The 72,089-nt window shown below is 38.9% G+C and overlaps 2 protein-coding genes across 2 annotated transcripts; one reads left to right on the forward strand and one right to left on the reverse strand.

Annotated features, from left to right (window-relative positions):
• Positions 1–4,506: 4,506 nt before the first annotated feature.
• NDC80 (NDC80 kinetochore complex component) lies at positions 4,507–20,461 on the reverse strand. Its single transcript, XM_057397569.1, has 17 exons — positions 20,272–20,461; positions 19,099–19,209; positions 18,546–18,632; positions 17,719–17,842; positions 17,426–17,598; positions 14,838–14,940; positions 13,947–14,036; positions 12,783–12,876; positions 11,554–11,660; positions 10,309–10,453; positions 9,826–10,031; positions 8,495–8,647; positions 8,134–8,223; positions 7,531–7,623; positions 6,456–6,586; positions 5,801–5,903; positions 4,507–5,439 (listed from the first exon to the last, which is right to left on the reverse strand). Exons 2-17 carry the CDS (start codon positions 19,197–19,199, stop codon positions 5,317–5,319), a joined length of 1,923 nt encoding a protein of 640 aa, XP_057253552.1. The 5' UTR covers positions 19,200–19,209; positions 20,272–20,461; the 3' UTR covers positions 4,507–5,316.
• Positions 20,462–21,328: 867 nt separating this feature from the next.
• METTL4 (methyltransferase 4, N6-adenosine) lies at positions 21,329–37,759 on the forward strand. Its single transcript, XM_057397570.1, has 8 exons — positions 21,329–21,955; positions 22,696–22,758; positions 25,194–25,560; positions 27,522–27,588; positions 29,390–29,564; positions 29,775–29,881; positions 30,510–30,598; positions 37,402–37,759. The coding sequence occupies exons 1-8, from the start codon at positions 21,527–21,529 to the stop codon at positions 37,545–37,547; spliced, it is 1,443 nt and encodes a 480-aa protein (XP_057253553.1). The 5' UTR covers positions 21,329–21,526; the 3' UTR covers positions 37,548–37,759.
• The last annotated feature ends 34,330 nt before the right edge of the window (positions 37,760–72,089 follow it).

Raw genomic sequence — 72,089 nt, forward strand, 5'->3', positions numbered from 1 at the left:
GGATAGCTCCTCCTAGCGCGTCTCACTCGAGCACCAAACAAGCCATGATTATATAATCATCAAACATACATACTCACTCCCACATGCACACAATAATGTGGTAGTGGTCTTTGGGACCCCTGGTGGTCGTTTCTTCGCCATCTTCTTCTTCATCAGTTCGTCCTTTGGCTGAACTTTGGAATTGGCCAGCCTTATTGTCCATTTGCCAGCTCCTTAGTTGGTTCTAACTGGTTTCCCCAAACATGAACTGAACAGTTCTCTTCCTTATCATTGTTATAGAGTCTACCTGGGGTCCAGGTCACTTAGTTACAAGCAAAATGTTTGTTCTATTTACAGTGAGCTACTCTTAATTCTGTTCTTTGTCCATCTTAAATCCTGCCGTTTTTACTTCCTTTTGCAAATTCTTTTGCAACTATTTTATATAATTCCATTACCACTCAAAGTCTTTCTAACATATTTTCCCATTTCTACTTGATGTTTCATCTGTTCCTCTTCCATTCTTCATAATTCATCATTGATTGTTTACAACACCAAAAGAAGCATTGAATAGAGATACATGTGATCAAGACTACAGCTATTATCATTAACACACTTATGAGCAGTTGTTTTAACCAGGAGAAATTGGGTAGCCATGATGTTATTTTTTTTCCAGATTTCTTCAAATCCCCATGAGGTGTCATCCTGAGCAACCTTGTAGAACACTTTAACTTGTTTCCAAATCTCTTTTAGACCAGCAGTAATTCTCCCTCTTTGATCTACATAAGAAAAACAGCTATTGTTAATTACTGAACAAACTCCTCCCTGGGATACCAATAAAAGGAGGACCTTAAAAAGGCTAGGCAGATTTGCCAGGTTAATAAATGGCTAGAACAGTGGTTCCATAGTCAGGATTTTGGGTATCTAGAACATGGGAGGCAACTTGGGAGGCCAGATCTACTGGAAGCTGGTGGAGCTGGTCTGGGAAGAGCAGTTTTGGTAGGAGGCTTGCCAGGCTGGTCAAGGATGCTTTAAACTAGATGTGTTGGGGAGGGGAGCATCATTCCATCCCAACACACCCAGTCAGCTGTCAGCACCTATAATGAATGCTTAGAGCAATGTAGATATATTTCAGCTGCTCCAGCAAATGAGCCGGCTTCATTTGGAGCTCATCTCAGATGTCCCTAAATAAATGCCTTTAGTATGGGGAATAAACAAGAGGAATTAGAGATGCGTGCACGTCTACAAGGGTGTGATATAACAGGCATCACAGAAACGTGGTGGAATGGCTCCTATGACTGGAGTGTTGCAATGGAAGGTTACAGGCTCTTTAGAAAAGACAGGCCTGACAGACAGGGAGGGGGAGTTGCCCTTTCTGTTAGGGATAGGCTGAAAAGTATAGAATTCTGGGGACAGGTGATCAGTCAACAGAGAGTTTGTGGGTCAAGGTTAAAGGGAGACCAGAGATGGGAGAAATTACTGGGGGGATCTGTTACAGACCGCCTGATCAAGAGGAAATCCATCCGCGGGTCCTGAAGGAGCTGGTGAATGAAGCTGCTAAGCCACTGTCCATCATATTTGAAAAATCATGGCAGTCAGGTGAAGTTCCCGAAGACTGGAAAAAGGGAAATATAACCCCATTTTCAAGAAGGGGAAAATGGATGACCCAGGGAACTACAGACCAGTCACTCTCACCTCTGTGACTGGCAAAATCTTGGGGTAGATTCTCCTGGATGGCATGCTAAGGCACACAAAAAACAACAAGGTGCTTGGTGACAGCCAGCATGGCTTCACTAAGGGGAAATCCTGCCTGACCAATTTGGTGGCCTTCTATGATGGGGCTACAGAACTGATGGACAGGGGCAGAGCAGCTGACATCATCTACCTGGACTTGTACAATGCGATCAACACTGTCCCGTGTGACACCCTTTTCTCTAAATTGGAGAGACATCAATTTGATGGATGGACCACTCGGTGGATAAAGAACTGGTTGGATGGCCGCACGCATAGAGTTGTGGTCAATGGTTCGTGTCCAGGTGGAGACTGGTAATGAGTGGTGTCCCTCAGGGATCGGTGTTGGGACCGGTCTTGTTCAACATCTTTGTCAGTGACATGGACAGTGGGATTGAGTGTACTCTCAGCAAGTTTGCCGATGACACCAAGCTGTGTGGTTCGGTTGATACGCTGGAGGGAAGGAATGCCATCCAGAGGGACCTTGACACACTTGTGAGGTGGGCTGATGCCAACCTCATGAAGTTTAACCATGCCAAGTGCAAGGTCCTACACCTGGGTCAGAGCAATCCCAGGCAAAGGCTGGGCAGAGAACAGATTCAGAGCAGCCCTGCAGAGAACCTAGGGGTGCTGGTCGATGAGAAAAATGAACATGAGCCACCTTCAGTGTGTGCTTGCAGCCCAGAAAGCCAACCGTATCCTGGGCTGCATCAAAAGGAGCGTGACCAGCAGGTCGAAGGAGGTGATCCTGCCCCTCTACTCTGCTCTTGTGAGACTTCACCTGGAGTATTGTGTGCAGTTCTGGTGTCCTCAACATAAAAAAAGGACATGGAGCTGTTGGAACAAGTCCAGAGGAGGGCCACAAGGATGATCAGGGGACTGGAGCACCTCCTGTATGAAGATAGGCTGAGAAAGTTGGGGCTGTTCAGCCTGGAGAAGGCTGCATGGAGACCTCATAGCAGCCTTCCAGTATCTGAGGGGGGGCAGTAGGGATGCCAAGGAGGGACTAATCGTTAGGGACTGTAGTGATAGGACAAGGGGTAACGGGTTAAAAATTAAACAGGGGAAGTTTAGATTGGATGTAAGGAGGAAATTCTTTATTCTAAGGGTGGTGAGGCATTGGAATGGGTTGCCCAAGGAAGCTGCGAATGCTCCATCCCTGACAGTGCTCAAGGCCAGGTTGGACAGAGCCTTGGGGGGCATGGTGTAGTGTGCAGTGTCCCTGCCCATGGCAGGGAGGTTGGAACTTGATCTTAAAGGTCCTTTCCAACCCTAACTAGTCTATATTTCTGTGTTCAAGAAGCATTGAAAAATTCCCTCCATTCCAAAATGTGAACACACACTCGTACACACTGGCCAATATTAATTGGTGCTGTGCTACGACATAAAAATCCCCATAGTATTTTACAGACCCTTGGTCAAAGCCTGAGCTGGTTCTAGAGTCAACTCAGTTTAACTGACACACAGATCAGTACAGCCCAATAACAAGAACATTTTGCCAGCATTATAAATGTGGACTTTTTATTACTGAAGGCCAATTTCAGAATATTACATTTGCCAGTACATGAAAAAGTTGTCATGACCTTGATTCTTTAATCTATTACGATTGGGTTGGTATCGGTCCTTGTAAATGACATTTATTTTGCTTTCATTTACTCAGTTTACTGACTACCTCACATGGCAAAGAACCCGTGGATACTAATGAACAGAAGCACAGTCAGTTACAGAAGCACAGACAAACAGCTATCAATAGCCCCCAAGTAAACACAGATTTTAGAGGAACATGATTTTTTTTGTGTTGTTCACAGTTTTCCTCAATTAGAAGAATATTGCTTTAGAGAGCCTTTAAAGAGAAGGAATTGAGATTTGATAAGGACTAGGGTGTTACAGAAAAAAAAATTGTAAAGGTATAATGAAAGAGGATCATAGAAAGAAACAGAAACACTACCCACCTGGCAGAAAACTTTTATAGCTGTCAAATTAAATCTGCAGTACAACAAAAGAACAGAAAGTTAGAAGCTTAAATAATGCTATCATTATCATAATATCTGAAACAAATTATACCAGAGCCAGAAGATTCACACACTATGTTAGAGATTTGTATAGCCTTTGCAAAAATAGCCTAGAACTAAAGACAATTTGGTTTCAATTTGCAGCCTGCATTCAGATTAAGGTTTGGTCCAGCTTAAGTTTTACTGTATATCCTAGGGATCTGTGTTTCATTCAAATATTGTATCTCATTATAGATCTCAGGAACAATGTCATTTAGCTATTGGCTGCTAAACCCTTTTTTTTCAGACTGCAAAGTTGTTTCTATCTTTTTCTTTTTAAATCAGTGAACTCCGAAAAACACTGGAATACTTCAGTATTTTTATTAGAAAATGCTACCATAAACTAAACTAACCAAGACTGAATTTTTATTATTTTTCATTAATAATAATTTTATTTATTATTAATAAATGCTGAATTTTTATTATTTTTTTTTAAACACAAAAGTATATACCGAGTAGATAAGATACTACTTCCACACAGCACTGACAAGAAGTACATGTTCAAGAGATGGGTTACATTTTCTTCAATGTATTTCCCCATGCACTAATTTTACTGCTACTTTCCTGAGGAAGGAAAAAAAACCCAAACAAAACCAAACAAACAACAGAGCCTGTCCTACTGTTCTAAGATTGCAGACTCATTTTGGACCATTTTGATGTATCTAACATTAGCAAAATCTACAACTGACTACCTGGACTGCCAGAATTCACAGGCTGCCCTACTTGAATGTGTAAACCAGAGATAGATTTAAGTAGTACAGTGAGGTTTCATCTGGGACTACGAGCAGTTAGAGACAGAACTTTGTTTTCAAACTGATTATCTTTCTCTAGACTATTTACAAGACTGTAACTACTGATCTTTTCAAAGAGGTTTTGGTTAAAAAAAAATATCATATATAAGAGGGGTCTCGGGGCAGTTTCATAGATAACTGAACAAGATAGAGGCTAAAATACACTCACATTTGGTCTTGCTACTAAAAGGAAGGCTTAGGGATGGATATGCAGTCATGCATGCATGCTAACTATATATGTGTGTTAGGAAATGCACAAGCTATACTCTAAAAGAGAAAGCATAACTTTAATCAGTTAGAAATATTACACATTTACAAAAAAACAGTAGTTATTTCTAAGTAGCAGTATTTCAAGTTGTCATTACCCTCTGCATTTGTGCTGTTACTTGCGGTTCCATCTTTAAGTCCACTCTGATTTGTTACTGTAACAAGTTAACAGTACTCATCTTACTAATGTTCCCAGGAGAGAAATGATTTTATTATAAAGAAAAATAAAATTTAGTTGTTCCACAGTTGTCTTGTAACAAATGTTTGTAATCATGTTTAATACATAGCAAGGAGGAAGTGCAAGCAAAGCCTTTCCTAAGAAAATGTAAATGTATTGGTTAATTTTTTTAACGTATTTGTGCCCATATAACAAAGGAAATTCATAAAAAACATTTCTTTACACTTAAAACAAGTTCTGCTGCTGAACACAAGAAAGACTCATTCTTTCAGAAGGCACCATACCAGAGCTTCAGAAAGTTTCATCTTCACCTTCTTGGCAATTACAGACTTTCAGCCTTCTTTTTATAACTGTCTAGAATTCCTGTCAAGGTTGACAACAGATCTTCAGACATGAATTCCTTATGGTCTTTCTCAATTTTCACATTCTGTTCCTCAAGATATTTCTAGAAGAGTTATAGAAAGTTTATTAGATCATGGTCTCTATTGAACTGGTTCTGCTAAAGCATTTTAAGCAGTCATTGCACAGGTTAAGTGATTTCAGTTAAACACTTAACTGAAAGTTGTCTGCTAGAAGCAGATTAAACATGACAGGATGTTACTGCTGAAATTTAATGATCAGTTTTGATTATTTGTGCCAAAGGTTTTGTGAACAAATTTATTTAACTAGAATCCACAGACTCAGTGGAGCAGCTCTAAAATAACTGTTACTCTATTGGAAAGAGTAAGTTCCAATTTCTGTGCATTTAGCTGCAGTTGCAGATGTTTCTAGAAAGAATTAATTAGGAATACCAAGTTTTAGCTTACCTCTGTAGATAGTACATGACTAGCAATGATTTCCAAAAGACGATGCAAGTTATCACCGGCTTTCCTTCTCTCTTCTGTTTTTGTCTGCAGAACAACTTGATACCTGAAAAGTAAAGACACTCGAAGTCACGTCCATAATTATTAAATTCCTGACATCTAAAACAATCACTTCAACTCTGATATATTGTCATCATTAGCCATAACTTTTTTCTTTAGTCTCAACTTGAACCGATATAGATTTATTTATTAATACCCAAGTTAGAAGAAAAAGGACCATATTGTGCTAACCAGTAAGAAACAAAGTGCCTTAGAGTCAGAATAGAGTCAGAACAGTTTTTCCAGACTGTAGGCCTGTAAAGATGTAGCTGTCACATAAGTTTAGAAACAAACTGATTTCTTTACTACAACCATATATATGGAAAAAAAAAAAATTACATGGGTATCAGGAGTTCTGATACAGCAGAGAAATATTCTAGCAAAACAGTAAATGTGGAGGAGAAAAATCTTTCAACTGTGAATTTGTGAAGTTAATATACTGAAATGGATACCAGCTCAGCAAGGAATTTTATGCTAGGATTCAAGAAAATGTCTTTATCCTTAGAACACATAAATCCCAAAATAAACTACACAAACAACTAGAAGTTATGGGCCTTACTTTCGTTGCAGATCATGCAATTCATCTGTGGCTTCACTGAGACCTTCATTGACACCGCTCTCAAGTAATTGCTTATGCTTCTCTAACAATTCCAGTTCACTTGCACATTTTTGCTCTTCCTCTTCTGCCTCCTGTAAACATAAGAGAAAAAAATAAATAAATTGCATAAATCAGGAATAATTAGGATTTTTTCCCTCATTTATATTACCCAATTACATTCTGATAATTGAATTCAGAATTCAAACAAGTAACTCCAAACTCAGAACTGAGAAAAGAACACAAGGACATCCCCCAAACCTAAAGTTTCAGGTATAAACTAAATTGATCATCCTCAGCCACCTAAGCAGACATTAGCAATGAAATAACCCTGTTTTGTGGTTATCGCTCCCAAATTTGATTTAGAAGAGCAGTTATGTGAAACAATAGATTAATTCAAAAAGCATTTTTCTCCTGGGCACCACAGCCTCACCAAAGCCATACTGATAGTTGGGAGCTACTGAAGCAGCCATTTAGGACAGGGTCCACTCCCCCACTCCCTCACCGGGGGGGGGGGGGGGGGGGGGGAGAAATCAAGAAAGCAACAGTTTTATATTATTACAACACTTAGTGTGCTTTTAGTCAAATAATTTCTTCCTTACTTTTTAATGTGATTAAACATGTTTACTAAAACCTGTATTTATTATATATGAGCTGAATAGACAAGGCAGATTCTGTTAACTCTAAAATCTCCTTCTGAATAGACAAGGCAGATTCTGTTAACTCTAAAATCTCCTTCAAGCACATGCTTTGAGAAATCCTGAGGTCAGGAGATGATTGCCACTAGTTTTATTACTGGACATAGTAGCTCATGACTTACAGAATCTGCCGAAGTATGATGCCAGATTCTCTTACAAGAAAGTGAAAACTGACTCACTTAAGGTAGCACAGAAATATTTCTGAAAAGAATTAGAGAACCCTGCAAGAGGAATGCAACGAGGCAAGGCCAGAAGTCCAAACAAAAATGCAAACCTAAAAGTTATGTATAAAGATTAAGGACATCAAGGATAGATTGTCATCAACTGATAAAAAGTTCTACCTTAAGCTTCTGACGGTAAAGATCATCCAGCTTTTCAGCTTCTTCTTTTAGCATTTTCACACTGCTTTTCTTGTCTGCTACCATTACGTTCATCTAAAATGAAAACATGACTGATAAAATATAATTCAAAAAGAATTCCAGCATATAAACCCATGCCATCACAAGCAACACGTGGTAGCCAAGAAATATTTAAACTATCCTGAAACCACTATTGCTAAAAATCTTCCTCATGACAACGTGTCAGTGATGGTAAGCCACACAACAGAGTGGAACAGGCAACTTATTAAAACAAAATCTTTCCAATGTTTAAGGTCAAATACATGTAAACTGCATAATCTTCAATGCAGGGAATATATATTATTTAAAGCAACAGAAGGAGACCCTAAGTCTCACAGAAACTTTTAGGTTCCACTATAATTAAAGCAATCTTCTCACAGCACCCCCCTTCCATCCCCCCAAAAAATCCACCCCTACCCAACAACAACAAAACCAATCAAAACAAAAACCAGCCCACCATACCACACTTCACCCATGCAAAAGGCCAAATGAGAACAGCAGGTGACATTACAGTATCTTAGTCCTAATCTTCATTAACCAACAGACCTGTTCCAAAGTATCTTCCAAAGCCATTTTCTGCTGAGTAGCTTTCCTAATTTCTTCCTCAGTCTGGTTTATGATCTCCATAAGGGGACCCTGTAATACACATACAAGATATGGTTAATGCAGTTTTTTAGTTTGAACTAAGATGTACCTCAGTATATCTCTTCCCTCTCCTTTTTTTATTTAGGCTGCTACACCCTTCAACAGCAATTTTCCTTCCTATATTATAATGCAATAATGGCAATGCATCACAAGCTTTTTCAATTAAGTTTCATTGAGAGGTTAAGAGACCTTTCCAGCATTTCCAAAGAAATTTTTTTTTTTATGAGCTGTAACAGAAACATTTAGTGTTGGGTCTACTCACCTTGATCTGAGTTCTGTATTTGACTAGGCAACTTGGTCCTGCATCAGGATTAAACTGAATCTCAAAGTCATGGCCTTTGGAATTCTCAGCACTTACTGGAATTAATTTCAGCTTTCGAGCCAGTTTATGGTACTCTGCCAGTTGCATTTCGATCTATTCAGAGGAGAAAAGGGCAAAAATAATACAGAAAATATAAATGAAAAGCTTTGCAAAAATTATACATATAGAGCTTTAAACAGGTGTCTGAGCTGCTGTGTAGAAACATGACTCCATGTCATGCCACAGTATGCAAAAGCTGTATGTACTGACAGTCCAGCAGTTTGCACTGCTTGGATTAAGTGCTGTTTTATGATTGTTTCAGAATTTGCTCTTGAAGGTTTCCAGTGTATATGGGTATGACTGAATGGTTTCACCTGTGTTTTTTCCCCTACTCATCTGCTGTTTTTTTTCCTGCCTCAGCTTTGAGGATTAGTTAACAAGGAAGGAAAACCATGCTTGACAATAATACAAATAACTAAAACTGATCAGTCATCATGTTGATATGCTTTCCTTGTTAGTTTTGACAGGAAAGGCCACATATCCTAATAACACTTGAGCACACCGCTAGCCAAAGCTTATTAAATGCTCTATGTTCTGATTAATGAGTACCATTTACATGAAAACACCAAAACCCAAATATTTTTTAGTTATGTGCTTCATACTTGGTATCACTAAGTTAAATTCTTCATACTGAGCAAGTGTTTGATAAAAGTTAACCCTGCCAAATGCAAGTTCTTTAGTTCTCCATCTAGCAAAGCAGAAGCTTTTAAATCCCACCACTTACAGGCCCATATCTTTTCATCTGTTTGAGGGAACTGAATTTGTCCCTTAAAATCTATTAGACCTTCCATATAAGGGATCAATCTGGTCCTAAATGCATGCGGATACTGATTTAAAGCTCTAATTTTGCATTACTTCCTTGGCCTGAAATTTTAATATTAGCCTGAAACTGCTAATGTTATAAAAGTTCTTGATGCCTTAACAGTGAGACCTGACAGTGGTGCATATTCTAGCATCGTTACGATGCAGGCAAAAAAAAAAAAAAAAAGGAAAGAATACAGTTCCATTATGCTCAAAACAGAAACGGGGGGAACACAACAAAACAAACACTTCGTGTTTTTTCAGCAAGATTGTAAAGAGAAGCCATTCTTGTCACTTTAGGCTATTAAGACATATCTATGCTGCTGTTAAGATTACTTAGGAAAGATGTTAGCAATAGTCCAAGTCCTAGGTTTAAGCTTGTATGATGAAAACTGATAACCACCTCTCAGTGTAATAGGGTTTTCACATACCGCCTCTTTACTCCTAGCATATTTCAGCTCTTCATTCCACAGCTGATGTTCTTCTGCCTCTACTTCCTTAGTCAGCTTGTTAATGGTTTGCTGCAACTCATTTCTCTCATGATTTATTCTCTCAATGTCCGCAACTGAGTACTTTTGGTTATCAAAGATGTGCTGGAGCCGGGCATTCTCCTGCTTCATTGCTTCTACTTCCATTTCTAAGTTTACAAAACATTTGTTAAATGTATGTAAAATACCAGCCTATATAGTTAAACTTCATCTCTGTGTATTTTTATTAGTAAATAACCGTATGTCATTACTCCAATGTACAAGCAGCTATCAGCCAAAAAACAGTCTCTACTAGCAATCCATTTTGCAAAGTTATTTGTGCCATCTTCACACACTAAGTATCTCTCTGTTCTGACACTGAGATTTAGAATTATTTTAAACCTATTTCTAGCTTCACTATTGAATTTGTGACCAAAACCTTCTTACCTGCTGTCTCAACTTCCTCATTCACACCTTCCTTTTTTTGATCAAGGATGGCTATATGAGATTCCAGATTAGCTAAGTAAGCCTGGTATTTCTGGACATCTGATTGAAGAGATGCTTTCACATTTCGTAGCGATACTCTACGATCCTAGTAAACGGATTGAAAGAACAGCCATTATTATTTTAATCTAAAATAATGATCTTGCTTTCCAGACAAGACAATAAGTTAATTGGTCAACTTCAATAGTATAAACATAAAATTAAAGAACTTTAATAAATTTTACCTGTGACAGCAGAGTCAAGTTAAGCATCTTTAAACAATAAAAAGGTTTGAAAATATGGTTTGTACCTTAGTTCCTATGTTTAGTCTTTGATTTGCATCAGGCATTGCATTAATAAATTTCTTACTACAGGTAATTCACAGCTTAAGTATAATAATACACAAAGGGCAGAAATCCACAGGAAGCTAGGAACACAAGCAGCACTTTTTGCACAGTAGCCAGGAGTCTCAATTAGCCAGCTGCACAGCCACTACAGCATTTTTGAACTCCTGATGTATTAAAAAGCAGAATTCAACTTTTCAAACAAGAAATTTTCCCTAAAATATATTGTTACTGTTGAGTCAATGGAATTGTTAAAGATCACTCAGTTCCAACCCCTGCCATGAGCAGGAACACCTTCCACTAGAACAGGGTGCTCAAAGCCCCGCCCAACCTCGCCTTGAACACTGCCAGGGACAGGGCAGCCATGGCTTCTCTGGGTACCTGTTCCGGTGCCTCTCCAAACCCATAGTGAAGAGTTTCTTGCTAATATCTCATCTAAATCTACCCTCTTTCAGTCTGAGGCCACTACCTTTTGTCGTATTACTACTTGCTCTTATAAAAAGTTCTTCTGACCCCTAAGGAGCTCTCATACCAACATGTTTTGAAGAAACAATGTTGAAGTTCAGAAAAAAAAAAAAAAAAAAGGTGGTTCAACTATTTTATTAACATTTCAATCAATGTAAGATTTTGTTAACTGAAAATACCTGCATAATATCAGTGACTGAAAATTCCACAGTAAATACCTTGTACTACAATGGTATAGAGTCTGTAATAACCCAGCCTAATTAAAATCTCTTAGAGCACTGATAATAATTTTCCATTTTTTAATATACAATCAGCATTTTTGCTTGACAACAATCAACAGTGGTCAATAACAGAAAATGCAACTCCACCATATAAACAAGTATAGACACATTTTACTAACCGGCTCATTTTCCTTTTCTTTTTCTAGTCTTGCAATCTCTTCGTGAAGCCTTTTGTTGTCAGCTGCTAAACTTTCTATCTGGAATTCATCTATATTAAATAGATCCTCTGGGGAGTTAGAAAAGAGGATGGAAGTTACAAGTTAATGTCACTGAAAATCATCACCCGAGTATCTGTGCTTTAGCTTCAGCTCGGTAAATACCTATTATCTGGACAATTATTTTAAGGAAACAAAACCACCAACAAACAAACCCAACCGAAGCAACTAACAAAGCCATCAGAAAAACCACACAGGCTTCCATTACAAAGCAAATAGGCAAAAACCCCCAAAAAACAAGATACAAAGTGAGGACTGAAAAACTTATTTCTTAAGAGGTCAAAATCGCTCATGTGAGATCAGTTTCCAAACTGTCATATAGCCCACAGTACAAGATAGTGTTTGTTAGGCAAGTTCCATCTATTCCAGGTTTAGAAGGTAGGCTGATTTGTATACTCCTTTCTCATTCACATACTTCCTTGCCTCTTGAGACATCTTTTTCCCTTACTTCTTTCAGTGTTTGCTAAACAATGCCATGTTTACTTTTTCCTACTAATATCTAGCAACAATCTGGTAGCTTGTAATCTCTCCAACTGATGACTACAGCTTGCAATAGAAGTGTCCTTAGTCTGGCTTTTCATAGTAGGCCACAAAGCAAGAACTACTTTTCCTCCTTGTTCTCATATTCTGTTTTCATTTCTGTAGGTGATGAAATGAATAAGTAAAAAAAAATTAATACTTTTCCATCTCCCTGAAGATAAGCATGGCTGCATGGTGGATCATACACGGGAACCTTAACAACAGGGTTTGGAACACTTACAAGCTGTTCTCAGGCTTTTAGAAGCTGAACTTCCTTACTCATCAAATGTGCACCTTCTGGTAATATTTTTCTTTTTTAACTGTTAATTTTGTCAGATAAACAAGAACATCTGCATAGATGGTATTTGTATCTGAAGAACTCTATACTGCTTTGCTGTCACAAAGCCATGAAAACAACAGGATTGTACAGGTATAGCTGATAGTAGAGCATGACCCATCTGTCCAAAATAGTAAAAACGCATTAAAAAAAAATTGAGTCAGAGTACTTCGGAATTTTGGCTTCCCCTCCTTCAGATTATTTTCACTTGCAGCAGTTTTGCTCACTTTACAAGGAGGAAAGAAACCAGTAACACAAACACTTCATTAAAACTTACTTAATTTTGACTGCACTTCTGCATCCAATTCTTCAAAAGTATCTCCCCCCTTCATGAATTGCTCGTAGCACTTCACACAATAATCCATAAAAACCTGAAAACAGTTTAAAAAGTTTTCATTTCAACAATTCAGAGGGCTGTAAAATATCTATGTAGTCTAAATCTACTCAACCAATGGGACTGAACTGACATCAAAAATACCTTTCACTGGTTTGACTGCACTTCCGTTAAGGGAAAAAAAAAAAACAACAACAAAAAAACAAAAAAACCCCCAAAACCTCAACATTTTTCCCTCCCTTAAAACATAGAATGTCAACAGATTATATCCTGGCAGGAGGCAACATCTAGAATTCACATTAAGAAAGGTCTGGAAATACTCGATACATTTTTCTGCAGTACCTAACAATAACAGTAGATACAACATTTAAGAATTTATTATCTTGAAGCACATGATGCTTTCATGCTCGTTTAGGAAAATGGTAGGTCTGTTTAACAAACCTAAATATGACCACTATACTTGAGATATGCAGATGTCAAGAGTACTGATCTAGAATTAAAGAAAGGTTATGCGAGAATTTACTTGAGACTTTAAATTACAGATCTTTCAGAAGCAATTACAACAGTATTGTAAATTTTGTTTCAACATATGTGCATATGTATCGGGGTATAAGCACACATTTAGTTTTAAATCATTTTTACTTGTCAACTTTTAGATTTGTAACCTTAGTCCAAAATTACAATTTGATTTTTTGGCACATCGTATAATCCCTTCCAAACATCTGTTGTGGGCTGACCCAGAGTTAAATCTGAGTAGTACTAATAATCTATGATAAATCTGACAGAAAGCAAGCTGATAGATTTTTAAGTGCCTGAATTACATTGCCACCTTATTCTGTGGCTCGAAAATTAAATATTACAACCGATTTTTAAATGGTGAACTGAGTAGGTATCTGCAAGAACCACCAAATTTATGATGAAGTCACTGTCTTTACACTGTTAAACTACTTGATCAGGCTTTTTATATGACGATAGTATACTTCCTAGAGAACTCTGTGAATATAAATCAGAACAGAATGTATAAATTCAGATAAAACTGTTGTCTCATATTTGTGTTGTTACAGCATATGGAAAAATTCAGTTGAACAGCTCTGATAACCATGGTACCTTACTATGTACAATTCCATCATCTGTCTCCCCTCCCCTGTTCTGTCCGTCATCAAATGATGGCGCATTTTCCCTCACGGCAGCATACAGCTGAAAGGCACAGGTGCATACAAAGAGCAAGTGTGAAGATTTCCATTAGTTTTCATATTAGTTTCATGATAAGAAGCAGAGTAACACTGGATTAGGATTTCAGCAAGTGGGTGTAAAGATGCTGCTTCAGAATGTGACCAATCACATCAGGGTATAAACCTGTGTTTAGTTGACTTAAAAGGCGAAGAGACATTAACTCCAAATTCAACACTGACAAATTGCCTTACTAAGCCAAATGTATCTTTTCAGCATAAAAGATGGTATTTTTACGTGTGACCAATTCAGCAGTGAACTTGTCACAGATTCCAAATTTTGCTCAGACCTGAGCTGGCAGCAGCAGAGTTAACACTTTAGAAAACAAAAAACCTGCTCCCAAACAAACCTACCCCATTCTGTAAAATGATCGCACAACACTTGAATAATTGCTATTGAAAATTCCATCTTTAGATTTCAAATGTAGGAGAAGATGGCAGATCTCACAAGATGATAAGCACTGAAGATGCACGAATACACCCACTACGTTTTCACATTTTTATATGTAAGTTATCAACTCCTTCCACCTCTCTCATACACAAATTTATCCATTGCACACAGTTAAAAAACACTGTAACTTAACATTAAAAACTCAATACTAAAAGTAAGGCTAAGGACTAGCTCCCAGACAGCAGGTAAGAACATCTACTTTTTTTTCTTTATATAAATATCAAAGAAATATTTAGAAAGCATTTAAGAGATCTGTATTGAAACAAACATTCCAGCCCCAAATGTGGAAACATTTGACTTAAAAAGGACAAATGTTACCTTGACGCAATCAATTAACCACACCAAAGCTGCCACAATCTGAGGCCACGTGTGCGGTGCTCCCACTGTGTACATGGAGCTTTTTGACAAAGCAAAGGGGTACCTACAAGGCCAAAGAAAATACATTTTTTATAGCTGTGGCAAACAGTGATAAACAAGTAGACATGAAAACAACAACTTACATGTAGATCAATGCACAGATGAAGAACAAACTCAACTGTACTTTATACTGTACATCAAAGGAGGTAAGCCAAGTTCTTACAACACTATTTTATTCAATTACCATGGGTTTATTTTGTAATTCAAAGAATATTTCAAGTTGGAAGTGACCCATAAGAATTGAGTCCAACTCCCTGCGCCTTGCAGGACTACTAAAACTAAACCATATGACTAAGCATTTTCCAGATGCTCCTTGAAATCTGACAGTGTTGGTGTTGTGACCACTTTCCTGGAGAGCCTGTTCCAGTAAGTGACAGTCCCCTTGGTGAAAAGTCTATTTCTAATTTCCCATCTGAACCTCCCCTGACACAGCTTCATTCCATTTCCTTGTGTTTTACTGCTGGTCACCAGAAGGGAGATCAGCACCTCACCCTCTGCTGCCCTTCTTGGGGAAGCTGTAGACTGCAATGGTCATCCCTCAGCCTTCTCTTCTCCAGGCTAAACAGGCTAAGTGACCTCAGCTGCTCCTCATAAGTCTTGCCCTCAAGGTCTTTCACCATCTTGGCCACCCTCCTCTGGACACACTTTAATAGTTTGATGCCTTTCTTATATTGAGGTACCCAAAACTGCACACAATATTAAAGGCAGGGCAGTGTGGGACAATCACCTCCCTCTACTGGCTCACTATCGAGGAAATGATTGAAAAAAAATGGACTTTTGCATATTTAAAGATTAGGAACAATTAAGGCCTCATACAAAAGCAATGTAAACTATTCCTTCACACAGTCCTTAGTCCCTTCATACACTCCTTAGCCTCTCTTACAGAGGAGGGCTGGACACTGCAGTACTAAGGAAGAAGGAGTGGGTAACCTGTAAGCATGAGGTGATTCATGATGAGACAAAGACCTCAAAGGAAAGGCAAACATGAGGGAGGAAGTAATAGTCAATAGATGATGTTTAGACTTCCAAAATAGGTGTGCAAGCCTGGAAGATTTATTAACATATGAAAACAAATTGATACACAGGAGTCCTGTTGTTAGAGGGCAAGATTCTTGCTTCTGGGGTCTAAGGCACTTTGAAAACAAACCAGCTGTTTATCAGCTTAATGTCATGCAATTACAGAAATAAATTTTAGAACAGTTGCATATCAAAGTATTAACATGCTAAAAACATGCAACATGCTAATTACAGAGATGATCTCAATCTTCTGTTTGTTAAGGAGCACAGAAGTGCAGACTTTATTCTGTCTTTAGACTGACTGCTGCCCAAAATTGTTTTAAGAACATAGAACAGGAAGCTACCGATAAACTGATAGTTATAAATAAGTGCTCACAAGCCATTCAGGCTAAGAATCTTTAAAAATTAATTACTTAAGTCTGTTTTCTAGCTTTCAAAAGAAAACTTAAAGTGAGGTCTCAAAACAAGTCTTTTCATGGAGGATTACACTCTTGGCGCAGCAGAGTGGAGCCTCTTGAGAACCTCCTTTTCAACATCTCAGCTAGGTCAGCAGTTTCAAATGTTATAGGTTAAACCCAGATTTTATTAAAATACCAAGAAGTGAACAGAACAGATTTATACCTATATCTAAGGAGTCCTGGTGCTTTGACACCATCATGGGCTTGAATTTACACTAGCAAATTACACTTCACTTGTTTTAATAAGACCTAAAAATTCACCATGATCAACAAATAGAGGATTTTCTTTCTTGGAAAGTGTTGGTGCATTACTGATTCCAAACACTTATTGAATGAGATTACAACATCCAGCTACTTAGTGTTTTTTTTACCTCAGTGGTCATTTTTATTATTTCTACTCTCTGCTTCAAAAGCGTACAGAGAAATTACAGGAAAAGTTATTTTTAACTAATCAAACATTCTGAAACTGGTAGTGTTTGTTTTTTTTTTTTTTTTTAGTTCTTTGATTTTAACAGAATTAACCAGAACAGTCTGTTAAAAAGCTTTTCATAGCATCATAGACTGGTTTGGGTTGGAAAGGACCTTGAGGCTCATCTAATTCCAACCCCCTTGCAATAGGCAGGAACACTTTCCACTAGAGCAGGTTGCTCAAAGCCCCATACAACCTGGCCTTGAACCCTTCAAGAGAGTAGAAGATTTGTGTCTGTCTTTCAAAGTTTAAAAGAAATAAAGACAAATAATTAGATTTTACATTTCAAAGCAAGCTTCCAGCAACCTGAAGTTCTGCATGTTCAAATACAAAACATATAGTAAAGTGAGAATCAGAGAATCAGTTACTCCAGAGAGTAAATTTGGAGCTAAACAAAAATTAAACAAAGTAATCACAACATTGTAGTTTCAGAAGAATAATGAGGCCTATGCATTCTCCCCAGCTATCATGCAGAATTCTTAGCTTTTAATTTTCTAGCTGTGTCATATCTATTCAGCATAACAGACTAATAATAATAATCTTACCCAAGCTCTTTAAAAACTTTGGGAACCTCCTCTTCAAATTTGGAGTCAGGCAATTCATAAGAAGGGCAAAGAAATCCATAGACAAAAGTGAAGATTTTTAAAAAGTCCTTAACGGATGGAGACTGTAATGATTTCATGGAAACATTATGGGCATAACCATTTTCAGCAAGAAACTGAAAGAAACATGGCATATTAGTCACTAAAAAACTAAAGTTGAAACCATGAAAAATAAATATTCTGATTAGCATCTTTTATGCCTAACAACATACATTTAGAATAAGTTTAAAAGTTACCTCACAAAGCTGCTTGATACATTGTTGGATGAATGCCTTGTCATGAAGTGGCCTGGGATCCTTGATCTTTTCTGTACCAAACACACCATACTGACTGTTGCGTGAGCCTCCAACCCCACTAGTTCTAAGAACAAAAAATAGATACAGTTCTTGTGACAATACAAATAAAGAAGGACTCCCTAAGTACTTAAGTCACTCCAATTGCTATTTTTATGTTTCTTTTGCATCTGTTATATAAAGGGATGCCTGAAAGTTTCTCCCTGTGATGACTGGAAAAACAACAGGAACCTGGAATCAATGCTGCACACATTCAACAGAGGTATTACTGCATCCTAGGTGAATATTTTCTTCAGTTTATTGAACAAAATATAAAGACTAAAGCATTTAAGGAATATTTAAAAGGAGTAGTTCCCTGCAACAGCAGTGTCCTACGAAAGAAGATCCTTGCAAGACACCAGAACACAGAAAACCATAAACTAAGCTGAAAGATTATAGACTTTGGAAGGTTTGCATCTCAGAAACTAGGAGAACCTAAAGCAGAGTGTACTGAAGACACTGTTCTTCCTTAAACAGGCAAATGTATGGATGATCTCTTAAGGTCTCCAATGCTTATCATTCCCAAGAGGAAAAACAGCTCTCAGAGCAATTCCTACTCCACAACATCATTGTTTAGTGATCAAAGAATGGAGGATGGCAGACCTGAAGAGTTGCTGGCCTAAGGTCCATTACTCGCTGTAATGAAAAGCAATCAAGAGAGAAAGAATACAAAATGGTGTGGGAGTGTTATTGTTTTAATTTACACTACAGAGATCTAAAGCTCCTAATACCTCTTGCCAAAAAAGCTGACTTTCCTTTCCGAAGTTCCAGGTGTAGGTTTGCTCATGCTCAGCTTCCCAAACATACCTCTGTCCTTCCTGAGGAATAGGGAGAAGGAGTCAAGTGAATATTTCTACCATTTCACCTTTTGCTCATGTAAGAAAACTATAAACACATGCATATAAGCCTAAGCATCTTCAGCATATCAGCATCTCAGAAAAGCCAACTGATCGTAATGCATTATTTGTCAATAAATCATGACTTCTTCTGCAAGATATGCAAGTACACATTTCATACACATGCCCTCCCCCTCAGTACCTCTAAAGAAATATATATAGAAAAGTGTTACAATTTGAGATGTATCATGGGTATACAAATAGATTAAAGTTTTTTTTTTTTTTTGCAGAACTGGATCACTTGTGCAAATGTCCTTAGCTGCAGAAAGTTTTCTTTTTGCTGTTCATGTTTTTTTTCAGCTGCTACTTCGACACCGAAACACACTACAGTAAATCTCTTTAGACTTAGTTTTATATCCCTATTCTTAGCAAGATAAGCAACACTTACATCTGAGGTGTTTGAAGACCCATCTTGTTGCTGTCCTGCACTCGCAGTGCCATCATAGACTGCCGACCAGCACTGCCAGCAATACTTGAGCTTCGTCTCATTGTGATTAAACTGTAAATCAAAACCTATCAGTAATAGAAAATGCAGGATCCAAGAATATTTACTTTTTTAATCATCACAATGACTTTAGAAAGGAGGAAAACAAACAAATAGAACTGTACCTTGGACCAACTAGTGTTGACAGTTTAAAAAATATTAGGTTCTCCTAAAAAAAATATAAATTAACGCACACACAAAAAGTGTGTATCTCTCTCCAGAACTGCATAGCAGCAGCCACAGCCTTTCAAATTAGCTATTTTATTGATAAAAGTGCCAGTGCTGGTTGAAAACCTACCGTTTTTTTGCCTTTACTCATCTGTAGTAACTTCTAGCCTACAAGTTCCAAAAGCAAAATGGCTTAAGAAGTTTTTCAGTCTAATCAGCTGGGAGGAAAGCCATGTTAAAATGACGACTGTTCCTAACATTTCATTTATTCCTTAGACCCTAATTCTGAGCCTGCTTACTGATTTTGCAAAATGATCTCACGATATCATAGCACAATGACTAGAAAGCCTATTCTAAAATAACATTACAGAATCATAGAATGGGTTGGGCTGGAAAGGACCTTAAGATCATCCCGTTCCAACCCCCCTGCCATGAACAGGGACACCTCCCACTAGACCACGTTGCTCAAGGCTCTGTCCAACCTGGCCTTGAACACTTCCAGGGATAGAGCATTATGGCTATCTTCAGACTACCCACACAAAATAGAAATCAAACTGGAAGCCTTGAACTGTCCCCAGAGTGGCATTAAGCGGAATTTTGAGGTAGAGTTAATTTTGAAAAAAAATGCCAACTTTTGCCCTCTACAGAGTATCTAGTTTGGTATGGGCTCAAGTGATTGAATTATAAGTAATAAAAAAAAAAGCCTTCATTACAAACATTACCCGAACACATTATTAATATAAATTGTGTTTACACAATCACATTTCTAGTTCCACTTCTAGTTCTCAATCCATGACAGTTTAGCTTAGGCCCACTTCACAGGGTGGCTTACCCACGACCTCATACAAGAATCTACAATTCCTTTACCAGGGACGCAAAGCAGACAGTAAATTGTCTTCACAAACATACCAAATGGCTGGTTTAAGAGCAGTTTGCTAGTCCACACGTCAGCAGACAAAAAGGAAGGAGCACGGCAGAACTGGACCCAACTGCTTCCACTTGCATTAACAGCGCGTTAAATCCGGATCAAAGGCAAACAGAGAAGCTAGCGGCGTTTACACGCCAGCACCCCGACACTCGCCGCAGCCGGGACCAGCCTCCCCAAAGCCCCGGCTTTCTCCCAGTGCGCGGCGCGCCCCTATTCTCCTCGGTGAGGAAGGCCTGCACCACAGAGAATCCCGTCACAGCAACCCGACCGTTACGGCGAGCGGCGCCTAAGGCATCCCCTCGATTTCAAATGTACCCGCCGCCGACGTCACTTAGCGCGCCGCAGCGCCTATGTCATAGAGGAGCGACGAAGAAGGGTAACGGGAGAAAAGACATGGAGAGTGGTGTGTCACTTCCGTTTGACTGGCCTCTCACACACAAATGACGGATTCCCTCGGAAGCTCCTAGGGGGAAAGGTCGTGGCCGTACAACAAGATGGAGGGGCTCAGGTGTGGCGGAGCAGTGAAGATAAGCGGCTGAGGTGCTGCTGTGCGGTGATAAGTTCTGGTGTTTTTCTCCCTGTACAGCGAGGGGCAAGAATGGAGGGTAGTCCCTTTTCTACTCACCGCCGTAATGAGCCTTTAGCGGCTTCATCAACCCAGCGGTGGTAAGGAGGGTAACTGCGCTGTCAGGCTGCTCGTCCTGCCGAACTGCGGTGGGATGTGGCGGCGAGGAGGGGGTTCCGGCAAAACCGAGCTCCCGGTTCCAGTGTACGCGCGGGTACGGGCACTGTGGCCCGGCCTCTGTCGCGCTGAGGCGGCGGCTGTCCCCGGGCTTGTGTTATTGCTCTGAGCGCTGCCGTATGAATTCCTGGTCTGTGCAGCTGCTGTGCCTTATTGCTGTTTTCTAACTTGTTAAAAGAGGGTCATCTTCAAGTTCATTGTGCTGTATAAAGTCATAGGGACTTCTTAGAAAACTTGTCAACTATAAAAATGTGGAATAAAGATAGAACAGAAGCAACAATTAGGAAACTAGATGAAGGCAGAAGTTCCTACACCATGTGCTGAGTGCACATGGAAATGCCTGTCAGGAGATAAGTACTGCATTATTAGACAATGGTAATTCTGAAAAGTGAACTCTGTAAAAACTTCCCACAGGAAGAGTTTGCGCCAGGAAGCACGTGTGATTGCCAGCTACAGTTTCAAGGAGTTGAGTTTTCTTCTTGAAAACGGGAGCCATGATGTCTGTGGTACATCGACTGACGGCTGGGTGGCTTGTGGATCATCTGTCTTTTATCAACCAGTGTGGCTATGAGATCTGTGACTCCTTTGCATACCCTGATGGTGTCACTCTCAATACTTCTGTCGTATCTACTAGAGATTGTCATCCTACTTCTACCTTTGCTGCCACTTCCTCAAGCGATGGTCCTATTCCTGGTCTTGGAGATGCGATAGAAACAGAAGGTAAACCAGCAAAAACAAGATACACATTCCGGGAGGAATTCTTTGATGTTTCTAAGCCCCATATAGCTGCAGCTCCTGAGGAGCAGCTGTGGCAGGGGTGCCCTGAGGCGAGTCTCACAGAACTAAAGGCCAGCACCAGCAGAGGGGAACACCAAGCAGAAACCAAGAGTGGTGTCAGAGATTCTGTTGCCAGTGCTAGGAAGGTATGTTCTCCATAATACAGTAAGCTACAGTAACCCCTTGGTAAATAACATACCACTAACACTGTCTTGCACACTTCAGTTTCCTGAGATTATGTAGGAGATAAGGAGCTTTTCCGCCATAGATTTCAATATGCATGGAAAAACATCTCTCACAAGCACTCACAAAGGTATTCTTGTGTCCCTTATGTCAGTAATATGCATCCTTTGATGCAGAAGCAGTGTGTTGCTCACAAAATCTTCTGATGTTGGCTGTGGTGAGGCACTTGAGCTGAAACTGTGGTAGGTGTCAAGATTGTGCAGATTAACAAGAAGGGAAGGACAGTATGAATTTACTGTAAGTACGTAGATTGCTCAGTACTGTTCCTTATGGACAAAAAAGTGTGGCAGGTCTAAACCAACAAATGTAATCCTGAAGATGTAACTAATTTTCTCCTGTTACTGGTAAGCTGCACTTGAAGCCCATACCTTCAAGTATGGACCCAAAGAAGGTATGAACGTGAACTGTGCATGTGCTAGGTATGTTCAGATCCCAGTGCCATGAGTAACATAGCACAGCTTTAGGCTTATGTACCTTGAGAACGCCTACAGCGGATGAGGTATTTTGAGATCGTATTTTTGCTTATTGGAGTTGTGATAGAAAAACATGTAATTCTTCTGCCTGTAATTCATTTCTATTTTATTATTTTTTTTCCTTTCATTGTGGAGTAATATTTTTTTTTCATTGTTTGCTCTTTGTGCAGAAACGTAAAAGGAAATGTGTATTCAACCAAGGTGAACTGGATGCTTTACAATACCATTCAAAGGTAAGTCTGAACTGAAGTATAATTTGCAAACACATGACATCTGACTTTGGGCATGTACAGAGTGCAACATGTGGTTGCAAACGAGTTCTGTTCTTGTAGCTTATTCCACTAATGGTAAGGTCAACTCTCTAGTCCTTAAATGAATAAGGGCTTACAGAAACTGTCTTCTGTGTAGATGTATGTGAAATGAACTAGACTTAGCTGCGGCTAAGACAGTTCAGAGAGCTGAAATCTGCATTCGCAAAGTATCTTTTACTGTTATAGCAGGGGGATTGGAACTAGGTGATCTTAAGGTGCTTTCCAACCCATAGAATAAGTATTCGATGATATGATAGTGATAAGTTGTGTATTAGTTGAATGGAAAGTGACTAATTTGAAATAAACAGCATAGTGTGTTTGAAGATTGGTGCACCTTTAGTGTATCAGGACAGTGTGCTGAAGTTATTCAAAGCTTCTCTGACCAAATGTACTCCTAGATGTCTCGTTCTGCTAATGAGAAAAAATTTTATTCCCTTCCCCCTCTCTTGCCCCTCCCCCCCCCCAGCATTTTACATTGTAATACTAAAGTATCATGAATGGATTAGAATTCAGGTCTCTATTTAGTCTTATGTCTGTGATGTACTGGTGAAGTTACAACTGAATTAAACTGAGCTGTGTTAGTAAATCCTGGAAGTGTAATCTGTAGATGATGTTTGTCAGAAAGGAAGTTCACACTATTTCAGAAAGCGGCAAGAATGCATCAAAGGTGTTAGTCATATTGGGCCTCTTGTTTAATTCTGTTCCTCTTGGAGTATATTTAAATGACTAAATTTTTCTTCTTTTACATGGCAAAAGTTTTATAATAAACATGTACAGTTTGCTATAGTACAGCGTAGAGGTCCTGTAGTTGTTGTGAATAGCCATGCATGTGCAGGAATGGCCTTAAAGGAGCAAGCAGAAGTTCAACATCAAAAGCAGGTTTATAAGTATGAAAATCTTTAAGCTAAAATAAAGTCCTTCAACAGTAGGAATAAGGGAACAATGAAGAGAAGCTTGATGTCTTGGAGGCCTGTGTAACTTCAAATGATTTTTAGTGAATATGCAAAGAAGACACTGTTTTGAAAAATCTGTGGTCCCAGTCAGCCTCTGATACTATTCTCAGATTAGAATGTATTGGTTTTTACTGTACTTGTGTTAAAGGTTGTAGCTCTGCAAGTCCATTCAGATTATTTTGGCACTGACTCATATCTTCAGAATCATTTAAAAAAAAAAAAAAAGCCCAAATTTGTGTCTGCCACTGCATGTACGCATTGAATCCATTTATGAACTTTAGTCAGAATCAACATAGGAAACAGTAGAAAAGATGCTAAATTCCTTCAGCAGCCATTTGTTAAAACTACTGCTTGATAGTTAAGAGGCTTTGTCCACCTGTGAATTAACATGAGTGTAAAAGAAAAGCTATCTGCATTAATTCAGCTGTACAACTTGTAGCATTTATAAATAGACATTTATTTTGTTAAAGCAGTATGAACTTTTCCTGTCACAAACCTAAGTACTAAAAAGCTACTGCTTTGTCCCATCAGATACCTATATGGTAGTGCTATTAAAGAAATAATTAAAATTTCCTCACCATTAATTTGGGTATTGTAATAAAGAGTATTTTATAAAAGTGTCTTGTGAAGCTGAGCATTCCATAATCAGGAGCTTTAGAAATCATAAGTATTTGTACCTGGGACTGTTGCTTTTCTAAGTGAACAATAATGCCTCATTGATAATTACAGCTCGTAAAGGCTCAATGACTTGGGGATAAACTAGGTCTCTAAGGGAAGGTTCTGGAAAGGGAAGGTGATGAAGGGAATGAGACTGTTTATAGATCCAGTAATTTTGTTGTGCTGGACTCACTGGTGGATTATTTGAGAGGTATGTTACTTAGAAAATTTGCAAAACCAAGTTATTATAATTTTATTTGCTGATTGTACTTCTGTATTACTTTTAAAATGCATAAACTATTGTTTTTCAAAGTGAATTAAAATGTGAAAAAATACTGACTTTTTGATCCCAACTTACCTCTCAAAAATGTGTTTATGAGCACAGTAACTTCAAATTAAATGAGAATTTTAACTTGCTTCAGATCATTGCATTGAAAGTTATATTTTTTTGAACAATAATATTCCTCCTCTGTCTGTGAAACACTTTATTCTGTAGTATCTCAGTCTTTCTTTCTCCAGACTTTTAATTGTTGTAACTTTGTTAAAACAACCCTCAAACCAACAGCAAAAGTTAGCATGGCCTTATTATCATTACTATTGGACCTTTTGAGTTAGTGATCTCAGTATTTGGCAAAGATCCTTTTCCCACTCTGCAGATTGGAAATGTTTTGATTTCTATCACATTCCCTGATCAAGTAGATACGTGAAAGATAATTTATTTTCCCTTCTTTCTTTATGGTCACACAGGTCAGGACGCTCATTTGGGAAGGCACATTGCATTTAGTCCAAGAAGGACTCAAAAGTGGTTTTCTCCACCGCACTGTTGCAGAACCCAGTTGCAGGAAGAATGCTGTTCCTGGACACATTGGCTGTGGGTTGGCTGAATTATGTGAAATGGCAAAGCAGCTTACAGCTGTGAATGAAAGTGACCATCAAGCTGTACATGTGCTAGATGATGAAACCTCCATTCCAGAGTGGGACCTGCTGTCATGTGTTACGGAAAACAGCTCAAACTGTGCAAAGATAATTGAGCTAATGGGGCAGAAGTACTTGGTGCCACCAAAAAGCAGTTTCCTTTTGTCTGACATTTCATGTTTACAGCCTCTGCTGAACTGTAAGTATCTTTAGGCATTAGAATTTATAACTTTCCAACTGCCTGAGAAGGGCAGTTAGTGTTAAGATGGCTAATGGCTCAATGAACAAATTGTAATATACAGCATCATACCGATAAGAAATGCCGCTGCAAACTTTCAAAGTGGTTTGCGCAAATAGGTTAGGGTTTTCAAAGGAATCTTAAGTGGTTAGGGGCTCATGACATGGGAGGATTATCTATCTCCAGGAGCCTCCTTTAAAAAATCTCAGCCAAATTACAACAGTTTGAGCATGTTCTGAGCCACTGTCAATACGGAAGTCATGTAGATGCATTAAATTGACTAGCTGTGCTACTGGGTCCCTATCCCCAGGGTGAGGCTTTAACAGATAAATTTAATAGATAAATGGATGCTGCTGCTGTGGTGGGTCTTTGATTTTAGCTAGATTAGACCATGGGAGAGGGATGAGACTGTGCACCTTAAAGCAACGGTTCCCTTACACATTCATCCTGTTCAGCAGCAGGGGCTATTTAGATTTAGACTCATAGAATCATAGAATAGTTAGGGTTGGAAAGGACCTTAAGCCCATCTAGTCCTAACCCCCTTGCCATGGTCAAGGACACCTCACACTAAACCATGTCACCCAAATTGATTTGCATGAACTGATTTTGAAACCAGCCTCAGTGTCCCCCAGAGAAGACAACAGTTTGAGAGGCTGCTGCATCCAGCTGGACTGTGAGTAGCCAACATGAGTTGACTTCTTAGCTGCTACATTTCACAGCTGACAATACTGAAAGATGAATTTGGCATAAGCCAAATCAGTAACGGGGAAATGGTGTGATTTTAGAATTAGAAACTCCTTTGTAAAAGTAAATCCAGAGGTATCCAAGCCAGTATCCCCAGCCTTAATGGGCAGTGCAGAAAGCCTTAAGCTAACAACGTGCAGCAGTCTTCGCTGTACATCACCATTCCACTAGCTTTCAGTTTGGCCTTTATAATTATTAGCAGTAGCTAAGCTTCATCAGACTGTCTCATAGGAAAGATCTTGCCTGTGAGCAAGACCAGGGGATTACTGCTCTACCCTCTAATGCCATGACTTTAGATTTTTTTATTTTTTGAGGATATCTGCTGTCCATTTTAATTAATATTTTTCTTCTTCCTTTTCACCTCCCAAAAGTATTTCTGGTCAGTGCACTGTCAAAATGGCATCTCCAATGTTAATAAAGGGATAAGATGTAGAAATCATACTTACTGGACATGAAATATAAAACTGTTGTTCTTACTAGCTGTTTAGATAATTAGTATCAGACTCAATGAAGGAACTGATATGTTCTGTGGATAAAATAAAATTGGAGAGTCCCTTTTTTTCATGGATGTGTCCTGTATCTTCTGTCCTCCAACTAAAGTAGACACAGTTTCTCCCATGAAAACTCCCTCAGTTCTCTTCCTCTTGTCCATTGATTTCCATTTCATACACTGGGTCTAGCTCTCTGTCTCTCTTGATCTCCAGCAGTGCAAAACACAGTTTTCTGGAGCTGGTTTGAAGCTCTCCATGACCTAGTTGACCTATTGAAAGATCAAACAGGACAGGAATCTTGCGTTCAGGGATGCAGCCTTTCACTCAGCTGGGTGCCTTATTACGTAACTTCTGTGAGGAAACTGAGAAATTTTAATCTTTGAGACTTGCACTCTCAGAATGAAAACTGATAGAAGAGTTCCCAAGATGCTCCAAATTTCTTGGAGGGATCTGACACAGATCACATAAACATCCTTTCCTTAGGTAATCAGCCTAAACATTTCTGAAGTATATGATTATCAGAATTAAAACAAGCATGCTAGAAGCTTGTTCCAAATAAGAAACTTCTTATTTGGAAGGATCAGAAGAAACTTGCAATTTTATTGCATATCAGTTTTAACTGGTAGATCTGTTTTAAAACTAGTTTACTGTCTTTTTTTTTCTTTTAATTTTTATTTTACTTTCCAGACAAGAAGTATGATGTAATCGTGATTGATCCACCATGGGAGAACAAGTCTGTTAAAAGGAGCAGCAGGTAAATTTTATAGTAAAACTTTGTCATCTTAGCTTACAAAGGGTGATTAACATTTTAATATGCTGATGCAATTCAAGACTAATAACTGTGAGACTATAGCTAAAACTAGCAAATATTTTGGAGTATGCCTACCTTCAAGTCTATGAAACATCTTGGGGACTTCACTGAAATGGCTTGGATATTTTGTATACGAAGTATTTGCAAGGGTATAGATGTTAAATTACCTAACTAGTGGGAGAATGTTAGCCCCTGAGATTTACAAGGAAAGTCTGGGTCCACTGTTTTCTAAGGCCCAGATCATGCAGATTGATCATGCAGATCATGTGAAAATAATAGGGTTACTTCAGTGGGCATAAAGCTAGATAAATGTGTATTTCCAGACTGAGGTTCTATTTAGAAGTCTTACTTTTTTTTTTTTTTTTGTTAATTTGAGTTGTTGTTTGAGCTTCAGTCTGATGGGTAGAAGAAAGTGATAATGCAGCAGTAAAATCCTCAAGTGCAGTAGGAACTTTCTGAGTAGTGCAGTTTATGAAGTCATTAACTTAAAATTTTTATAGCCTTCCTTTTCTACTGAGTAACATCAGGCTTATGCCAGTAGAGCTCTCTTGATTACCGCAGAATTGTATCTATGTGAAAGAAGGGCAGGCAAGAAATACAGCCTTACAAGAATGTCTACTGTAGCTTTTGAATCTTGTTATGAAGACATAATTTGAACATGCAGAGACTGATCGGTAGGTTTACTTGGAAAGCTCTATAGAAACCTCCAGTAACTCGGAGTTAAACTCATCCAGGTGTTTTTCTTAACTATGTAAGTTACTCAGAGGAAAATTGTGGTTATTCACAAGCATGAATTAGTCAGCAAGACTCTGGCAAAAGCTGTAAAGAGCTATCACTGCTGTTAGCTACCTTGTTGACAGCTAATCTTTGTTTTGCATTTTGCATTTGTTGTGAATATTGTGATTTCTGGGCAGTTGAATTGTTTTGGATTTTGTCCTTGTTACCTGTTTCTTGCTGTTGTTCTCACTGTTCCATTGTACGGGGATCTGGGGCGCCCAGACGATGGGTGTTGATTTCAGTAGGCAGTGTGCCCATGTTTTTGATACTTCAACATGTAGGTTCCAACAATTGTAACATCACTATTAGTGTAGAATAGCATCATGATGAAAGTGGTAGAGCAAGACAGGATCTGGATAGCACACTGATGTAGCATATCGTTAGCTCATAAATGTGCAGAATTGTTCTGAATAACCTAGGCAACTTTTATCTTTAATGGTAACTTAGAAATAATGAATAATCTCTGCAAATAATTGGAGAAGTGATTACTCTTTCTGACCTTTTAACTTGCCAGTCAAATTAGTGTTGCCCTTGCACTTGTAAATGACTCACTTGTCATTTTCGTTAAAAGAGAAATTACTACGAAAAGTGAGTAATGTTACATTGACTAAAGAGCTGCTTTTCACTGGTGTGAAGATGAGAGTATTGAATTACATATGGTATTTATTAAACGTGGGTTTTTAGGTATCTTCAGAGTCACAACTCGTAATACTTTATTTTGGGGAATAGTAGAAGAATGTAGCTAAAGGTTCTGCTCAGTAAAAGGTAAATATATGTGCTAATTATTTTGTATCAGAATCCCAGTATCAAATTTGGCCACTGGGTGTCAGCCTTGATCCATTTTATCATGCGTTGTCAGGAGATGGTTCTTGAGATGCCTCGGCTAATTTCTTCATCCATTTGTGTTGCTTTGCAATTTTTGTATTCGGTACATGCTAACTTGTTTTCTCACTGTATTGGCACACAGATACAGCTACTTGTCTTCATGTCAAATAAAGCAGATTCCTGTACCAGCATTAGCTGCTCCAAATTGTCTTGTAGTCACATGGGTGACTAATAGACAGAAGCACTTGCATTTTGTTAAGGATGAACTTTATCCTCATTGGTCTGTGAAAACACTTGCTGAGTGGCACTGGGTAAAAGTAAGTTCTCAATTTGTTTTGTTGCTTTCTTGGAGACTGAGAGGGCTTGCACTGTGACACTTTATATTATGATTTGTCTGTTTACTTCCATGTGCTTTCATATTTGAGAAGTATGGTATCATAAGTATCTTCCTTATGATCAAAGAAAAATATCTCAAAGAAATGGATACAAAAATCTTTCACTGTCTATTTTTAATTCCTTTGTGACAGATTACTGGAGCTGGAGAATTTGTATTTCCTTTGGATTCTTTACACAAAAAGCCCTATGAAGTTCTTGTACTGGGGAGAGTTCAAGGAGACGCAAAAGAAACCTCAAGGTATGCCAGGATATTTATGGTAAATGTGACTTTTGAGGCTGCTAGGATTCTCTTAATACATATATATATATCTAATATATATATATATGTATCTCTATCTCACTTGTTCATAATACAGTGTAATGTCCCAAAGTCTTTTGGCATCATCTTTGTGGAACTAAAAATAGCATTATTAGTTTTGGGGTAAGAGAGTGCTTTAGTAATACTGAAGGATGGAAACCTTTTGTTCCTTACATCAGTCTGTGTTGGGGAGTTGGCTGAGATAAAAGCCTTGTGGACAGGGCTTCCTTTGCTAACAGGTTCTCTTGGACTGTGAGTCCTTGGCATAAGCTGATGCCATTTTGGAGATGCTGATGTTTTTCTGTGCATGAAAACATACAGAACTGCATTGTTTGTTCTCAATGTCTTTGCTGGCTTTTTGTTAACCATGTTTTGAATAAAGCCTCAGTGATTTCATAAACTGTCCTAAACGTATATTATGGCAGAGCAACATTTAATTTCCCTCAGACTTATCTGAAGTTTGACTGCGAATGAACATTCTGTGTCTTAGCTCCCATCTGAAGCTGGAGCATCACATTCAGTGATATTCATTCTCACACTTCTTTTCTTGTTCTGACTTACACAACAGGAAATCTGAAGATGTACTCCCAGTTCCAGAACATAAGTTAATTGTCAGCATACCCTGCAGTCTGCATTCACATAAACCCCCTCTTACTGGTACGTTTTGTTTTGTAATGTTTTTCTAGAGCATTGGGATTGGATGTCTGAAATGATGACCTAGGATGAGGTACCTTTTATATGAACCGCCTTAATTTCTAATATGCCAAGTAATTCTGCTCAACAGGACTTGTGGTTCCTCAACATTTCTGGAAATGTTCAGGCACCTAAGTCTTGGTCTCTAAAGATTAATATGAAAAGTAGAACTTGAGACATTGTTGTGTGGATATTTTGGGTAGACATGCAAAAAAAAGTAGCATTTTTAAATATTTTTCTTTAAATGCTGCAGGAACAGTTTATAGATTATGTGTGAAGTTATGCCGTATGACCTAAAGTACATTGTGGGGGAATAGACACAATGACTTTGGGTATATGTAAATAGGATATCTTCTACTTAGTTAATAAAGCAGAAATCTCTTTCTTTATTATGTCATCCTGAAAGAAATATTTTTATTCCTGCACAAGTTGCTTATACCCCTGCAGTACAGTTGTGCCTTTAAATCCAAAAACTTAATTATTTAAAAGCTGTTAACAATATATGGCAAATAAGGCATGCCCTGCTTATTTCTGAGGAGCTGTATTTAATTTACTGAAATTGATGCAGTGATTCCAGCCAGTTAGTGTGGGTGTGAATTCAACTTTTCAGAGTTTAGTTCAAAGAATTTTAAGTTTTTTGTGTGATACATTGCCTTTTGCACATTTTTCTGGAACACTCTGACTAACTTCATCAATAGCAATAGTACTTCTTCCATCATCATAGGATATTAAATACATCAAAAATGGTTCTGTCCTTCCGTAAGAGGAGAACTCAGGACGAATCTGCAAATATTCCAGGTGCACATAGTGCTATGTAATCACATCAGAAAACGCAGGTAGAACAACTGCATAATTCTACTGATAGGGCAGGCATCACAGTTTGTTTCACTGACATGCTTTCCTTTTTCTGTTCTCAAGGAACAGAGCAGCTTCAATTAGGAAGCTGATCTGGACAGTTGTTACATGTTTGGGAAGGCTCTAGAATTTGTATTTTGGACTTATATTTATTAAATTAACATACGTATGTACCTGTTCAAACTAGTAGAAGACGTACTTTGATTAGATAAAATAATAAAAGGCAATTCTAGGAGGATCTTTTTGCAGTTCTGAAGTTACATCTTTAAGCATTAGGGCTATAACAGGAAGTATCTTTGTTGATTTAAGGTAATGAATGGCTGGGTAGTGATTTGTGAGGCAGCCATCTAGGGCTTCTTCAGAAAACTAATGCTTAGCAGCCCTCTTGGACACAAACAGGAAGCTTGTAAGGTATCCAGGGGTGCAAAACAGCAGCTTGTATGTATTTTAGAGAATTCTAGTGCCAGAGCAGAACAGTTCTCTCATAGGGCAGAATCTAGAAACCATATTGGGAGTATCCTTTATAAATTATAATCCTTAATGGGTTTTGAAAGAAATTGTGCTAATTTATGTTTGTCTTCAGTCTTTACTTGAATGCTGAAATTCGATACCATCATGCAGCATTTATGTTTATATTTGAAAAAAAGAATTTGCTATTGAGCAATATCAAGGTTTTTACAAATGTTTTATAAAACCCACATGTATTTTACAGTTTTGGCAGCGCCATTCAGAACATGGTTATGGAATGAAAAGGTAGACTGTAAGGCAAAAACTAATCGCTGATGCTTTGACTTCAACGTTGCAACGGGGTAATGTTTTAAGGACCCGGCAGTATTCTCAAGTGGCCAGTAGAGAGCAGCTGAGCTACATCCACGGGTGGTTCAGGAGCAATTTGAACAGAAGCAGAGATTTGGCAGTGGGGGAGAGGGACACTTGATGAGTCACACACATTCTTTATGCTTTGTTTAAGTAGTAACAAAGCCAAAAAAATTAGTATTTACTGATGCTGTCTGGCACTTTATTTCTTATTACTACTCTAAAGGTTGTATGTTGGTACATATGTAGCCACTCATGACTGATTATAACAGTCTATCTCTCTGGAGGAAGAGAAAGATGTAAATTAAAGTAAGCCATCAAAAAGAGATGCTTGGGTTCCTACAGTGCATTTAACCATGAAATTGTGACTGTGGGGGTTTTTGGTGATACATGTGCTGAGTTCAGTGCTTAGGGCTTTAATATGTCATTGTAAATGTACTTAAGCTTCTTTATGCAAATGTGTTAAAATGAAATTTTATTACTCCTGGTTTTGATACAAATAACAGCAGGTTTTCTTTCTAATTCAATACAATGTTACAGAAGATACAGAAGGTATTCTGTTACCCAGATGATGTGAAATAATGTAAAGCTTCAAACACCTTTTTTCTTTTTCCTGTTTTATAGATTCTTCTTATTATAGCTATTTTTTTCTCCAGTTTTTAAGCATGTAGGCTTATTGTTAGAAACTAATGCTGTTATATAGCTGTATGCCTAAAATTCAAATTAATTCTTGGCTGTGCTCTAGTCACTTTGCATATCTCCAGCACAAGAGTGCAATGGGAAATCTTGGGAACTCCCTTCTGCTGTAGAAACCCTGGCTTGTAAGGCCATATTATAAAAGTGCTCTTGGAAGCAAAACCAAGTCAATGCTTTTTGTTTGCTTACGTACCTTGTGAAGCCTTACTGTTAGACTACAGTTGATAGGTGCATCAACATCTAGCTTTAAATTGAAGCTCAGGAAAGATGCTGAGATGTATAACCATTTTTGTGCTGAGTTTCAGCTCTTTTTCTTGTCCTACTCTGTTCACGGATTAGACAAACTGAGCAATAAAGACCTATACATTGCAAACTCTTTTGAAGGCTTACTGTGAAATCAGTTCAATCATGTGCTTTGTGCTTTGCATGACTCACAAATCAGACAGTGGAAAGCTGACAGTTGTTTTCACTTCATGTATCCAATTTGCCATGAAGAACTTGCTATTTAGGTAATTCAAAGATAAGGGGAAACTGTTCTTATTTCAGAGATGTTTAAAAAAGCAGCATGCATCTTCAATGCATATTTAGGATAAAGAGCAGGCAGGTATGGCAGGTATCCTGCCTTGACCTCTAGATTGTGCTTCAGAAGGAAGTGGGTTTTCTGAAAGACCGGTGTTACATCTGCCAGTCAGCTTTGAGGTAGCTTCTTGTGTCCGATGGCATTAGATGCCCAGTATAGCTGCCTGAGTCGCTGTCATAGGGTTTATGACACCTACAAGTGATACAAAATAATCTATTTATTGTCTATTTAAGCTGTTTATTGCCAGTGATATCTGTAAGTGGATAGAATTAATTGTGTGGATCTATTCCTATGGTAGAAGAATTTTAGTATTTCATCTTTCTGCTGATGTAGATCCTCTAACCTGTTTTCAGGGGAAAAAAACTCCACAGTTTGCTTAAGGGCTGCAAGTCAGATACATGACAAGCCTAACAATGAAGCTGTGATTTGTAACTTGAATGCTGACTTTTCCTGTCTTAAGGAAACCAACGTAATGAGATTTTATTCCAACCAAATACAGCCATGTTATTGTCCTCTTGATCTGGTAATTTCCACTGCAGTGCAAGTTACTGCCTGATGTGATTATGTAAATACCTACAACCTAGCAATGAGAAATCATATTGTAATGTAATCTTGCTTTATATGTAATGTCTGTTTTTAAAAAAATGCCGACTTAAAAAAAAAACCTCTGACAGCAAGAGAGAAAGGGGGAGATTCTTGGGACTTCCTTTTTAAATTCTACGACCAAATTGATGGTTTGGCACAACCTTCCTGCTTCTGCTGCACTGACCCATTTATTAGCTACGTCTTTTTTCCTTTATGGCAAACCAAACTTTGAGGTTGGTTGGATCTCTTAAGTGTGCTTTTAAAATTTGTTCTCTTAGTCTTTAGTGCTTAGTAAAACTGCTTTTGATTACTGGCCTTAGTGCTGTGATGATATTTTTAGTTATACGTTTTAAGAACAAGTGTCAACATTAGTAATGTGCTCTTAATGAAATTATGTCACCTAATTGCTTCTTTTACTTAGAAGCCTATGTAAAAAGCAAAATGGTTCTATTTTGGGTTTGTATGGAGTGGGAAAAAGGTCATAAAGCTGGACTGCAGTAAGCTCTGCAAGACTTAATGCCCATTAGGATAAAAAGAAGATATTCTACAGATGTCAGGATCTGCAAACAGAGCTTATTGAAAGCTTTGGAGCTTTGCTTTGCACAGTCTCTGCCTTATCTTTTGTGGAAAAAGTGCAACCTCTTACAACATGGGCTTTCTTAAATAATCAAGAAAATAAACTTTTGGAATACCTTTGTTAGTCACAGAATCACAGAATGGTTTGGGGTGGAAGGAACCTTTACAGGTCATTCAGTCCAGCCCCCCTGCAGTGAGCAGGGACATCTTCAACTAGATGAGGGTGCTCAGAACCCCATCCAACCTGGTCTTGAGCACTTCCAGGGATGGGGCAGCCATAACTTCTCTGGGCAACCTATTTCTTATTCCTTCTACGTAACCTAAATTTCCTGACTTTCAGCTTAAAGCCATCCCCCTATCACTACATGTCCTAGTAAAAAGTCCATCTTGAGCTTTCCTGTAGGCCCCCTTCAGGTACTGGAAGGCTGCTTTGCTGTGTCCCTGGAGCCATCTCTTCTCTAGGCTGAACAGTTCTCTCAGCCTGTCTTCATAGTGGAGGTTCTGATCATCTTTGTGGCCTTCTTCTGGACTTGCTCTAAGAGGTCCACGTCCTTCTGTCCTCTTTTAGTTTAAACCAATTACCCCTTGTCCTATCACAACAGGCCCTACAAGGAAGTCTCTCCCCATCTTTCTTATAAGCCCCCTTTAAACATTGAAAGGCTTCAATAAGTTCTTCCTGAAGCTTTCTCTTCTCCAGGTTAAACAACCCCAACTCTCTCAGCCTGTCTTCATAGGAGAGGTGCTCCAGCCCTCTGATCATGTTGGCAGGAAAGTGTACACAAGAAATCCTTAACTAAACAGAGCATGGAAAAAGAACAATAAATTTTACCCCCCTTTTTTTTTTTTTTTTAGATATGTGGTGGTTTTCCAAAATGGTATAAAAGCAGCTACTCATAAGTAGTGTCTAATTAGATGAACTCCTGTGACACCAATGTTCAGTGCAGCAAGTTTTCTGTCAAAATGTAGATTTTCCTCTATATTTCCCAGACTGTTCTCTGCAAATGTTAGATTTGTTTAAATATTTTAGCTTGCCTTGAAAAGGAGCAGGTTTTTAGAGTAAGGTTCCTGTTGGTAGTAGTATTTTTTAGAATAAAAGCTGCCTTAATGATAACCCATCTGACACATTTGTTTGACATTTGTTGAAGACTGGGGGGAAGGAGACTACATGTATGTGCCATGCCAAAATACAAGAAAGTCCAGAAACATCCATTACAAAATACTTAAAGAAAAAGTTTTGAATGGATTGAAGTCTTGGAAGAGGTAACCATGTAGGTAGGGAATACATCTGGGGTTGGCTATAAAATAAAGTGGATGCTTGTATTTCTGCAATAGGAGCAGTCCTTGACAAGATCAGCTTGGGTTTCACACAGGGGATCTGTGACTGGCAGATTTGATACAAAAAGTCACAGCTTGGATTGCACCAAAAAAAAAAAAAAAAAAAAAAAAAAAAAGGCATTCCATCTTCTACTTTGATGTATGCTGATTGGAAGTGTTTTTGCTTTCTGCAGTGATCATATCTGAAGAGACTGAGTCAAGCAACATAATGTTGGATTTATGAACCATATTTTTAAGCTGTGGAAATTCAGAAACCACTGGGAGATCTGATAAATGACCAAGAGACCCTTTGGAATAGAAAATGTTTTCATTTAGTTTTTCTTCTTTTGTCCTCAGGAACAAAAATAAGAACTTAACATGTAATTTTTAGTAGAGTTATGTTTTTTGGCCTTTCTGCCCTCTCTGTGTTGGGTACTCCTTAAACCTTTGCTTTTCCCAGGCATGTTTTTATGCATAATATCTTTGTAGATACTAGGTTTCCTGAAACCTAGTTGAAAATTTGTTTGACCCAGACACGAACCTGAATGGTTCTTTATGACATATAACATGTTTAACAGTAAGCTGTTTGCAGTAATAATTTTTTTGGCAAAATGCAAGATCTTTTTCTGTCAGTCCAAGAATAGTAGTTATAATCAGTGACACAATTGGTGACAGGCATCTGGATTACTTGGATTTAAGCAGTAAAAATGCCCTGCTGTAGAAGAAATTTAAAATTTATGTTACTGAATAAAAGAACACAGTTATATAAATATTTCTTCAATTGCCAGGCTGGTGTTGGGGAAAACAAAGTCCCTGCATTTTTATCGTCCTTTTATTGCTATTCTTATTTAACTGGTGTTTCTTCAGTTGTCATTAAAAACAAAAAAACATGCTTCTGTCCCCTTCAAGATGTGGAGGAAAAGAGTGATCTTAATTAAGGAAAGGCTTTATTTATTTATTTTAATAAACATTGCCCTGTGTTGTAGGAGCAAAGTGAGTCTTTAGGAAGTGTTTGGTTGATATTAGTGAAAAATTCAGAACTCATCAATGTAGAGGCTGAAATAAATCCTCATTCCCTTTCCCTAAATGAAAGCAAATAAATCAAGGCTATTGAAGGCCTTGACAGTGTTGTTCAGAATCTCAAGGGCACTTACTTAAAATTACTTTCTCACTATAAATAGTCTAGCTGTTTGATGAAACCCCTGAAATTAATTTGCTGTCTCTTCCTTTTGTAATAAACCACTCAGTTTTTCATCCACTGACTGCACAGAGAAGTTTTTGTTTGCTGTTGTTATTTGTACCTTTGTCACTGTTGTTTTCTTCTTCTGTTTCTTATCTTGCACAGGGGTTCTGGCAGAGTTTCTCAAGCCAGATGTGGAATGCTTGGAGTTGTTTGCTCGCAACCTACAGCCTGGCTGGACCAGTTGGGGAAACGAGGTTTTGAAGTTTCAGCACATGGATTATTTCACTGTTCTGCGAAATGAAAACTGAGTTGGGTCTTGTAGCTTTGTTCTGAAATTCCACACCTTCTCAGGAGGCTCCCAAACTTGCCTCTATTAGTGATGGTGCACTCAGAAGGTAACAGAAATAAAACCAGTTGTACTTTGGTTAAAATTCTTGAAGTGATAGGGTATCTGTTAAATGCTATCTCCATTTGTATGAACTGGTCCTTTATTTTGATTATCTTGAGATATTTAAACACTGATTTTTTCGAACCTTAAGAAAGGAAGGATATTTTGAGGTGTTCTTACTGCAGCTATCAAATCTAAGCATCATAAGCACTACAGTGTTGCACCTGTATTATTTTTAAAGAATGATGTATTATTTTTAAACATTGGCAATAGAAGTTCTGAATTACATAATGCTTCCTTAAAGAAGATTGTTTTTGTAGAACAATGGATTTGAAACTGAAATAAATGAAGGCACTGTATCCTACATGTTTGTCTATCTCAGGGAAATAAAAGGAGCAGTGGTGGTGTTAATTGGCAAGTGAATTGTTGATTGACTGTATTCTATGTAAAACTACACTTTTAAAACAGTCAGCAATTCTGTCTTTCTGTATATGGTGCTATTTCTTTGAACACTTTCTAAATGATCAGTCTCAACATCTTACAAATTCTGCCTGTGAAGCTGTTAGATTGACCTGAAACTTTAAATGATTGTAAGTATCTTAAAAATTCTCTTTCCTTAAATGACTTAATGAAGCCTTTGCCACTTACTCATTTGCAGCAGTAGAGGCAGAGCTGCTGGACAGGCTGATTTTCCTCATGGAAGCTCCTGAGTTCTGACTGCTTATAATGGGGAATAAAATGCATTGCGTACCTTTTTTACATTCATTTTTCCCTTTAGGTAGCCTGAGATGTGAAGGTTTTTAATCTTTAAATGTTAGAAGACTTTTTATTTATATAATTTTGTAAAAAAAAAAAAAAAAAGAAAAATAATAAAACCTTGTCAGTGTTTTATTTGCAGACCAGTTTCTATCCCACTGTTCCAATTTTTTGTTTGGGAGTTAACAAGAAAAATGCCCTTTTGTTTTTTTCTCTTTTTTTTTTTTTCTTTTTTTACTAACAGTTAAATGTATACTCAAAATCAGTAAATAATATAACACTGAAAGTTGTTATCCAGCCGGACACTTCTTGCTGCATGATTTTATTCAGCCTACATTTTAAACTGTCATGACGTAAGCAGTCTTACCTAGAACTGTAAGGGATAAGAAAGGTATCCCTGCCTGTGGCAAGGGGGTTGGAAGTAGATCATCTTAAACATCCTTTCCAGCCCTAACTTTTCCATGATTCTGTGAGGGTTTTTTTATTTGCTTTCATTTTTACAAAATATTCACTACCTGGAGCTTCTGTGTTCCCAGCCACAATTCTTCTGCCAAGATCATCCTCGCAAGGTGGTCTCAGTACTAAATGACTGTATGAGACTCAAGTATAGAATAAATTGTAACTGCTGCCCATATCTAGTTTTCCCTTTGTACTTTAAAAACTGCACAAGAAATTATGATGCCTGTTCCACATTCGCCGATATGCGTGGCTCTGGATTATCTTTTAGTTGCAAAAATGGAAAGGTATGAACAGTCTTAGAGTTCAGGGAACCACCTTTCTCCTCTGAGCTAAGCAGCAGAACCCTTCTAAGGGAATGACCTTCTTCAAGCTGTTTAAGGATTGAGGAACTATTTAATCTGTGTTTTCTGTGGGGCCTGTTTGCAAGTCAGGGCATTCTAGCCTTCCCTCCGCCTTCTGACCTGCTGTGCTGAGAAACTGAGCAGCTAATTTCAGCAGCTAATTCCAGGCCCTGAGTATGGTTTATATGTAGAGGGCATGTACACGCAGGTTATAAGCTTCTCAGTCTGGAAATCAAAAGTTGAAGATTGACATATAAATAATACTTGATCCTGTCATACATGGTTACAAATTGGGCTTTGGACAGCTGTTTGCTCAGCTGCTTTTCCAGCACTCTGGCTATGAAGAAAACCTTGTGAATATTATGGAAGTGCTGTTCTACATATGCAGCTAACCAACCTGAAACTGCTGGGTTTTCTCAGGAGGAGGTTCAGTATATCTCTGTTCATTGCCAACTCAGAAGTTTCATGGTGCTATTAGCAGTTGGTAATTTCAGGGTCATCTTTTAAACATAATTGTTGGTCTTTTAGGCTTAATTCAAAATCTAAATAGCCTCTTTTCTAGCTATCCAAAATCCCAGCTGTCCCCAGCCAGCCATCAGATCTTTCAGTGTCAGTCAGATGATTCCTCTAAAGCAGAATTTGAAGTGTGTTAGAAAACCAGTGATAAGGGAAGCCAGCTAATGTAAAAGGACAGTTTAAGATCTGGTTTCCTTTTAAAAAAGAATATTATCTATATCAGTTGTTCTGTATTTTGTGGTGGAAACATGTGTCAAGCCTTGTATAAAAAAAAAACCCTTCTCTGAAGAGTACAAACTTGGTAAGAAATTAAAGAACAAGAGAGAAAATAAGGATGAGGAATACAGGATAGTAATGAGATGTTGAGGTGTGAATATGATGAGTAGCAGTCCTAGGTATTATGCACATCTCAGGTGTTCCTAAGAAATGGTATTTTTTAAATCTCTACTTTTCTATTTTGGTATGTTAAAATACACACATTCCAAGGAAAAAATAGGTGAAGCATATGTTAATAAAGTATTTTACTAACAACATTGACAAAAGAAGGTTTTTTCAGTTCTAAATTCCTTTTGTGGCACTTTGGTGATTTGAGAACTGTAATTTTCAGAAAATACTTTATTTGGTACATCTGCTGTTATTTTAGCAGGACAATGTTAAAAATCTGTGTCTGGGTGTTCTCTACTACTTTAGGCCTTTTAAAATTATGGCTGATTGCAAAAAGACTTCAGTTCATAAAGCAATAAGAAGTAATTCTAAGCTGCTTCTATATGTAGAGTACATCAAGTGTCATAATCAAACTTACTTTTATGAAGCTTCAGGTTTGAGTATGATTTTTGAAATGTCGAATTAGCATATGACCTTTACTTGTATTTTTAAACTTCTATGAAGTAAAAAGAATTATACCAGTAGGTTATGTTTTTGGAATAGTGATTGCTAGGCATGAACTCCTGTGGAAACAGCAAAGTTTCTTTTGCAAGATTAAACGTTACTAAAAAGTGAAGTGAACAGCTCTTACCTTTTTATAGGACTCAGCTCAGGTAGGTGTCTGTAAAGAGCAGTAAAGAGTTGACTTAGAAAATCAATTTCCAAACCACATAAACAACTATAAAATTACAGGAGGAAAATGCTACTGTGCCTTGAGATGGCATCCCTTCCCTCCAGCATGTCAGTTGTACCACACAGCTTGGTGTCATCGACAGTTGCTGAGGGTGCACTTGATCCCGCTGTCCATGTCATTAATGAAGATATTAAACAATACTACTAAACATTTTCTGAATGGTCTGACAGTCTAGATCTTGCTCGACTTAACTTTTGATATAGTAACATGCTTATGGTGTAATGAGTAGGAGTGTCTTAGTGCAGCAGCGCATTGCTGTCCCGTGATCTTCAGCCCTTACCTGGGTGGAGATTGCTTTTTCAAGTGAACAGGGCTATGGAAAGGAGCTGCTGCTCACAGAGCCAAGGTCTAAACTGCAAGACCTGAAAAATGCTTCTCTGGTTTAGCTGTGTGCCCTGGACACCCCTTGGCTCCATAGAAATGACTCTCAGGATCAGGAGGAGCCTCACTGAACTTTGGTCAGGGCTGGCATTACAGAAGAGATATGTGCTGTGACCTAGTATTAATCAAGGGCTCTGCTGTTCCAGAAAGCAGCATGATAAATTCTGTTGCTTAAAATTTCTAGGTATTTTCCATTAGTGATGGTGACTGATTGCTGATGTTGTTTCAGGAAAGTGGGGAGTTGGAGAAAAGCAGGAAGAGGAACTGGTAGGTGTCGGTAAGCTGCTACCCATGCAACAAAGGCAGGCCTTTGTCTTGTTAGGATTGTGTCTGTCTTACAGCCAAATTCACCTTTGTAGCTTTGGCAAAGCTTGAGTCTGCAGCTGTTAAACAGTTAAAAATCATTGTACTGGGAGGGGTGAGAGGAGATTTTGGTTGTCATAAGCAGCTTGCATGCACCAGTCTAACTAGAGGTCTTTGGCAGAGGATGCTTCTGCAAGACATGGGGCTCACAGGTTGTTCACAACGGAAGAAGAGACCTTCATACAGAGTGGTACAATAGAAATCTTGCCCAGAAAGCTTTCTGTGGCTCAGTCACAGATGGTCTTTGTTTCTGGAGAAGACATCTTGGGTACTCCAGCCTAAATGGTGGTCACCTGAGAAGAGAACAGGTATAATACTCGTTGTGGCCCAGTGCTCAGATAAGAGAGGGCATGACTACAGATGCTAAGTCTATGGCCTGGTTTGAGAGAAGAGCATTTGTAAGGCTGTGATCAGACAGCAATGAGGGGTGACTGCTCTGCCAGTATTCTGTAGAGTTGTGTGTGTGTATTTGTGTGTACATGCAGAGCTGGTCTGTTGGAGTAGTGTGAATCAGGGGTATACTGGCCTTTCAATAACAATCAGAGTTGTGCATTACTAGGAATTTATCACCTTTGTATTTTTACTTGTCAGTGCCCTGATGCTACTAATGTATGGGAAAAGGTACTTTCATTTGGTTAGAGATACCCTGATAACATGCATGGTTTAAAAGCTTGCCTGGAGACTGCATGATAAGTATGTTTTTGCTGGTGTTTTTTCAAAGGCCTACATCGACACTGATAAATGAACAGCAGAGTAGCTGCCAAGGTGGGTTTCTGTGGCTCTGGCCACATCTTGACAGCGCAGGAAGCATGCAGAGGGCTGGACAGAGAGGTGGTTTCACTGGTCCTATGGCAGCTTCAGTTTACTTTAGCATCACTCAAATGACAGACCAGCTCTAACTAGGCTGGATCACCTTGCTGAGCCTAGCTTTCAGGATTTTCATTGCTGACATAAAGGAGGTGAGGCTAATACCTCCTCAGGGTTGTTTTTTTGGTGGATTGGACATTTTCACCTGCAAGCATTTTTTATTAAACTTGTTGAACTCGGGGGGTATACTGCAGAGCTTGGCTTTCAGCTTTGGCTCTGAGCCTGCTGTGTGGGTTGTCCTGGAATTAAAGACCACCAAACTGCAGGTGGTCCTCCTCAGCGGTTCTCTGTTCCAGCTTTCTAAGTTTTTAGTTCCCTATCAGTCCTCTGAGATGAGGGGTTGGGAGGCGCCATTGACACTGGGGTCTTGGCACTGAAATCTCAGTGTTGTTTTCCTTAAGAAATATGGCATTTTTAATCTTTTCCCTGTGATGAGAAAACTTGAAATTTCTATTACCCATATCAGAACATTTACCTGTTTCAGTTAGTACTTTGCCACTTACTTAGGACAAAATAAGTCTGACTTTCCATAAGCGCTGGTTATTGCAGTTTAGTTCTTCATTTGTCCTTTTCCATCTTCTGCTTCTCAATTGATTTGCTTCAATCAAGCATCCATTTATACATCAGTAACTTTGTTTTGTTACATAAGAGTCTCATTGGTGTTACTGGAATTGCCTTAGATTTCATGTAACTGTTGGGAAAGAGTGGCCATAGAAGTGTGGTTTAGGAAAACCCAATTTGAATTGATTTGTCTCCTGTTCTCACAAACAGCTGTGCATAACAGAGTGTAGCATGGGGTTGGAAACAAGTAGTTGCTGGTGAAGAAGGACAGAGGGCCTGCAAGTGACAGCATCCTAGGATGTGCAACTGCAACCATCCTGAGGCATCTGAAGTACAAGACCACACCCTGGGAGCTGAGAATTTGAAATCATAACAATAATGAATTGGCTGCTGTAACAAGGACATAAAAATGTGCAAGCCATGTGAGAGAAAGTTGTGATTTCTCCGTTAATCCTTGTGTTGCTTAATTTGTAGAAATGAAGATAAAAAAGAATCGGCAGTAAATGAGATAAACAGAAAACAGTATTGCAGCAGGATTTTTTTCCACAATTTTATTTACCAGTTTTCTGATGCTTCCTGTCTGATAATGAAAGAATGAAGTGAAGCCTCATTTGAGGACCATAAAGGAAATGATAGTCCTGCTTCTGAATATAGGTGACTTTCCAGGTCAGCTAGAGAGATAGTATTCATGTACTGCTAATAAAATGCTAAGAAGGCAAATATTTTAGTAAGATCTTTTCACCCTGACATTCAATATGCAGTGCCATGTCTTCTTTTTCCCCCTGTCAGTAAGTAAATGATCTTAAAATAGAAGCATTGCTTATTGCTAGTTGGAATATTGGGCATCCTCACTCAGTTCTCCTTTTATTTTGTAAAAAATGAACATCATCTGCTGAGGGAGGGGGAGGTCAGACATTCTTGTTTTGGCTGTAACATTATTTGCCTCAGGTTAAACCTTGTGGATCTGGCAGTCCTGTAAGTAACCCAAACCTGTGGGATATTACACACCTTGGCCTGTCTTAGACCTCCTCTTTTTTCCATTCTGTTTCCCTTCTTAAGCAGCCATTTTTAGCAGTGTGAGAAAATGAAGGACTGTAAAGAGGATATAACAAAGTGGAAACTGATGCCCAAGATGCAATGGAATAATGAGAAGAGAATTGTGTGCTTTCCTAGTCTATTCTCTAGCTGGTGCCCCTGCAATGCTCATGGCTCTCTGAGCCTCTACTGTGGGCTAGCTCATAAAGACATTTTAAACTTTACAATCTGTAAAGTTCAGTAGAATCACAGAATGGTTTGGGTTGGAAGGGACCTTAGAGATCTTCTAGTCCAACCACCCTTCCATGGGCAGGGACACCTTCCACTAGACCAGATTACTCAAAGCCCCATCCAGCCTGGCCTTGAACACAGCCAGGGATGGGGCAGCCACAGCTGCTCTGGGAAACCTATTCCAGTGCCTCACCTCTTCCTTCCTTCCTTCTATCTGATCTAAACCTTCCTCTTTCAGCTTAAAGCTATTTCCCCTTGTCCTGTCACTACATGCCCCTGCAAAAAGTCCCCCTCCACCTTTAGTCCTTTAGGTACTGGAAGCTGCTCTAAGGTCACCCTGGAGCCTTCTCCAGGCTGAACAAGCCCAACTCTCTCAGCCTGTCTCCATAGCAGACGTGCTCCATCCTTTGGAGCATCTTCATGGCCTCCTCTGGACTCTCCTGTGCAGATCCACATCCCCCTTTTTGTTGGAACTGCAGGTGGAGTCTCACGAGAGTAGAGGGGCAGGATCACCTCCTTCGACTTGCTGGTCATGCTCCTTTTGATGCAGCCCAGGGTACGGTTGGCTTTCTGGGCTGTGAGCACACACTGAAGCTGGCTCACATTCAGTTTCTCATCAACCAACACTCCCAAGTCCTCCACAGGGCTGCTGTCAATATATTCTCCGCCCAATCTGTATTTGTGCTTGGGATTGCCCCAACTCAGGTGCGGGGTCTTGCACTTGGCCTTGTTGAACTTCATGAGGTTGGCATTGGTCCCCCTTTCAAGCCTGTCCGCGTCCCTCTGAATCCCATCTCTTCCCTCCAACATGTTGACTACAACACACAGTTTGGTGTTTTCAGCAAACTTGCTGAGGGTTCACTCAGTGCCACTGTCCATGCTGCTGATAAAGGTATTAAGCAGCACCGATCCCAATACTGGCCCTGGAGAAGACCGCTGTTCTCTACTTGGACATTGAGCTGCTGGCCACAACTCTTTGAATTCGACCATCCAGCCAATTCCTTATCCACCAAATCTCTTAGCCTATTAGGAGATGGTAGCATTTTTCAACACAAAAGAGTGAGTGCATTTCCCTTGATTGGCATTGTTAGCACAGTGAACATCGCACACAGCTGGTTGCAGGTCAATTGCAGAAAGTACAAAATCTGAATTTAATTTCTGACCTTTTTTTCCCCTATCATATTTTTAATTTTTAAAAACTATTTTGCTTAAAGAAGGATTCAAGTTAAACAACTGTGTTATTCATGCAAATTGCAAGATGAGGGTCAAAAAGACAAAAACATTGTAGTTTGCTTGTCAAAGGATTATTCTGATGTAACCCCAGCTGGCAACTAAGTTCCACACAGCTGGTCACTCACTCCCCCTTGGTGGCATGGGGAAACAGGCAGAAACAGCACAGATGCTTTGAGATGTGCCTACTTTGATATGGACATATTTACAGCCACATATACTTCTGCATGTCTTGCCCCCATGTGGATTCATCCACAGGTCACTGTCCCTTTGACTCAAGTCCCTATTGGAGCTCCAGCCTGTCCAGTACAGTGGCACAAAACACAGTGATGCCATGGCCATCAGCCAGCCCAGGCACATGGCCATTGCTGTTATAAAAGTGTTCCCAGGCACAGGAGAGTAAGAGGATCAGCAGTACAGTACTACAGCAAGCAGCGAAAGCAAAAAGCATCCACTAACAAGCACTAGACTCTAATATACAGAGGAGCAGGCAAGCACAGGAGCCTGCTTCTTAAGAGAGAAACAGTTTTAACAGCAATAAATGCAATCTAGCACTTTCCAATCAAATCTGTTGTTATCTTGAACCCTTCAAGCCTTATACTGAATGCCAAAAAGGACTGTCCTGATTCAACCCCAACAGGCAACTGGGCTGCTCGCTCACTCCCCTCCAAGTAGGGTGGGGGAGAGAATCAGAAGAGTAAAAGAAATCAGGTAGGTTAAGCTAAAGACAGTTTAATAACTTAAGTAAAAGCTGCATGTCCAAGGAAAGCAAAACAAGGAATTCGTTTACTACTTCCAATGGTCAGGCAGGTGTTCAGCCATCTCCAGGAGAGCAGGGCTCCATCATTCTGATGGGTACTTGGGAAGACAAATGCTGTCACTCCAAATGTTCCCCCTTCCTTCTTCTTTCCCAGCTCTATATGCTGAGCGTGATGCCATATGGCATGGGATATCCCCGTGGTCAATTGGGCTCACCTGTCCCTGCTGTGCCCCTACCAACTTCTTTGTGTGCCCCCAGCCCACTCACTGGTGGGGTGGCACAGAAAAGGCCTTGGCTCTGCGTAAACACTGCTCAGCAGTAGCTAAAACATCCCTGTGGTATCAACACTGTTCTCAACACAAATCCAAAACATAGTCCCATACTATCTGCTATGAAGTAAATTAATTCTATCCCAGCCAAAGCCAGCCCAAGGAAGCAGAAATTATTATCTATAACTTAAAATTGGAATAATTGCTAATAATGTAACAGGCTAAAAATGTCAGCAATGTGGGTCATGATTTTGCACGATCATTAACTGAAGTTTGTAGCTAAATCTTACTATTTTTTTAATAGTATTGTCTTTTATACTATTAATTTAGGAGACAGCTTGTTGAAAATATTTTTATGACTCTGTTAACTCCCCTCAAACTGTTCAGTGTGTGGTTTTAACTATGTGACCTTTGTATCTTTCCTTGCTATGCGCACACCAAAAGTTAGGCTGAATTCAGAGAGAAAGTATGTGTCCTTTTCTGAGGTTCATGGTTCATCTATTGGTTCATATAACTTCAAAGAGACAGTTCTGACATAAAAACCACATTTTCCCGCATCAAAGTGACCCAGTCAAAACTTCCATCTAAAATTTTATGAGGCCTACAGCCTAACTCATTAAAAGAACCCAAGAGAGTTTAGATTACAGAGTGCTATTTCTGACCAACTAAAGGGCAGGCAAAGTTACAAGGATTTCTAAATTTCTAATAAGGTCAAGGAAGTGCAGAACATAAGAGGAATCCAAACATTATTACAATCTTCACTGTGTGATGCAACTCACATATACGTAATTTTTTGAGTCCTGTGCACTTCAAGGTTAATTGTCATAACCCTCAAAGTAAAAAAATGCAACAGGAATCAACAATGTTAATGTTCCTCCTAACATTACAGGAGGAAATTTTCTGGTTTTGTAGTGCTGAAAAGCCTCATTTACAGAGACTGGGAACTGTCTTACACAACAATTTCATTTTCTTGATATAATCATGGCTTTGGATAGCCATTTACATAATGACATTATAGGTCTGTAAGAGAAACAGGATTATATTATTCCATAACAAAGTTACTGAGGTTTTGGTATTATACTAAGACTCTGCTTTTACATATGATTTTATGAGAATGCTCTTTAAAGGAAATGATTTGCCCATTATCACACTGCTCTTTTGGAGGTCTTAGGTATACCTCTGAAGCCCAGGCCTTTTGCCTGCTGGTGATAGTTGTCAGTTTCACTCTGTATCACTATGGTCAACAAACTTCTTCTAAATGTGTAGCTTGTCTGTTATTGTCCCCTGCATACACATATGAGAAGGTGAAAAACAATAAACTGAATATCTATCACACGTTTCTTTACAGGAAGATTTGATTATTGTATAAAGTGGTGTGTGCAAAAGAAGATATCCCATAAATTCGGAGAGGAATGATGGGCAGTGAATAGTGATCAGATAGTGGATTGGTCCTCTCTGTGGGGGATGCGCTTCCTTGTAGTCAATCCCTCCATAGTGGTGAATACTCTGCTTGGAAAGGTTGCATCAATACCAGGGGATTCACTTAAAATGAAGGTGTTGTCTCTGAGCTTTTAATTCTCAGTCATAAATCTTTGCCAGAAATCTAAATAGCTCTCTTGAGTTTTCCAGATCTGATTATAATGCAAAGTCTCTTTGATGACTGTAGTAGCAAAAGAAAGTGAAAATAAATCCAAACGTAGAGTTAAGAATCCGTTTGCAGCCCAGAGATGTGAGATCATATCTGTTGTCATTTTTTACTGTCTAGCCATTTATGAAATGCTTATCCAGTGAAGATGTAATAGTTTTCATTTAAAATCTTGATACTAGATATTTAGTCTGAGACCAGCTGTGACACTTAAGTATTTCCTGCTTTGATGAACCAGATGATGGTATAATCTAATTAGTCTCCTCATGAGAAGCAGTCAGATGTATGATAGCTTTCCTATTTAAGAATCAGTAAAATGGCAAGATGGTAAAATCTGTCAGGGCATCTGTAACATGAATGTTTTATTATGAAAAAATGGAAGTTTCATACAGATCTGATTATAGAGGACTACTTATCTTGCTTTGTAATAGGAAGGGATTAGCAAAAAGTTGTTATCCTTTTTCATACTCTATATATTTGTGTGGTTTTGAGAGAAGCGAGTGTGTGAGTAAGGTTCACAGATGCAAGTATTAAGTTTTTTTTCTCTCAGGGTGTACTGTAGGTGATGGCTTAATTTTCGCAAAACATTCATTCTCACCTCTCTGCATAACAGTACTTGGAGGTTCATGTGATGGTTCTTAGCTGGTATGGACATAGGCAGTTTCACTGAAGTTGGTGAAATGCTAGTTTACATGAGCAAAACCATAGCCCTTTTCCTGACAGCTCCTGGTGTCACTTTCTCCATCATTGATGATCCCTTCTGTGAATTTCTCAGCTTATTTGGCCTGTAGAAAACAACAGACATCTTGGTATAAGGCGGGCATAGTATTTTCTAAGCCATCTGTGACTATTTTTTGATTCATCTTTTTTCCATGTGACCACAGCCATTTTACTTTCTGCATCAGAAGTAGATCCTTCCATGTCTTGCAGGGGCATCAAACCAAGCCATAACTACAGGCTGCATGTGTTTATGCTTAATCCTTTGCCTTGAAGGAGCTGAGCTGCTGCTAACGGTTAAGGGTATTTGCAGTTTCCTGACTAGTGAATGTTGCAGCCTTGTGTTATGATCTGGATTCATATCCCACCTCTTGTAGAACTGAGCTACAGCCTGCTCTTGCTACCTAACACTTTTAACCTCTTTTATATCTTTTATTGATCATTAGAAACACCACAGACCACAGTTTTAGAAGTACTGAGCTAAGTGTCTAGCAATTCTCACTTCTATGTCACATGGTGTGCTGGAGCTATGCTTTCTCATTCATGGTAACGCTTTCACCTGCAGACATTCCCTTTTATCTGCTTGTCCTAGTATAGCTTGTTCATGTTTTGATACAAAACTGCTTAGATTGAAAAAGACCAAATATTTCAGGAGGCTTTCTAAAAGCAGCTAAAGCATTTATCTGCTTCGGTTACAAGTATTCCAGTTCTGTCTAAGAGGCCTCTATGTCTGGGGAGAGCTTAATATCATGCAGTTCTCCCACTGGATGGAGATCTTTAATGTATCATTTGTGAGTAGTAGGTCTCTTCTTTGACATTTACAGTTGCTGTTGCCATTTTTTACCTTCTAACGTTTCCAGGCAGTGTGTCTTCCAGGAAGGCCTGAGCTGTCTCAGGCTGAGGTTCACTTGCCTCCTCTGGGAAGTTGTTTTGCAGTTTCAAATACCTCAGCTATTCATAAAAAGGCAATGCGACTTTGTAGCTCTGTGGAGTACATCTGTCTCACTGACTCATCACAGAGATGCTGAAAACAAATATACTTGCCAGTCCTGGTAGCAGTGCTTGGTTGGTTGCCTGTTTCATGCAGTTGGAAGCACAAAAGGAAGGCTTCTCAGGAAGGCCTTTGGGCAGACGGGTCAGGATGCCAAAGCACCCCAGCCAGGACAGCAGCTCAGTGGCAGCGAGAGCTAGACTGGTGCTGGCTCATTAGAGGAGGAAGCACTTAACTATCACAGGCGGTGTTAAACTGAATCTCTGTGTAGGAGAAGAAAAGGGATTGTTGAGTAGGACCTACAGAGCCTCTAGGAAGAGATGACTTGTAGGTAGCATGCAGGGAGGGAGCTTTTATGAGGATCTCCAAGAGAAAAGTAAGAAGTCTATATAAAGACTGAATTCCAAAATAAAGGGTCAGTATAAAGGTTAGGATTTTTCATGAAAACTTGTAATGCCAAACTGGTGTTAAAAAAGCAAGTCTCCACTACTAACCTTTAACATAATTAGCAAACTTTTACTCATTTCTAGGAAATTTTAACTATGATGAAGATTCTGGTTATCTTGTGTGGTCTGAACTCACTGATGGGTTGTTTTCTCCTCCCAGTTTATGTTGGCAGTATGCTCAGCCATGCATGATGCAAAATGCTTAGCCATTTATAATAGAAAAGATCAGAAAGGCAACTCAGGCCTTCAATTGTTTTTCAAGAGCTACCTTTCACATGTTCATTGCCAAGTAAAAGGCATACGTGCAAAGTCACTTTTCTGGTTTATTCCATCTTTGGGGGCATGACTGTAGGTGAAGAATAAAAACAGAAGGTCCAGAACGAGACAAGAAAAGCAGAAGTGATGGTTTCAAAACAATGCAGTGAAATGTAATGTCTAAAAAAATGTAATTTAAATGGTGTTCTATTAGGCAATGTTGTGGTATGTTGTGCTGGTCGTCGCAGTTGGTCTTGTGTTGTGCTAGACCTAGATTTGCTTGGGATTCATTTATACTTTCCCATGACTTTTCATGTCACAGAACATAGTCATCTGACTCTTGAAAATCCAGCTGAGACAAGGGTATTGTATTTCTTTAGCTCTAAACAATACAAATGCTTATCAGGTACAGTTGGTAATTCCTCAGCTGATTAATAGAACAAAATAATAAGAGTTTTGCTTGAGAACTTTATTTGGCTTAACAGGTAATATATTCATCAGTCACTCATTGCCAGTCTAAGCTTGTATTTGCAGTGTACAAAGGTTTCTAAGTGTGCTAAGTACCCGATAGAGGTTTTGTCTTGCCAGACAGCCAAAATGGATGGACACTATTAATGCTCAGTTCTAATCTGACTATTGCTTACAACAATGACAAAAAGATCCCAAGAGAGAAAAGAGTCCACAGTTGCATGAAAGAAGATGTGCTGGTTATCAAATGAACTGAAAGCAGATCCAGATATTACTGCAAGTTCTTTTACTGTGTGCTCAAGAAAAGTATCCATGGTTTCCTGTCTTACTTGGCATGTTCTTCTAAAAACCCTCTGTTGTGTTAAAACTGGTTGTCAACTGAAGGAAAGCAGCAAATACTGAAAACCACTGATGGTGGCACTAGAGGCCTATCCCTCTGTTCTCCTCCCCAGAAAGCTAATAAAGAACATCAAAAATAGATGTTATCAGGCCATCAAGAATTAACAACATGCAGCAGATGGCAACACCTACCCTTTGCTATATCTCTAATTTTAGCCCAGACTATTTACCAGAAAGTTGTGGCAAAGGTTAAGGAATCCAGCACCGAGGAGTGGGAAGTGAGTAGAGGCAGAAGGGAGTGGAGAGGTTCTCTCTCACTTCTGGCCCTTTTTTTTTCAGGTTATCATTTTAACCAGTGGCTTTGTGCACCATGACTACTCTCAGTGAAATGAATGAAAGTGATCATTTCAACCTCAAACTAGTTAGAAACTACAGCACTTGAAATCTATGACATACTCAAGAAACTGAAGCTGTATTTTACGGCTGAAACTGAGATATCTCCCTGAAGGCATTATTAGGTGATAATGCAGTTACGTTACACAGTGTACATGTGGGGTGTGTGCATGTACTTATGGGTGGGTGGACATATGCGTATATTTTCAGTTGTGTGTTGTCCTTACCTGGTATTTTCTCTCTGCTTTGCTCATTTTTCTTTCCTGACACTAGCAACAGTGTGATTTAGGACAGTATATGCACATTGGTGCAGGTTGGATCTGCCATTCTTGTGACTGATCATCTAGACTGAGAGCATATCCTCACTGCAGGCTTAACTCAGGCTTCCACCCATGTTTTGGTACAAATCTCTCTGACAGCAGGGCACTTAAACTTTTCACCTGGGCTTTCTGAGCTCTGAACAGACGTCTGCTGGCCCAGCAAGGAGCACAGGCTAAAAGCCAAGATGTCCTGAAAAGCAGTCTCTGAATGCCTGATTTGGCAGTCCCAGTTTGGTACAGGGAATGGCTGCAATGACTGGGAGAGAATGAAAGACATTGGGGTTTCTGCTCCCAGGGTCGAAGGATGCCACTGGCAGGGCCAGCAGGCCCCACACCAGATGAGTTTGAGACTAGGTGGTCCGGTTTCTCAGCTGGAGGAGAAGCTGGTGCCATCACTGGAGGTGTCCACCCTGGAGGGCTGCAGCCCCCCCAGCAAGTGACAACTGGCCTTTAACAGCCTCTCCTCTGTCTCCTTCCCCACCACCCTTCATTGAGGACAGACCATACTGACTTTGCAGACTTAGCTCACAGTTGTGCATGCTCTCATTCCTGCAGTACAAGAGCATTGTCTTGATGCTAACCAAGGGACTTACTGGATTCTCTGTCCCAACCTCCACTGTTTATGAGCCTTTTCTTGCTTGATCCCTGCCAGGTCTTTTAGCCACACCTTAAATTTGCCTGAGTCTATACTGTGAAAATGCAGAGGTATGCAGATTAGAAGAGAAGTGAAATCTTCTGCAGAAGCATGTAAGCAATGGGAGGATTTTCTCCAAAGCACCGGAAGACACAATCCTTCCTTTGCTCATTCTTTCAGAAGGTCAAGTGTAGACTTCATTTCTGTTTAGTTTAATTGCCATTTCACAAGCTGTGTTTCCTAATAGGAAGTTCCAGACATAAGATATTTAAAATGCTTCTCTGCTGTGGATTCTTTGTATGAACAGCACTTCAGTGAGAAACAAACTGCTCCAAGTTGCACCAGTGAATAAAAACGACTTGAATACCTGGTTCTGATACACTGACAAACTACTGTGAGTTTTCTGTATTTTGTGCCTGCTTTGAAGTGCCTGAAAGTTATTGGGTTTTATATTTATTATTCAACAGACTTTATCCTGGGAAGACAGCTCTGGGCTTTCAAGTTGGTTGAGCTTTTTTAACGTTTTTCAAGAATAAACAGCTCACAAACCTTTTAATTTTGAAAGTTACATTAACGGAAAAAGGGCTGTTGATTTTTATAAGGTTCAATTTTCACATTTACAGTTGGAAAAATCATTCATAAGGAATCATTTGAGAAGTTTTGCATTTTCCTTTATAGGCCTGCTGCGGATTTCACAGGTCAATTTCACAGATTTCACATTCAATTTCTGTGCATATTTCAGCATTAATATTTTTGAGGGATGCAGATAGCCTTTTGTGAGTAGTCAGTCTGAAATGTTTGTCACATCAGTTATGTAAAGCACAATTTGTTATCCCTGAGTGAATATAGTAGCACTGATGATTACAAAGTACGCAAGAAACTCCAGTGATGCCAGTAATTTTTGTGTAAGTGCTAACCCCCATGAGCATTTAAGACGGATAGACAATTATTAAAGTAGCACAAATGTGTATCCCAGGATTCCCAGAGCTTCAGCTTGTATTTGTATAACATCAAGTAAAATCAGTTGCTGGGCAAATACTGCTCTGGCAACTGAGCTTTTCCCATATTTTTTTTTTCTCCTTGTTAGTTAATGCAAACAGTTGAGAAACAAAGGGAAAAATAATTTTAAGTTTTCTTATTCCCATGCCCTTCAGGTCTCAAAAAGTTAATAACTTCTAATAAGTCCTATAATAAAGCAGAGAACATCTGGCATTTAACTTCACAGCAAACCTGGAGCACAAAAAGGCCAATTTTTGCCTTTATCCAGCTGACTGCACCATCCTTGGGCTATGAGCAATGAGCCAGAGTCTGATCTGCTTCCTCAGCTGCCTTACACTGCAACAGGCCTTAAAAAGATACTTTCTAGCACTAATCGTGTTGAAATTAAACTTTCAGAGGATTCATTCAAGTTGAAAGTTTGAACGTCTTCAGGCACAAGAGGCAAATGCCATTTCTCTAAAGGCCTTTATTCTGCAGCACGCTCAGGATCTAGCAACAGCCTTGAGTTAATTGAATGCAGTTTATGAGAGAAGTGTGACAGCATCCAGGCGCAATACAATATATTCAAGTATTTGTCCATATGTAAGTAGTTAATTGATTGTGTTGCTATGAGGCACAATTCAAGGTTATTTTATTATCTTTACACAAAGCTGTGTAATTACAAAATCATACAGGTTGCAAAATACATTTAAGGGCAAGGTAGGCTTAACTACAATGTTGCAAATGACAATGGATTCTTTTTTGCTTGTTAGTATCTTACTGTGCCCTTCATAGCTCAGAGACAGCATCTACTGCTCAGTGAAATCCTCATTCTATTTAGTTTTTCTTTTGGGAAGAATGACGGTGAAAGAAATCGTGGGTGGTTTCCAAGGGCATGCATTCATGTGAAAAATGGTTTACATTTAGAGTCCTGATTCTTGACCAGTCCCAACCACTCATGATTTAAGCCTTTCAGAAATATGGAGATGATAAAAGAAGCCCATCCCAAAATCCTATATAAGGGTTGGTTTCTTTGTCCTCTCTTTCTAAACCTTTTAAACCCCTTTTTGCATGACCATGAAATCTAGAAACATACGTAAAAATTGAGATTCTCCTGGAAGTCATTATTTAAAGATCTGGACAAGTGCTGAAATAAGACTTTTAATGAAATCGTGAGAGGTTGAGTCTCCTTTTTCTTCTACTCAAGAATCCATTTGGACTCTGAGGCTGATGTGAAGATGAATGCGAAAGTAACACTCCATCTTACATTCCCTTTCTTTACGTCCAAATGCATGAAATCAGAGAGGTCTTGCTATGCTAGAAAATTTTGCATTTTTGGATGGAATCTCCTTTTTCGATCCTGTCAGCTGTCAGTGTAGCTGCAGCCAGTGCTGCACTGGATGAGGAGCAGGACAGCAGGCAGAGGGCAGATGGGACCCAGAGTATGTGGATACTTCACCAACCTATGTCACCTTTTGGGTACAATGGTGAGGAGGGGGTGAGAGGGTCAAAGTGAAGGTTTTTGTATGTTCAGGAAGAAGCTAAACCTCATTAAAGGCATACTGCGTTTCTACTGGACACGTGAATGGCACAAGCTTTCTTTACCTCCATTCATGTGTAAGCACAGATAATTTCAAAATGTACAATTTTGTGTGTGATTGTGGAGATGGAGGAAATGACATAATCTAAAATGTAAAACTGCAGCTATAACTTAAAGTGATGAGGTAGATACAAATGCTATTATACAGTATTTGGCATTTTAACTCCTTGCTATTTAAGGCAGACAAAAATGTTTGTGAAAAATCTCAAAAGAGTGTTATTTTTAACAAGTGACAGGCTGATTCCAGAACATAATGGCCAGGAGCTTTTTAGCAAATTAAATGGAATGATACTCTTAGAATGAGTATTAGATAAAAAAATTTCCCAGAAAAAAGTATTTGAGGGCTAAAAATGAGGTTTCATTGTAGAAATTATTATAAATTCTGAGTAGCTTTGGGAAAGGAATTTCCATGCAGAAGTGTTATCTTATGTATTTTATCTATACATTAGATGTAGTCTGTCTGTATCTAAGAGAGTGAAAGCATGCCCTCTACATCTTCAGTTATAGTGTCTGTATCAGCTAATCTTCCCGAGAGTGCAAATGTCATGGTTTCCTCTAATACAAAAAGAGAATATCTGTTGAATGTTACTTTATATGCTCTTGGATTTCTTCTTTGATTTTGATAGAAAGTTATAGAAGTTTTCACATTAGTGTTGAGAGCCTAAAGCTCTGTACACAAGCTAAGAAATGCATCATATTTAATAAGAAAGGAAATTGAGAAGCTGAAACGGAATAATAAAGAAGAAAAACATTGATGCCCGAATGATCCTTGAAAATGACTGTTATGTTCTGTTACAGAAATTAAAATAGCTTCAGCAAGGCTTTATTGAAGAAAATTAGATGTGGGACTAAAACCCAGAAAAAAAAAAGCCAAAACATCACCACAAACAAAATGCCTTCAGCAAAGACACCAATTAAGACACAAATTGAGTTTCCAAAGTATTTCTAATTAAAATGTTTCATTTAATATGAAAAATAACACAAGAGAAGTATATTTGAAATTCAAGGCAGTTTTATTACCTATAGCAAAGCTTCTAGATGCTAGTTAAGGAGTTGTGATTTATAACAGCCCAAATTAATCCAGTTATGAAGAAATCTATCTGTTAATAGTTTTGCTAGTGGATCTGCCATTTTAGTGCCTAAGCAACATTAGCTCTTTTTATATAGTGTAAAAACCTACAACTAAGAACCTGTGGAGTGTTCACATTTTTAAGGGTGTTGTAGCCCAATCTAGCCACCTGCTGTAATTGCCCAGCTTGGCTATCCATTAGCCATTTGTTGAACTTTGTTTCCATGACAACTTCCTATATTATACTGTCTTACAAACTGAGTAGAATTCAGCCATCAACTTAAAACACCTAAATGTTTCTCTGAGTTGCATCTCTTGTTTCCTTGGCAACTTCCTCTCAAGTCAGCATAGGATATTTCAAGGCACCCAAGACAAATTCCATCACATTGATCTTTTTAATGAATTTACACTGACCTGCAGTATACACATTGTACCAAACTTAAATTATTAGATGACAGAATCTTTATTGATATCATTCAAATACTGCTTCTCAGCTGAAATCCAATTACTTTGCTCCAGTGCGTGTATTTTCCCAATTAAGGCTGCAAAAACAATGCTGTAAGGCGTTATCTGTATGTATGCAGCCCAATTGGAAAATTAAAAACAACTTTGCATACTAAATGCAATATTTCTGACAGAGACAAGGCCACTTTTTTTGCTACTCTGGAGTAATATGTGATTATTAGGATAAATTCTAATGAGAAAAGGTAAATGCAGAAGTAATACCAAGAAGCATTGAGACTTGCATTCTTTCTGATACATTTGAAATGTGGTAATGAAAAGTTCGTAATACAAAAGCATCCCAGATGCTAAATCCCCCTTCCCACCTGAAAGGAAAAAAAAAACCCAACAAACAAACTAAAACTCCCCAAAAGAAGACTGATTTTGTGCTGGTCATGAATTATGGCAAGAATTGGTGGCTCAATAGGTCTTTCCTAATTCTGCACACGATATAAATTGTGCTGTCTTAGAGCAGTGGAAGATGCTGAAACAGATCAGATGAATCTTGTATCTTGATTGCAGTCTCTTCCTCCAAAGTCCCTTGAGAAAACAGTGGTCAGTTCTGAGCCAGCATTTAGTCTCTACAATGAGTGAAGACCATTTTCATCTCCCACTTTCGTCCTTTCACATAGATTTGTAGTACAGCCTAAAGAAGTGTAACTGGGATCTGTGGTATTTGAATGGAAAAATGAAAAGCAGATCAGACCTGAAAATTAATTTCTTTTGGGGATAAGAAAGGGCTAAAAATCTAAGCTCCATGCACTTGAATCTCGCATCCATCTGCATTGTTTAATCCTACCATAGCCAATTTTCTCAGTGTAAATCCATATCCTATTATTTCTAAAACTGGCTTGCCTTGTTAAGTTGGCATCTGTACTTTGCTAACCTCAACCCTGGTTTAGCATCTTCCTGTTTTTCTCATGGATTCCTTTTATCTGGCTTATTGAGTATGCTTCACCCTAAAATAAAACCGAAGCCAAACCTAGACAACACAATGAGTGCACAGGCCGGTTTAGCCTCTGAGCAGATGAATATGGGAATATATTTACAAAACCATTAAAGTTAGCACCCGCAGCATCCTTTGCAGATGTCTTTTTCAGATCTTTCCCACAAGGGTAATTTGCTGCTTTCAGAGATGTTCCGGAAGTTTTTGTGTCTCAATGTCTAGGAGATTTTGAATGTCTCCAGTTTGCTGTTTTTCAGAGGAAGAGAGATCTGAAGTCAAGATTGAGTGCTCTGCAGTGCCCATGCTTATTGCTTTGCCAGCCTTTAGCAGCATCTGTTTGTGAAGCCAGAAGAAAACTTATGTTTGTGCTTGTATCCACAGAGGCTCAAGGTTTAGGAGCAGGTGTTGACTCTGTTAGGATATTTTAATCTCCTTGTTCTTAAAATTTCTTCACAAGGGTGGAATAACCCTCCTTCATGGCAAGAACAACTTCCTCTTCTGGGTAGGTGTGACTGAGATGAGCTGGCTCAAGCAAGTGCAATTTTCTGAGTATGTCTGAATCTGAGGTTTTAATCTGAACCAGTCATGCCTGGGGCAATCCCTTTTGGTGAAGATCCTTTAAATCCACCTCCAGTCTGGTGCACGTGAGATCAGAAGAAAGGGAAAAAGCAGTTGGAGAGGGGAAGGACCGTGTTTTTACTGCCATGGGAACTGGCTGTCACGGTGTCAAGAAATATCAATATTTGTGTAAAGGAAGTACAACTGCTGCAGACAAAGAGATAAATGAAGGGTTTAAAGAGAGAGAAGAATGATTTTACTGACTTGAAATTAGGCTCGGTGCTGAGGAGCAAGCTACCTGAGAGGAAATTAAGTACTTTAAGCTTTTAAAAAGCTTATCAAACAAACAGACCTTAACAGAGCCTGTTATTACAGTAATGGTAACTGGCAGATGTGCAACATTTAAAAAAAAAGATTTGAGATGCACAGTTATATATAAAAACTATGTAACAATAGTTTTCTAAGAGGTAACTGGAGATTAATTAATACTCTTAAAAAGAGACTTAGTGTGCTGTTTGTCTAAGCCAGACTGATCGTTCCTCTACCTTGTTGTCTGCTGCTTTCTTACTTTCACCTGTCAGGAAATGATCTTTTGAAAATGTAATGACTTGCCTAATTTTCTGCATGTTAGAAAACTCATTAAGTATAATAAATTATTAATGCCAAAGAGATTATGGTGGAGAGCAATTGCTGGATCAGAGCTACAAAATGTTAAGCTTTCCTGAACAAGGCTGTGGCTTTTCTGCCTATACAGTAGCAGATTACTGGGACCCCAAGCTTGATAGCCTGATAGCTTTGGGTAGGATAAATAATAACATTTATAAGGACCAGATTATATGATAAATATGTAATTTCAGGCAAACTTAAAATGTTGGGAGAGTCAAATGCTATTAAACATCATTGTCTCTTGAGCTAAATTATATCTTTTTTAAAAAAGAATTGCACATGATCTTTCCAAATTTCAAATGCATTTCATAGTGTTTAGTAGATGACTTGCACTGCCAAGACTTGCTGTTCTGCAGAATGCACTTTACTTAGGACTTTAATGGATTTCTTATGTCACCATTCGGAGTTATAATATGTTGTTTTCTCTGGTGTTTTAGCCTAGTGGTAAAATATTAATATTGAACTTTTAGTAGAAACTGTTCTTTGAAAGTATTTTTTTGTTCTTGCTTTTCTGAGACTGGTTGTTCTCTGATGCACAAACATTTCAAATTTGTTTAGGTGGGTGTATTAATATATAGTAGACTGTGACCACTGGAGAGGATTAAGTCCAGGAAACACTGTGAAAGTCTTTCCAAAGATTTCAGTTGGCTTTGGTTCATGCAGGAGCAAATATTTTAAGATACGTCAGTTCCATATTGACACTGGTGTTACAGCAGGTTCTTAATAAGCTATTTTTTTTGTCAAAGTATATGATGCTAACATGTATGACTAGAAAGGTGATTTCCTGAATGTGATTATCCATTTGCTTCAGTCATTGTATAGCTCTGAGCGAGCAATACAATGTGTGTGTGTTTTAAATAAAGAGTGTTTGTTGCATATATGGAATTTCATATATATGGAATCTCAGATTTTTGAGATAATGTCTTATTACACCATCACTTTCATATCCTTGACAGAACTATGGATATTTTTGAAGAGAAGGAAAAATGGCAACAACAGCTTTATTTACTTTGGAGACAACTAAAAATCCCACAAGTTTTGAGAGAGGATGCTGATCTGTGCTTGTAGTTTTGGTGTAAAGGAGTGTAAAATTTATGTAATTTGTTCCATTTACTTTCATTCCTGACTTAAATTCAGGGGGATTGCCAAAAACAACAAAATGCTGCATGACATTGTGGTACCTATTTGCAGCTGGGCATGTGCCAATGGCCTGAGGGTGACATCTGCTTTGCATATGAATCTGCACAGTATATTCATCAGAGCCTAATGTGCAGAGTTAGCCTTTACATATATATTTGTATGAATTATAAAGCAACTGTGTAAAATATGTTTCAAAGGCTGCAGGGGAAAAGGGTATAAAAAGGAAAACCTGACATTTCTTGTGTCCATCGCTCTCCTCATGCATTATTTAGCATGCCTTCCACTGCCAATATCCATCAGGCTGAAATCCTTCAAGAAAATAAAAAGCTAAAGCTTTGTTTGGAAGACAAAGAACCTTGCAAGTCAGATCATATTTGTCCTGAAGCTGAACATTCACACCCCTAGGTGCAAAGCAACATCAGAATAAAACAATATTTTGGTGCCAGCAGCACCCTCAAAATTATGGAGGACTGCTTGGAACTGCCAGTGAAGTGCACCATTCACCCTCTTTTCCTATTTACTTTTGATTTCCCTAGGCAGAGTCGTACAGCAGTGAAGACTTTGGGGTGCATTTGTCAAATGATGATTGGCCTCACAAGACCCAAGTTTTGGTTTCTCTCATGCCTGCAAAACCAGAAGAGTATATGTAGCGTATCAAAACCGAACTCCAGTTCTGGTGAAATCTGAAGACCTTTACTGCGTGTCTCCATCTCTTTTACAGTCCACTAAGTGCAAAGCAGTAACTTTTCACTCTCTTACTTCCTTGTCATCCTGATTCAGCAAAACAACTAAGAGTTACAAATATTTGCATCGTTTGGTCTGTCTTTGAGTTGTGCATCCTGCTTTATCTTGCAAACCGCCTGCTTTGTTTTGCTAACCGATCTTGAAGCTTCATTGTTCTCTTTACAGTTCCCTAGGCTTAGGCCGGATCAGGACGATAACGGCTGGATCCATTTCGTTAACTATTTCTGCCCTGTCACCCACAGGAGAGCTTTCCACCAAGAAATTCCTGGTGGCTAAGGACTGTCCTCCTCTACCCCTTACTTTGGAGAGGGACCGTATGAGAAGGTGTACTGAGGAAGAAGTGGCTATGATAATTTCAAGTTGTGTTCTGGTCACTTGAGCTTTATGCAAATGTTTATTTAAAGAACTTTCTTCTCCATAGCATCTCTTGTGCTGAGAATGAGCATTAGGGGTACCTCAGGGAAAGTCTGTTCTTTGACCAGGAAGGTCAAAACCATCAAAACACTTTGGAGAATTTCACTTCAGAGACAGAAAATGTAGAGATTTCCCTTTTGTGTGTTGTTTTTACTTGTTATTGATGGTAGTGGTGTTTTTGTGTGTGTGTGTGTTGGGTTTGTGGTTTTTTTGTTGTTTTGTTTGGTTTTTTTTTGGTTGTTTTTTTGCTCTTTATTTCTTTCAAATAAAAGCTTAAATCTGCCTCAGCTGCTGAGGTCATCATAGTGTGAACCATGGGAGACAAATGAAGTATTTTCTAACAGGGTATTTTAAGGCCAGCAACCATATAGGCCAAGGGCTATGCAGTCCAACAGCATGTTAACAGAAAGGGACTGAACCTTTCATAGCACTGGTTCAGTTAAGGTCAGCAGAAAGCAGTGCACTGTCCTCATGTATAATCTCTTTTGTTAAGAAATTGTAACAAAAGTAAGGTTGAAGTGTCAGATTCTGTGCTTGTGTCTGTGTTAGAGCCCCCTTTGTCTGTGTCAGGGACACCTATTTGGTGTGCAAATGCACAGACCTGGTTTTAAACCAGATCTTAATCACAGGTGAGACCACAGCTTGAGGCCATCACACCTTCCTCATGTCTTCCAAGCTTGTGAGGCCTGGAGAAATGGATAGATGTAGCCATTATAGCAGAGTCCTGCTGTTAAGGTTGCACACAGCATTCATTTGGAGAGGTCTATTTGAGTCTATTATAATCTTGTCAAATATTTGCCTTTCGCTTTGAAACACTTCATGCCCATTGTCAGTCAAGGTCACATTTTTTTTTTTGTCAGGAGGTTTGAGCTCTAGCAGATCTTCTTTTCTGTGAAGAAAATTACCTCCACCTAAACCACCCATATTATTGCAGTGGAAAAGTAAAGCCACAGCAATTTAAAAAGGAAAGTGGTCTGTGATTTGGAACAAAGACTGTAAATCTAGTGGGAACCAAAGGGTTTGGGTTAGAGGTGTATGACCCAATAGCCTGGTGAAAATCCATTGATTGGTCTACTTGTGAGGGTTTTAACATCACACTTTGACCATGGATATTCTTTTTTACAATACAGAAAACCTCTTTTTCTTTTAAACCATTGATGTACCAATATTGAACGAATGTGAGCTTTATTCGTGTTTGACTGAAGTGAGTTTGTCATGGCCTGAGCAATCCTCCCTGAAGCTCACAGAAGCCTTCCAGCTGGCTTTGCTGAACTTCGTACTGTCTTTAATGTATGACTGTAGTTTGTAAGGGAAGGCTTCAGAAGGCTTTGCTTGTCTTAGATATTATTACCCCAATTAGATATGACCCAAGAATTATAAACCCATATGATTGTCATGTCTTTTTTTTTCAAATCCTTGCAAAGATTATTACTTGTTATAGGTATGGTGATGGGATTTTTTTTTAATAATGTATTTAACAAAATTATTGAAATTGAGTGCCTTATTTTTGCAAATAACAGATATTGCTGTGCTTGCTATACATTTTATTACCAAGTTGACAACATGTAAAATGATGGAGGCTATGTTTTAGTGACTCTAAATGAATATTTGCTCAATCAGGGAGTGTAATGAATGTAAACCTCAGAGGTTTTTATCCAGAAAAGTTACAACTAGCTTCTGTTTTTTATGGGTTTCTATTCCATAAATTCCATAAATCTATTCCATGGCTGTATTTGGAAATCATCCGCTGGCTATGGAACAGTTATAACTGCATAGTTATGAAATTCTGTTGTAATAGGTGGTAGCTTACAGTGCTGCATCTACCTTCTCATATGCCTAAGAGTTCCATGTTTAAGTTACAGCAGTATTTTTTCATTTGTCTGTCTGAGGCAGATGTGGATGTGTAACTAATATCACTGAAATATATGAATGCATTTCCATAATTAGTGTCTTGTGAGGATAGATTTGGATTTAATGGGGGATTCAAGTCTTGAGTGTCTTGCAAATTGCAATATATTCATTAATATTATCCTCTCAACCAGAACTTACTTTAACAGCCACCTGTTTCCAAAAAAATGAGAAATCCACAACTGAAGTAACCTAGCTTTTAAATTAGAAAAAAATGAATGAAGTTAAGTAAGTACACTGCAATTAAGCTAGCCTTGTAAAAGAATATTATTGAAGCTGTGATTGGTAAACATTTGGAAATGATTTTGAATATTTTTATGCAGTATGTATTCAGCAATTGGAATTGGTCCTCCAGGTAACTTTTCATATAGGAGTAATAATATTTCAAAGTGGAAAAGCTGAATTATTAAAAGACTTAAGGGCACAATATTTACCAGATGTAATCAAACAGAGTTTAAGAATGAAGAACAAACAAGATTTGCTTTTCTGTATAACTGCTTCCTGCAGTAATCGCTAGAGCTTCTAAAACTGAAATCAGGGTATGTGCGCTGAGCAGGGGAAGGTTTGCTTCCATTGGTCCTCCTTAATTAAATTCTGCATGTATGCTACACTGAGACCATAGTCGCCCAAAAGGAGCAACAAAGGAAAGTAAGAATGCTGTGGAATTTAATATCACTTCTGTTTCTACTGGGCTTGCCTTTGCACAACATGCTCGGAACCCCATTTTACCTCTTTATTATGGAGAATCCAGCAACAATTATCAAAGGATAATGGCTTCTAAAAGAGGCATACAGGAGGAATTAAAGTGAATGTTTGTAGCTAGAGTTTGTTTGGGCTTTTTTCTGTGACAATGTCAGTCAAATGTTGAAAGCCCCTTACTCTGTAATGAAGCAGCTGCCCAGCTTTCTCACTTTTGCTATGTATCTCTGTGCCTTGGTTTGCTTTTGGATGGCAGACTCTTCTCACCTGTTATTTCATGAGATGAGAAGAAAGAAGAAAAAGATAACAGAAGTAATGCCCTGCTAGGCAATATCTAGTTGATTTATTGATCAGGCTTGTGGGAGCTCCACTGGATCAGATGTTCTTTGATGCCTGAGTTTGCTGCTGGATAACAAAGTCTGGAACACCTTCTGTCTACAACAGAAGGCAACACCACTCCTTTTAACAAGGTGCCTGCGACAGAAAGGGTCTGTGAAAGGCATGTCTACCTTTATCTATGTTTATCTATGTCCTTGGACCAGAATTATTTGGTCTAAAGTCACAGAGTATGAATGACCAAAATTTCAGAAGTAGAAACATTAAGCATTTCCCTTCTGTTTTGTTAAAAGCACACCAGAAAGAGTTCTGAAAACAAAGTTGTAGAATTTCATTTCAAAATGCTTTCATATCTAAGTAGGATAAAGGAGCAAGTGTGTGATGTCTACAAAGTCTGCAGTAATTGGCTGAGACCTGTGATTCTCCTTAAGCAGTGACTGAGTCAGCTCTTTAGGGGACTGCAGAGCAGGGATTGCCTTCTCCCTGCAGAGAAGTGGCCTCCCACTCTTTATCTGGTTGTGGAATTAAAAGAAAAAAGGAGAGACAATTGCAAGGGGAAATTAATATTTTTCAAATATTGAGATTTCTGTGTCCTTTCATGTCTTGAACTTTGTTTATTGCTATACCATCTGTGATCCTGTTGCTAACTACTGCCCATCAAAGTACATGCCTGGTCAGAGCAATCTTGGACTGTCTATCACCCCACACTGGGAAGTGCCTTCTCCTGTTCTACTATCAGCCAATTCTGAACTGTTATTGAAGATCATTCTTCAGCAGATTTGTGTTTTCTTCCAGAGTCCATAAGACAAATATAGGTGTTTTCTGTGCATATTGCACAGAAAACCACAGTTTCACATCTTTTTATCTACAACCCAGGAATCAAGGACATTGACAGCTGTTGAAAAGTGTCTCCAGTAATGTGTCAGTGTGCAATGGAAAAGATTCTTTTCCCCAAGAGCAAAAATCCTCCTGGTATTGTTACAGAGAATATTAAATTAAACTGAAAACATTTCCCAAACTGTAGGCACTTGTGGATCTACTTGGGAGTTAGTTTTACATATGTAGGTGATGTTGCTGGGGTTGTAGAGGTAGGAAAAAAGGAGAAACAGGACAGGATGCTCCAGTCAGAGCCTTTACAAACATTAATATTTCCCTGAGACAAACATGAAGAGAGCATACACATTTTTTCAGAAAGAGCTTGAAAGAGGGAGCTCAGGGAGAATAGCTCTCTTAGCTGATTCCTCTTGCAGCTCAGGAACCAGGTTTTGTCCCCCTCTCACTGAAAAACAGCTCTGCATTTGCAAGACAGAGCTCCATCCTAAGCTGCTTCTCTGGGTGAGAAAGCAAAGATGGTTCTTCAGCTGCTTGGATTCAAGCGGACAGTATTACCTTTTTTGCATGCATACTCCTAAATGCATTCATAAAATTAGACATTTCTCTGAGTATGTATTTTACAGTGATGCAAAAAGGGTCAGCATCTGGCACTATGTGAATGCAATGCTAAAGAACTAAAGCCTATCTCCTAGTGTTGAGCAGGACTGCTACTAGCTAAAACCACCCCTAGCACTCTCCTGCATGTCTCATTGCTGAGTCTCAGATCTGAACTTTGCTTTTGACCCTTCCTATCTGGTCTTTATGTAAGTGTAAAGAAAAAGCACAATCCCAGTTTTTCTTAGGAACATATGAGGAAGGTACTAGTTGAAATTTAAACATTATGGCCCCCACCCCTTATATAAGATTTTTTTTTTTTTTTTTATTTTGGCTTGCATATCATCAGCTGGTGAAACTTCATCCATAAGAAAAGTAATAAATCTTCCAGGAAAGCTCATTAGTTTAATTTATTCTGATTAAATACAAGGATTGTTCACTTCCCTGTTTCATCAAGGATTATAATCAAGATTTTAAATGTGGCCAGAAGGGACATTTCAGCTAGTGATTCAGTCTGTAAGAAATAAAGCATGTTTTGTATATGAAAGCATAGTTAAATATGCAAGCACAGTTTGCCTGTGTGTGAATTTGAAATACAGTTTTGTAAGGATCTAGGCATTTAACATAAAAAATTTCTAGGAGGGATTCATTTGAGGGTGGGGGATGAGCACCATTATTTTTATAAGGGCATGTAGTGATAGGGCTGCTAAGACAAGGGGGAATGGCTGTACACTGAAAGAGGGGAGGTTTAGAATAGATATTAGGAAGAAATTCTTTGTACTTCTTGAATGACCTAAAATATTACCAAAAGCAAATGAATGTTTTGAGTGACCTTTCGCATAACAGTCCAACTAGCAAACTAGTGTGGTTGCACTGCTCCCTGTCTCACCAGACAACTGTGCCCTGGTGCAGCATGTGGGGTGACCTGCCATGGGGTATGGGGACATGCTGCCCTTCCTTCCATGGGATCAGCTGAACTATGTGTTTCTGCTTGGACTGTACAGCTTCAGTGGCAGGTCCTGTGCTCAGCCATCTGTCTCATGCCCTTAGGACTGGGAAATATGGTTGCCTTACTGCAGGCTTTTTATCACATGGAGCCAGGTGGCATACCTTCTACTGCCATTAAAATGCAATTTTCTTCAATGAATCCTTGCATTCGTGCAAGGGCTGCCACACTAGATCATTTGCAAATACTGCCACCATTTGAGATTTATGTTGAGTGTTATTCAAATGATACACAGGAATGCCTTTGGAAAATAACGGCAGTGAAGAGAATGTACATTGAATGCATTCCTTGACCCTATTCCATCTGAAGAAATGCTGTCATTCCCAGATACAAGTATTCTATTGCCAAAGAGGAAAAAGAGAATCCCTTAGAGTCTTTCAATTATGGATTTTTTAAAAATAATGATTGTAAAAAAGGATTTTGTGTGCATTAAATTTTATTTTACAAGAAAGAGGGGAAGTGTCACGAATATATTGGTATATTATTTTCAGGTTTGGGCCCATCTATCTGAGTGATTAAAGAAAGCTTGAGTTTTTCAGGCAGTCTCACATGTGATGAAGTGGTTGTTATGGCAACAATACATTTTTTATGAGTTATAATAATGACAGAGCAACATCTTTTAAATTATCAGGATTTAAAGTTGCAGGTGCTTTGTTTTGTCTTCCATACACCCCTTGAAAATACTGAAATATATTCATGACTATGTGGTACCATCTGTATGCTCTTTTTTTGAGTATGAAAGAAAAAAGGAGCTTTAAGAAGGGGCATACATTAAACAAATGATAACTTTCAGTGTGCCTCATGAATATTCTTTTTCCCATCCTTTCTGTGATCACTTTTTACTATTCTTTTATACAGATATGTTTCTCACTTGCAGTGTGACAGTTTTAAGTGAAGGCAAAGTGCTGGAAAGATTGCTAGGTGTTCCCCAAAATTGATATTGCTGATACAGTAACTTTCAGTTAAGCTTGAAGGTAGCAGTTTTTTGGGATGCTTCTGGGAAGTTTACAAAGCAATGGAATTCAGTGATCCTTATGACTTCTAGATATCCCTGCTGGAAAGATTTGATCTTTGGTGTATTCCTTACTGCAGCCTGACAGGATATGGTGCATGTGCACCTGCTCTGATCATGACCACTGCCCTCACCAGAAGTCCTGATGATCCTGTACAAATGAAAAACCAGACTTTTTCCCAGGAGAAGGACTTTTGTCCTCTTCAATGGAGAGAGAACAGGAATTACATTCACACATATCTCACATTTGTCATTACTCCTGTATTAAGCAGGAATATCCAGATATTTCAGTCTTTAGGCTTTTTTTCGGCCCAGTTGCCCTCAACACACACAAGCCTCCTACATGAACAGGTCATCCCACTGTTAGTGACCAGGACAATTTTATTTGTTTGGATGAGCTAGACTGTGCTAAAGAGAAATCTTGAGTAGTAACTTCAAATAAACTAACCATGGCCAGGCTATTTCTGTAGTTACTTTTTGAGACTATTGTCTATTCTGGAGTGTTCTCCGTTCACACACATGATCTCATGTGTTTTCTCTGCACTGAACGCAGGCTCCTTTACTTGCAGCATGAGGAGCAAATATTTCAGCTCAGTACTTCTTCTTTCTACTGATATTATTAACACCAGAAAAAGGGGGGGTGGAAGAGTAACAAATGTGAGTTATCTGTACAACTGTGCAATAAAAACAGGATCCAAGAAGAATTTATTTATCCTTCACAGGAGGAAGCCACACACTTAAATAAAAAAAAAAACCCAAACCCATACAGTGCATCATTTGCTTTCTTTACACGTCGTGTGTGTCTAAGAAAATATTCTGCTTATTCCTGAAAGTGTTTGAAATAATATTTGGGTGTCTATAACTGTCAAGCTTTTTTACCCTCTTGCTGAGATCTGCCTTGGGCCATTTGCTGACAAGTATCCATGTATCATTGCTTATAAACACCTAAGAGACCACTTTAAATGGTAAAAAAGCCCTTGCCCATCTGTCCTTGCAAGCCTTTCAATGAAAAAAAAAAGACATTTTCATGCAGAATTTAATGATAAGTAGATCGTGCTTTGTCTAGCACTGGACTTTTCCATTTGAAAGTGAGGTCACCCTCAGTACTCACAATCCTCTTGGCATCTAAGAGAAAGCATTACTCTTAAATTGAATGAGAGGTGTCTGAAAAAGATAACTTTTACAACCTAAGGCCAATTATCATGTGAATGAAAAGAAAAACAATGGCATGTTTTTATTATGGGAGCTTTTTTTTTTCCTTTCAAACAGCTACTGTTTGAACGTAGCTTTCAAACAGCTACTGCGGCAGCACATGCTACTTAAAAATAACTATTTTCTCATTGACTTCAAGGGACTGTCTGACTGAGAAATATAAGGAAAAGTTTTTCTTTATACATAATTTGGGGGTGGAACAAAATATGCTTTTGCCTACATAGCTCTGGTTTTAGATTAGTTCTTGGAACTGGATCAGTAAGTACTGTTCTAGCATGCCTGAATATTTAATTTGGTAGACGTAGAATCATAGAATAGTTAGGGTTGGAAAGGACCTTAAGATCATGAAGTTCCAACCCCCCTGCTGTGGGCAAGGACACCTCACGCTGAACCATATCACCCAAGGCCTCGTCCAACCTGGTCTTGAACACTGCCAGGGATGGAGCATTCACAACCTCCCTGGGCAACCCATTCCAGTGCCTCACCACCCTCACAGGAAAGAATTTCCTCCTTATCTCCAATCTAAACTTCCCCTGTTTAAGTTTGAACCCGTTATCCCTTGCTCTGTCACTACAGTCCCTAACAAAGAGTCCCTCTCCAGCATCCCTATAGCCCCACTTCAGATACTGGAAGTCTGCTATGAGGTCTCCACGCAGCCTTCTCTTCTCCAGGCTGAACAGCCCCAACTTTCTCAGCCTGTCTTCATACAGGAGGTGCTCCAGTCCCCTGATCATCCTCGTGGCCCTCCACCGGACTTGTTCCAACAGTTCCATGTCCTTTTTATGTTGAGGACACCAGAACTGCACACAATACTCCAGGTGAGGTCTCACAAGAGCAGAGTAGAGGGGCAGGATCACCTCCTTCCAACCTGCTGGTCACGCTCCTTTTGATGCAGCCAGGGTATGGTTGGCTTTCTGGGCTGTGAGCGCACACTGAAGCTGGCTCATGTTCATTTTCTCATCAACCAACACCCCCAAGTCCTTCTCTGCAGGGCTGCTCTGAATCTCTTCTCTGCCCAACCTGTAGCTGTGCCCGGGATTGCTCCGACCCAGATGTAGGACCTTGCACTTGACATGGTTAAACTTCATGAGGTTGGCATCAGCCCACCTCACAGGCGTGTCCAGGTCCCTCTGGATGACATTCCTTCCCTCCAGCATATCAACCAAACCACACAGCTTGGTGTCATTGGCAAACTTGCTGAGGGCGCACTCAATCCCACTGTCCATGTCAGCAACAAAGATGTTGAACAAGACCGGTCCCAGCACCGATCCCTGACGGACACCACTCGTTATGGGACTCCAGCTGGACACTGAGCCATTGACCACAACTCTTTCTGTGCGGCCATCCAGCCAGATCTTTATCCACCGAGTGGTCCATCCATCAAATTGATGTCTCTCCAATTTAGAGACAAGGATGTCGTGTGGGACAGTGTCAAATGCTTTGCACAAGTCCAGGTAGATGACATCAACTGCTCTACCCCTGTCCATCAGTTCTGTAGCCCCATCATAGAAGGCCACCAAATTGGTCAGGCAGGATTTCCCCTTAGTGAAGCCATGCTGGCTGTCACCAAGCACCTTGTTGTTTTTCATGTGCCTTAGCATGCCTTCCAGGAAAATCTGCGCCAAGATTTTGTCAGTCACAGAAGTGAGAGTGACTGGTCTGTATTTCCCTGGGTCATCCATTTTCCCTTTCTTGAAAATAGGAGTTATATTTCCCTTTTTCCAGTTGTTGGGAACTTCAATAATATTGATAATATTATTCATATTATTAAAATATCATATTATATGCACATGGAACATCACCAGTTTTGGATTTTTTCTCCTTCACAGACTCTTTTGAAGGAAGAGTGTTCAAAATAAGAGAGTAAAATCTGAAAGGACTGCAAAGGTTTATCTTTGGAGGAGTACTCCATAAATGTAGGAGCTTACTAAGTCTGGAGCTCCTAAGGATTTAAAACCTTTTGAAGGATATGCTCAGAGTGTTTTGTTTTGATTTGCTTTGTTTCAGATTAGAGGAATGATTTAGAGAAAAATATAATGCAATTTAAGAAAGAGAGTTCTAAACAAAGCTAGAAATAATCAGGGACAAATTCAGAATGTAGAGTGATGGCTATGGAGAAATACTGCAGAGGAGGCTATCGGTTACAATGGCTCACAAGCTGAACACGACTCATGGTGGTGTGAAAAAGCAAGCAGCACATTATGATGTATATAAACTAATGCACTACCCTTAAGATATATGAAGTAGTACCACCCTGTAGTGTTCTGGCACAGCCTCTCCTGCAGAGCTATGGCTTGTATGGGTGTTGAATATAATAAGAATACGAATGATGAACAAGTTAAAAAGGATATTCATAAGCTGAAGAATCATGCAGATTTAAGACTGACCAGATAAAGACATGAAAGTTACTGAATATTTCTCCTTTCCTAAAATCTCCACTTTTTTCTTCTTCCCACAGGTCACCAATTCAAAACTGAAAGTTTTAAAAGAAAGTAACTACAAGAAAGAAGAAATTCTTTTCTACATTTGCTTTTCTTTCTTTTTCTTTCTTTTTTTTTTTTTTTAAGACAGGGAATACTAAATTGAGGAATTAACTTTAGGATGAGGAAAATTCTTTTAACAAAGCAGTGAAGTGCTGAAGTTGCTTGCTAGGAGAAATGCTGGAATCCGTCAGATTACCTTTGAGAACAGGCTGAAGGGATATTTGTCAGGAAAGACAGTTGATCCTTAGGGTGATGAGATAACCTAGATAACCTCTTCAGCCCTGTTTTATAGATTCCTCTGAGGATTGCAGTGTGCTGTTTTGACTTACAGCACAATGCCATTCATGGCCTGTATAAAGCTAACCAAATCTGTGTGTTTCGATTTTCTTTCAGCCTCCTTTTTCCATGAGTGTTCAGAAACAACTAGTACATCCTGTAGCTGGTATTTCAAAAGGCTGTGTAAGTGAACCTTCCAACAAAATGCTGTTTGAAAAGATTTTACTCGTTAAAGGACGCTAAGACTTTTGCAATGAGGTGATGCAATATATCTAGAGTAAAATATTCTGGTATACAGGCATACCAGCTTAAAACTATAGCACCTTGGCTACTCCATGGAGGACAAGTGGGTTTTGGCTGATTTCAGGACTCCACCTTTCTTAGTGTCTGGG

Source organism: Pezoporus wallicus, unplaced genomic scaffold, assembly GCF_028554395.1.
Source record: "Pezoporus wallicus isolate ANWC-B61680 ecotype Strahan unplaced genomic scaffold, APGP_CSIRO_Pwel_v1 contig_227, whole genome shotgun sequence".
Taxonomy (NCBI): domain Eukaryota; kingdom Metazoa; phylum Chordata; class Aves; order Psittaciformes; family Psittacidae; genus Pezoporus; species Pezoporus wallicus.

Coding starts and splice junctions, on each gene's coding strand:
- NDC80 (XM_057397569.1), bottom strand. CDS start 19,199: ATGAGACGAAGCTCAAGTATTGCTGGCAGTGCTGGTCGGCAGTCTATG. Junction 17,843..18,545: donor GTCAGCTTTTTTGGCAAGAG/GTATTAGGAGCT, acceptor TTTTGTTCTTAG/AACTAGTGGGGTTGGAGGCT. Junction 6,587..7,530: donor TTTACCGTCAGAAGCTTAAG/GTAGAACTTTTT, acceptor TTATGTTTACAG/GAGGCAGAAGAGGAAGAGCA.
- METTL4 (XM_057397570.1), top strand. CDS start 21,527: ATGATGTCTGTGGTACATCGACTGACGGCTGGGTGGCTTGTGGATCAT. Junction 21,956..22,695: donor CTGTTGCCAGTGCTAGGAAG/GTATGTTCTCCA, acceptor CTCTTTGTGCAG/AAACGTAAAAGGAAATGTGT. Junction 29,882..30,509: donor GACGCAAAAGAAACCTCAAG/GTATGCCAGGAT, acceptor CTTACACAACAG/GAAATCTGAAGATGTACTCC.